General features: G+C 40.8%; 2 protein-coding genes across 2 annotated transcripts; both read left to right on the top strand.

The window, feature by feature from the left end:
• Positions 1–24,118: 24,118 nt before the first annotated feature.
• Positions 24,119–25,033, top strand: LOC134943513 (olfactory receptor 13C2-like). The gene has a single exon (XM_063932314.1). It carries the CDS (start codon positions 24,119–24,121, stop codon positions 25,031–25,033), a length of 915 nt encoding a protein of 304 aa, XP_063788384.1.
• A 38,414-nt stretch (positions 25,034–63,447) lies between these two features.
• LOC134943256 (olfactory receptor 5V1-like) lies at positions 63,448–64,302 on the top strand. The gene has a single exon (XM_063932200.1). It carries the CDS (start codon positions 63,448–63,450, stop codon positions 64,300–64,302), a length of 855 nt encoding a protein of 284 aa, XP_063788270.1.
• The last annotated feature ends 7,787 nt before the right edge of the window (positions 64,303–72,089 follow it).

The raw sequence follows: 72,089 nt of genomic DNA, 5'->3' as shown, positions 1-72,089 counted from the left end.
TGTTTGTGTCGGCCACTTGGGTCGCTTAGCTTAGTCACACAGCTACCTCACTGCGCCTTTTTTTCTTTGCATCATGTGCTGTTTGGGGACAATTTTTTTAATCTGCCATCCTGTCTGACACTGCAGTGCCACTCCTAGATGGGCCAGGTGTTTGTGTCGGCCACTTGGGTCGCTTAGCTTAGTTATCCAGCGGCCTCGGTGCAAATTTTAGGAAAAAAAGTAATATTGTGAGGTGTGAGGTGTTCAGAATAGACTGGAAATGAGTGGAAATTATGGTTATTGAGGTTAATAATACTATGGGATCAAAATGACCCCCAAAGTCTATGATTTAAGCTGTTTTTGAGGTTTTTTTGTAAAAATACATCCGAATCCAAAACACACTCGAATCCGACAAAAAATTTTCAGGGAGGTTTTGCCAAAATGCGTCCAAATCCAAAACACGGCCGCGGAACCGAATCCAAAACCAAAACACAAAACCCGAAAAATGTCCGGTGCACATCACTAGTTGTCATGCATCAGACCAGTGGTAGTGTCCTGTGCATCAGCCATTCCAGTGACCAGTCACAGTGGTATCCTCTGCTGCCATATGTCCAGTGCTGCTGTATAATAACAAGTCCCTTACAGTACTCAAAACATAATTGATAGCAGCCTTGCGCTTGTTGATTGCTGCTTGTTCTTAGGTAATGGAGGAAACACCCAATACCTCCTATTTTACACAGATATACACAAAAAGAGAAATACCAAGAACTAGCGCTCTATATACATGCAATAAAAAAGTAATAGATATTGCCACGTAGAAATCCCCTGTACGGTCTCTCTCCTGGAAAAACACTTACAGGTTGTTTCTTTCACGTGTATCCATAAAGGTATCTTTTAGCAGCACACGGATTTCACTCACTGGCACCACAGTGTTCTTTCACTACTAGCTGACAGTTATACAACTTACATTGAATTTCTGTCCCGCGTTCCCATAAAGGTATCTTTATCCTCTCTGTATGTTGATATCCAATAGGAATTCCCAATAGGACACACTTGCTTCCAAAAGGATTTTATTAAAATAACAAAAAGTCATAAAAACAGGTCCGCATACATCAATTGGAACTGGGTATCGGCGACTGATGGAAAACCTCGTAGAAGAAAGCACCGGCTGCAGACAGGTAAGCGCACAACACGGAGTTCGAATCACCGACTTCCAGGACCTTCTGAACACAGACACAGGACGGCTTCAACGCGTTTCAGGGAGTCCACTCCCCTTTTTCAAGAAGTACCGTCCCCTTCCTCTTAAATATCGGACAAGAGGAAGGGGACGGTACTTCTTGAAAAAGGGCAGTGGACTCCCTGAAACGCGTTGAAGCCGTCCTGTGTCTGTGTTCAGAAGGTCCTGGAAGTCGGTGATTCGAACTCCGTGTTGTGCGCTTACCTGTCTGCAGCCGGTGCGTTCTTCTACGGGGTTTTCCATCAGTCGCCGATACCCAGTTCCAATTGAAGTATGCGGACCTGTTTTTATGACTTTTTGTTATTTTAATAAAATCCTTTTGGAAGCAAGTGTGTCCTATTGGGAATTCCTATTGGATATCAACATACAGAGAGGATAAAGATACCTTTATGGGAACGCGGGACAGAAATTCAATGTAAGTTGTATAACTGTCAGCTAGTAGTGAAAGAACACTGTGGTGCCAGTGAGTGAAATCCGTGTGCTGCTAAAAGATACCTTTATGGATACACGTGAAAGAAACAACCTGTAAGTGTTTTTCCAGGAGAGAGACCGTACAGGGGATTTCTACGTGGCAATATCTATTACTTTTTTATTGCATGTATATAGGCCCTCATTCCGAGTTGATCGGTCGCAAGGCGAATTTAGCAGAGTTACACACGCTAAGCCGCCGCCTACTGGGAGTGAATCTTAGCTTCTTAAAATTGCGACCGATGTATTCGCAATATTGCGATTACTAACTACTTAGCAGTTTCAGAGTAGCTCCAGACTTACTCTGCCTGTGCGATCAGTTCAGTGCTTGTCGTTCCTGGTTGACGTCACAAACACACCCAGCGTTCGCCCAGGCACTCCCACCGTTTCCCCGGCCACTCCTGCGTTTTTTCCGGAAACGGTAGCGTTTTCAGCCACACGCCCCTGAAACGCCGTGTTTCCGCCCAGTAACACCCATTTCCTGTCAATCACATTACGATCGCCGGAGCGAAGAAAAAGCCGTGAGTAAAAATACTTTCTTCATAGTAAAGTTACTTGGCGCAGTCGCAGTGCGAACATTGCGCATGCGTACTAAGCGGATTTTCACTGCGATGCGATGAAAAATACCGAGCGAACAACTCGGAATGAGGGCCATAGAGCGCTAGTTCTTGGTATTTCTCTTTTTGTGTAAGTCCCTTACAGTGTTGCTGTGTTGTCCTGCATCAGACCAGTGGTAGTGTCCTTTGCATCAGCCATCAGTCATTCCAGCAACCATTCACAGTGGTATCCTCTGCTGCCATATGTACAGTGCTGCTGTATAATAATAACAAGTCCCTTACAGTGTTGCTGTGTTGTCCTTCATCAGACCAGTGGTAGTGTCCTGTGCATCAGCCATCAGTCATTCCAGTGACCAGTCACAGTGGTATCCTCTGCTGCCATATTTCCAGTGCTGCTGTATAATAATAATAATAATAATAATAATAACAAGTCCCTTACAGTGTTGCTGTGTTGTCCAGCATCAGACTAGTGGTAGTGTCCTGTGCATCAGCCATCAGTCATTCCAGTGACCAGCACAGTGGTATCCACTACTGCCATATGTCCAGTGCTGCTGTATAATAATAATAACAACAAAAATTCCCTTACAGTGTTGCTGTGTTGTGCTGCATCAGACCAGTGGTAGTGTCCTGTGCATCAGCCATTCCAGTGACCAGTCACAGTGGTATCCTCTGCTGCCATATGTCCAGTGCTGCTGTATAATAATATGTTCCTTACAGTGTTGCTGTGTTGTCCTGCATCAGACCAGTGGTAGTGTTCTGTGCATCAGCCATCAGTCATTCCAGAAAGCAGTCACAGTGGTATCCACTACTGTCATATATACAGTGCTGCTGTATATTAAAAACAAGTCCCTTACAATGTTGCTGTGTGGTCCTTCATCAGACCAGTGTTAGTGTCCTGTGCATCAGCCATCAGTCATTCCAGTGACCAGTCACAGTGGTATCCACTGCTGCCATATGTCCAGTGCTGCTGTATAATAATAACAAGTCCCTTACAGCGTTGTTGTGTTGTCCTGCATCAGACCAGTGGTAGTGTCCTGTGCATCAGCCATCAGTCATTCCAGAAAGCAGTCACAGTGGTATCCACTGCTGTCCTATATACAGTGCTGCTGTATATTAAAAACAAGTCCCTTACAGCGTTTTTGTGTTGTCCTGCATCAGACCAGTGGTAGTGTTCTGTGCATCAGCCATCAGTCATTCCAGAAAGCAGTCACAGTGGTATCCACTACTGTCATATATACAGTGCTGCTGTATATTAAAAACAAGTCCCTTACAATGTTGCTGTGTGGTCCTTCATCAGACCAGTGTTAGTGTCCTGTGCATCAGCCATCAGTCATTCCAGTGACCAGTCACAGTGGTATCCACTGCTGCCATATGTCCAGTGCTGCTGTATAATAATAACAAGTCCCTTACAGCGTTGTTGTGTTGTCCTGCATCAGACCAGTGGTAGTGTCCTGTGCATCAGCCATCAGTCATTCCAGAAAGCAGTCACAGTGGTATCCACTGCTGTCCTATATACAGTGCTGCTGTATATTAAAAACAAGTCCCTTACAGCGTTTTTGTGTTGTCCTGCATCAGACCAGTGGTAGTGTTCTGTGCATCAGCCATCAGTCATTCCAGAAAGCAGTCACAGTGGTATCCACTACTGTCATATATATACAGTGCTGCTGTATATTAAAAACAAGTCCCTTACAATGTTGCTGTGTGGTCCTTCATCAGACCAGTGTTAGTGTCCTGTGCATCAGCCATCAGTCATTCCAGTGACCAGTCACAGTGGTATCCACTGCTGCCATATGTCCAGTGCTGCTGTATAATAATAACAAGTCCCTTACAGCGTTTTTGTGTTGTCCTGCATCAGACCAGTGTGTAGTGTCCTGAGCATCAGCCATCAGTCATTCCAGTGATCAGTCACAGTGGTATCCACTGCTGTCATACATATTTAGTGCTGCTGTACATTAAAAACAAGCCCCTTACATTGTTGCTGTGTTGTCCTTCATCAGACCAGTGGTAGTGTCCTGTGCATCAGCCATCAGTCATTCCAGTGACCAGTCACAGTGGTATCCTCTGATGCCATATGTCCAGTACTGCTGTATAATAATAATAACAACAACAAGTCCCTTACAGTGTTGCTGTGTTGTCCTGCATCAGACCAGTGGTAGTGTCCTGTGCATCAGCCATCAGTCATTCCAGAAAGCAGTCACAGTGGTATCCACTGCTGTCCTATATACTGTGCTGCTGTATATTAAAAACAAGTCCCTTACAATGTTGCTGTGTGGTCCTTCATCAGACCAGTGGTAGTGTCCTGTGCATCAGCCATCAGTCATTCCAGTGACCAGTCACAGTGGTATCCACTGCTGCCATATGTCCAGTGCTGCTGTATAATAATAATAATAATAATAACAAGTCCCTTACAGTGTTGCTGTGTTGTCCTTCATCAGACCAGTGGTAGTGTCCTGTGCATCAGCCATCAGTCATTCCAGTGACCAGTCACAGTGGTATCCACTGCTGCCATATGTCCAGTGCTGCTGTATAATAAAAACAAGCCCCTTACAGTGTTGCTGTGTTGTCCTGCATCAGACCAGTGGTAGTGTCCTGTGCATCAGGATTCTGATGGTATTGTGGTTTGTTTAAATGAGGCACCATGGGAGACACCTGTTGTCCATGGGATGAAGAACCATTGTGATGCCTGGGCAAAATACCAAAAAAGCCACCTCTTCAGTGTGAAATTATTTCTCCATAAATCCGGACAACAGGTGTCATGCCCTGTGTAGTCTCTGTCACTCTGTAATAAGTAGGGGTAAGGATGGTAACCACCTAGGAACATCCTCCCTTATACGTCACCTGCTGCGCATTCATCAGAAGTCAGTGTCAAGTTATGAAACTTTGGGTAAGAGCGTAAGCAGTCCACTGACACCTAAATCCCTTCTTCCTCCTGTACCCAAGCTCCTGCAAGCCACACCACCAACTCCCTCAACGTCAACTTCCTCCTCCGCAATGAACCATGTCCTTGGCAAGACTGACGAGTCCTCTCCTAACCGGGATTCCTCGGAAGGATCCTTGAGTGGTAATCCTACTGCTGCTGTAACTGCTGCCACTTCTGTTGTTACATCTGGGAGTCAGTTGTCATCCCAGAGGGGAAGTCGGAAGACCACTTGTACTACTTCCAGTAAGCAATTACTGCCCAACAGTCCTTTGTGAGGAAGATGAAATATGACAGCAGACATCATGTTGAAATGCGAATAACTGAGGCCTTGACACTTATGTTGGTGTTAGACGTGCGTCCGGTGTCTGCCATTATTGCAGTGGGATTTAGACAATTGATGAAGGTATTGTGTCACCGGTACCAAATCCCATATAGGTTCCACTTCACTAGGCAGACGATACCGAGAATGTACAGAGTTGTTAAAAAAAGTGTTGCCGGTGTCCTAAAAAATGCGGTTGTATCCAGTGTCCTCTTAACCACGGACAGGAGCGAAAGCTGACATCTGGTCAGGACTGAAGGACCTGCCAATGATTACTGACATGTCTACTGTCACTGCATATGATTCTGTCACCATTGAAAGCATGTTGGAGGATTATATGAGAGACAGCATCCAAGTAGGCACGTCACACAGTCCGTATGTATACTGGCAGGAAAAAGAGGCAATTTGGAGGCCCTTGCACAAACTGGCTTTATTTTACCTATGTTGCCCTCCCACAAGTGTGTACTCCGAAAGAGTGTTTAGTGCAGCCGGTAACCTTGTCAGCGATCGGCGTAGGAGGTTACTTCCACAAAATGTGGAGAAGATGATGTTCATCAAAATGAATTATAAATTCCTCCAGGAAGACCTTGACAGGCAATTGTCTCCGGAAAGTACACAGGGACCTGTGATGGTGGATTCCAGTGGGAATGAATTAATAATCTGTGAGGAGGGGGATGTACGCAGTTAAAAGGGTGAGGAATTGGAGGATGAGTATGAGGTCGACATCTTTCCCCTGTAGAGCCAGTTTGTGCAAGGAGAGATTGATTGCTTCTTTTTTGATGGGGTCCCAAACAGTCCAGTCATTTCAGTCACAGTTGTATGGCAGACCCTGTTGCTGAAATGATTGGTATGTTAAAGTGTGCATGTCTTGTTTATACAACATAAGGGTGGGTGGGAGGGCCGAAGGACAATTCCATCTTCCACCTTTTTTTCTTCTTTGCATCATGTGCTGTTTGGGGACTATTTTTTTAAAGTGCCATCCTGTCTGACACGTCCGTATATGTCCAGTGGTACTGCTATATAATTCCAGTGATACTGCCGTATATGTCCAGTGGTACTGCCATATAATTCCAGTGATATTGCTGTATAAATTCCAGTGGGAATTGTTTTTTGTTGCTTGGCTTAGTCAGACAGCTACCTCACTGCACCTCTTTTACATCTTTGCATGAGCTGCTGTTTGGGGCCTTTTTTATATCTGCCCTCCTGTCTGCCATTGCAGTACCACTCCTAGATGGGTCAATTGTTTGTGTCATTTGGCTTAGTCAGACAGCTACCTCATTGCACCTCTTCTACATCTTTGCATGAGGTGCTGTTTGGGGCCTTTTTTATATCTGCCCTCCTGTCTGCCATTGCAGTACCACTCCTAGATGGGTCAATTGTTTGTGTCATTTGGCTTAGTCAGACAGCTACCTCATTGCACCTCTTCTACATCTTTGCATGAGGTGCTGTTTGGGGCTTTTTTTATATCTGCCATCCTGTCTGACACTGCAGTGCCACTCATAGATGGGCCAATTGTTTGTGTCATTTGGCTTAGTCAGACAGCTACCTCATTGCACCTCTTCTACATCTTTGCATGAGGTGCTGTTTGGGGCCTTTTTTATATCTGCCCTCCTGTCTGACACTGCAGTGCCTCTCCTGAATGGGCCAGGTGTTTGTGTTGTCCACATGTGTCGCTTAGCTTAGTCATCCAGCAACCTCGGTGCAACCTTTTGGCCTAAAAACAGTATTGTGAGGTGTGAGATGTTCCTAATAGACTGGAAATGAGTGTAAATTAATGTTATTGAGTTATTAATACTGTACGATCAAAATTACCCCCAAATTCTGTGATTTTAGCTATTTTTATGTTTTTTCAAAAATCATTCTGTTCCAAAACCAAAACCAAAACTAAAACATGAAAGTGTGGTTTTGGTAAAACCAAGCCAAAACCAAAACACGAAAGTGGAATTATAACCAAAACACAAAACACGAAAGTGCCAGCCGCACATCTCTAGTTATAATTAGGAATGGAAGTACTAAACTCCATAGCTCTATTGGCTAAAAATATTCAGTTTTGTGGTGAACTGTGGGAGGCCTACCTGAGGTAGTCCAGATTCACCTTTTCTTTTTCTTTTTCCAATTCAAGGAAATTATATTATCAAATATGCCACCCCAAGATTTACTTGCTGTAATTTATTACTTAGACATAAAGATTGAGCCACACTCATGGAGCATGGCTACATCGCAGGTGGGCATGCCGGCAAGCACACAGAGATGCTCCCATGCGCATCTACAATGCACACACATCCCATTCATGCCTGGCAGTCCACCTAGCCGGGCACACTCAGTCGCAGATGGAGCCAGGATTAGCATGGATCTATCTGTATATCTTTATAAGGAGAACTTTAATAAAAGTTGTTTTAAGATAATTTCATATAATTTCTTCTATCTAATGCCCACAAAGGAATGTTCTTTCTATAATTGGGCTGTGTGATTATTACCTTTGATGAGTACAATATATTTGATAATCTTTGATATTCCCTATACTTTGATGTAGATCAAATGGGCACAAATAATTTTTAAGATGCAGCCAATAATGTATTTGGCACAAAAAAACATTGCAAACAAAGAAATAGGAATGCATAGGCATGTTCTCCACTGCATTCCTTCTAAATCACTGTCTAAGGGTGTTATCCAATTAGTTTACATTGGCTAATTGTCTTGCCCATGACTATCCTATTAGTCCATACTGCTGGCACTTATCAGGGATTTTGTTCCCCCGGCCTTAGGCAGGCAAATCCAAATCCACAATAAGCGTTCTTCAGAGCCACAATCATTGCCACAGAAACACATAGGTCCATGGCTTTTCGCAGAACCTATATGTTTTTATTGCTATATGGAGTAATTTACTTCATGGAAGAAATGGGATACAATATAAAAATTGTGATAAAAGACCATTTATTTTCATGCAGTGAATTACCGCTTGTAATACCGTAGGATACCCCCTTAAAACTCTAAATTTGGGACATACCTTAAAGGCAGCCGAACAATTATGCCTCAGTGGTGTAAAATTTGGGGTGGTTGTAGGAAAAAGATCTAAGATTCTTTGTGAGGGAACAGTTATGTCCAGGGCAGGCCTGGTTATCTGGTACTTCTGGCAAATGGCAGAAGGGCCAATGTCCTGTTGGGCCAGTACAACCACACAGAGATCCGGGCTGACAGCACATAGTGCAGCCTTCCCACTTTGTGATTGGCCACCCCCACCATACTGCAGTTGGTTAACAGATAGAACAGGGCATGCCATGAGGCCAGCGCAAACATTGGGGATGATTCCTCTGTACATATTTGCCATTAAGAGCTAACAGGACAGTGACATGTATTGATATTAGGAAATATAGCAATCATTGCACCAAACTGTATGTAGCTTTGCTTTGATCCAACGCTTTTTGTTCAAAATGACAGTCTACAGTAGTAATCTAATTTTGGAAAGGTATTAAGAAAAATAATAAGGTGATTTGCAAGTCCTAACTCTGAGAAAGACCTTAGTATGGCACTTACATAGAGCTGTGTATAAAACAAAAAAAAAAGCAAAACAGGAGGAACTAATGAATTCAAATTTCATAAAAGCCTGTAACAATGTTTGACCTTCCAGTTGCTCTGTCAATCAAGCAGTTATTTTATGGAACTGATGTTACAGCGCATATAGATTAGAACTAAAAAAAAATTTATTAAAACACATACAAACATGTATATAAATTTGTATCTATGCAATTTGTACCACAGGCCGGTCAACGTACTCATTCAATAATATATTTATAAACAGACCAGATACAACATGTAATGTGACATATTACTCTGTGTCCACTTGTAATTCTTAGCAACACATACTGTGGTAGCTAGAATGTAACTTTTCCGATGTTTACTGAAACTTAATAGCACACAGAGTTCTTCTTTGTATAACTATAGAACAGTCTCTTTTGGGAAAAAAGAGCTTTTTCTTCACAATAAATGTGAGCTTAGGAGCTGTTTAACTGTCCCATTTTGGTAGCCAAAGTCCGTTAATAAAGTGAAACTGTGCTTCCTCTAAAAGCGTGTCTGGCCAGACAAATAAACAGTAATGATCTCACCACTCCTGTTTGTGGATTCTTTCACCAAAAGCGTCCTCCACGGCTGCTGGTGCTCTAACCTTTATCATGCAGTCATCTCTGGGGGATCGTGAATAGAAGTGAAGGATCCGTGGAGCGTTGTAGCTGGCTATCGAGATCTCCGGAAACAGTGGTGCAAACAGCAATTAGATGAGTAAATGACACGTTTCCCCGCCTCCCTCCGGGTTCAGCGGCTTCATCAGAATGAATGAAATGCCTCCCTTCACTCTATTTAAGCTTGGCGCTTAATTGTCGGACTCCCGTCATGCTGCCGTCTCAATCTCCTGGGCGCTTCAAGCCTCATTTTGGCTATGGAGCACATACCGGCTTTGAGGCGCATAACGGCTTTAGACCGCCTCATGATTTCAATCTCACACCTGTAATCAATCACTCATTCGCTGTGTTTAAGACACAATGCAGGTGTTTAATCAATTAGTAGAGGGTTTTATGCACAGCTATGGAATAATATAATCATTCTACCTGCATTACCAAGCATATTATTTCCTTATAGAGTGTAAAGGAGGTAAGACATTATTTTAAAAAATCTCATACTACTAACTAAAATATAGTAATAAAATGTCAATATATTAATAATTAATATATTGATAAGTATCTAGGAGACATGTCAAAAAAAGATTTTTTTACATATATAAAAGAAATATAATAAGAATGCATCTCAACACATATTAATTGTTCAATCTATCAATTCATGTATGCATATAAAAACATACACACATGTATATAAATTTGGCAGAATCATCCACAAAAAGGAAGTTAATAATTTATACCAACTAAATTACCTACAGGTAACCATTATTTATTATTCCTCTCCATATGTCAATACGGAGAGGGGTTATATGTATGTATAGGAGATAGACATTTATATGATCTTTATATGATCTTTACTAGCTTCCATTTATATTGTCTGTAACAGATCTAGTATCCAGTACACATTTCTTGTGTGTATGCATAAACAAATGCATACACGCACACACACCAACAAGTGTATGCAAATGCGTGTCTATGTGTCCACACAGACACACAAAAAGAAAAAAAGAAGGAAAGAAGAAAATCCAGCTGTACAGTATACAGAATAAATCATAATAAACAAGAGAGAGGAGGATCCATATATGACGGATATATATAGAGAAACAGTATATAGGAGGGATCATATTTCTATGATCAGAGTATAAATTCTCTCTTAGAACTAACAAGACAGGGGATTCATCCCCTGTCTAATCATATTACATCTTGTCAGAACGGTGATATGAAGAGTGTATCAGTAATAGCTATTAAACATGTGAAGAAAACAAATAGAGGGGGAGATAGGTTTGGTAGATTATTCAGACGTGAGGTGTTCTGGATATTTAGATTTGACTCTATGGTCCCAAATGGACTTAATGACGCTACTGAGTTAAATAACATTTAGAGTCATATCTCCTCTTCTCTCTTTATTTGCTTCTTGATTTTATTTCCTTCTTTCCTCTCCCCCCCTTTGGTTAGATTAATGTCCCCTGTCTTGTTAGTTCTAAGAGAGAATTTATACTCTGATCATAGAAATATGATCCCTCCTATATACTGTTTCTCTATATATATCCGTCATATATGGATCCTCCTCTCTCTTGTTTATTATGATTTATTCTGTATACTGTACAGCTGGATTTTCTTCTTTTCTTCTTTTTTTCTTTTTGTGTGTCTGTGTGGACACATAGACATGCATTTGCATACACTTGTTGGTGTGTGTGCGTTTATGCATTTGTTTGCGCATACACACAAGAAATGTGTACTGGATACTAGATTTGTTACAGACAATATAAATGGAAGCTAGTAAAGATCATATAAAGATCATATAAATGTCTATCTCCTATACATACATATAACCCCTCTCCGTATTGACATATGGAGAGGAATAATAAATAATGGTTACATGTAGGTAATTTAGTTGGTATAAATTATTAACTTCCTTTTTGTGGATGATTCTGCCAAATTTATATACATGTGTGTATGTTTTTATATGCATACATGAATTGATAGATTGAACAATTAAAATGTGTTGAGATGCATTCTTACTATATTTCTTTTATATATGTAAAAAAATCTTTTTTTGACATGTCTCCTAGATACTTATCAATATATTAATTATTAATATATTGACATTTTATTACTATATTTTAGTTAGTAGAATGATATTTTTTTAAATAATGTCTTACCTCCTTTACACTCTATAAGGAAATAATATGCTTGGTAATGCAGGTAGAATGATTATATTATTTCATAGCTGTGCATAAAACCATCTACTAATTGATTAAACACCTGTATTGTGTCTTAAACACAGCGAATGAGTGATTGATTACAGGTGTGAGATTGAAATCATGAGGCGGTCTAAAGCCGTTATGCGCCTCAAAGCCGGCATGTGCTCCATAGCCAAAACGAGGCTTGAAGCGCCCAGGAGACTGAGACGGCAGCATGACGGGAGTCCGACAATTAAGCGCCAAGCTTAAATAGAGTGAAGGGAGGCATTTCATTCATTCTGATGAAGCCGCTGAACCCAGAGGGAGGCGGGGAAACGTGCCATTTACTCATCTAATTGCTGTTTGCACCACTGTTTCCGGAGATCTCGATAGCCAGCTACAACGCTCCACAGATCCTTCACTTCTATTCACGATCCCCCAGAGATGACTGCATGATAAAGGTTAGAGCACCAGCAGCCGGGGAGGACGCTTTTGGTGAAAGAATCCACAAATAGGAGTGGTGAGATCGTTACTGTTTATTTGTCTGGCCAGACACACTTTTAGAGGAAGCACAGTTTCACTTTCTTAACGGACGTTGGCTACCAAAATGGGACAGTTAAACAGCTCCTATGCTCACATTTATTGTGAAGAAAAAGCTCTTTTTATCCCAAAAGTGACTTTTTCCCAAAAGTGTTCTATAGTTATACAAAGAAGAACTCTGTGTGCTATTAAGTTTCAGTAAACATCGGAAAAGTTACATTCTTGCTACCACAGTTTGTGTTGCTAAGAATTACAAGTGGACAGAGTAATATGTCACATTACATGTTGTATCTAGTCTGTTTATAAATATATTATTGAATGAGTATGTTGACCGGCCGGTGGTACAAATTGCATAGATACAAATTTATATACATGTTTGTATGTGTTTTAATAAAAAAATTTTTTTAGTTCTAATCTATATGCGCTGTAACATCAGTTCATTTGTTTCTTGTTTGATTTTTTAATCTAATAGGGGTGAGTAGCCCTATGTTACTGGCAGCATATTGATTAGAGTGACAGAGCGCTTGATTTCAGTGCCAGTTATTTTATGGGATCCCTTATCTTCCCAGCCCAAGAAGGGATAGTTTGCCATGCCATCTTTGAAGTCTGTGTCCTGGATAAGTGGTAGATTGACTGATTTGTGACTGCTGAGTTGCAGAAAAATGACCAGCAATTTCACTCCATGATCATAATGTGGAAGATTCTTTGAGTAAAGCTCTATATAAGTAACTACTGTACAAGCTTAATTTACTGACACTAGCAAAGATCACTATAACCTTCTTTTTTCTTTGTCATAGGGTTTATAATGTGTGACAGGATCACTGCCATTGAACAGCCAAAACAGATCTAAATCAATCAATTCAATATCAGAATCTGAATGCTGTGAAGAAATAGGTATGAAGGGAAGCAACATACTATATTTGGAAAGATGTCTCTGGATGAATGATATACTGAAATGTATATCAAAGCATGGTCTGATACAAGTATCTCCCTATTGATGTTTTATGCAATTACAATACCAGTAAATAATGTAGGGCGCTATAATAAACAACATTCTAGCCAGAGATCTACAGACTGGATAATGGTATGTATATGACCTGTTGGAGGGACTTAGTAACCTGCACATGTCTGTGAGTTTATAATTATAGTTCAGCATACGTATTTACTTCCATTGGAGACAATCTGATCTTAGTGCATGTGCACCAAAAGTAATGTATGTTTATTACAACACTCTGATTAGATGTTTATGTCCATTGCGTAAATTAGCTAATATTTATTTGGAGTCATATGTTCTTTTTTTTTGGGGGGGGGGGGTAGCTAAAACCTTTATTGCTTCAAAATGCTACTGTCCATATCAGTGTTGCGCACTTTACAGGCCAACTTTTTTAATTGCACTATCTCAGTCATGCTCAAAACATGTTGGATTCTAGAATATTTTGGATATTGTGTTTTTGGATAGTGGAGGCTCAACCTGTATAACATTTCTTAATATATCTCTGGATTATTAATTAACTTGTATTTTTCCTCATTATCAGAAAGTAAAACTATATTGTTATGACTAATGCTAATCTTTTTTAATCAAAATGTATTGTTTTTTCTAGAGAGACAAATAAACTGTAACAAAAGATAAAATTATGTGGCAGTGGGTTTGGGGTGGGAGTAGTAAAAATAAGGAGGGAAGGTTATACATGGCAGTTTATCAAATACTGTACATAAACATTCACTTTACAACATAATTGCAAACCTTAATAACTTTTAAAATACTAAACTTTCCTAAACAAATGTACCTAGTAAAACACAATAATATTCTATCCATGATTTTAACTTGAATATTTCCAAATAAAATATCTAAATTCCAATTATTTGCTTTTCTTAATTTTTCCAATTTATTTTTCAATTGATCACAGTTAATTTTAAACATATATTTTAAACCTTTCCAAATAAAAAATAAAAAACTTTGAAATTTTTTTAAAAGTTATATTTCTAATACCACTAGCTTCCTATGCTGACGTTCCTATATAAAACAGCCATATAAAACAATTTTAGACATTTGCCAAATTAAACACCATGGGAGATGTAAAAGACTGCGTAAAGCAGGAAATGCAAGACTTTGGCCAATATTTACTAATATTCGTGTTTGTGTCGGTTTGTGTAGTGTTTAATGTAGTCTTGTATCGGGTGCATTTTCATGCAAATTTTTGAAACTATATATGCCAAGTTACGAAGCAGTCGACTTTATGGTTTCCGTGTTTTCCGATGTCGATGCCAGTCGTTTTTTTTGGCACATTTACGGCCGTCATTGTCGTTTGCGTTCGTGTTTTTGTATTTTTTTCTGTTTTTTTTTTCTAATTTAAACGCGGCAGGTTTTTTTTTCCCGCAGCCGCATTTTCACTTTTAGTTTCGTTTTTCATCCCCGTTCGTGATTGGTTGTGTTTCAGATGGTAGGAGTGTCTGTGCGCAACCATATAAATACGCCCCAAACCGTCCGCACCTCGTGGGTTTAGTTAGTGGTGAGGAGGAGGGAGGTTGTGCTGTGGAGGTAGGTGAATTTGTGGTTTGGTGAGGAGTGTTGGTAGCGATTTCTGAGTGTAGTATTGTGTTTGAAAGTCGTCTTGTCATTCTTGTAGTCTTGTTTTTTGTGGTTTTGTCTCATTTTTTGTCCAAGTTATTTTTCTTTATAGTCCCTTGTCAGTGTTTGTGTGGGTGTGTGTGGGTGTATGGGTGTGTGTGTGTGTGTGAGTTGTGTAGTGGTAGTGGAGGAGTGTGTTGTTTGTCTATTTTTTTTCTGTGTTAAGTGTTTAGACACACAATTATGTGTTGAAAGACGTGAAAGTCTGATCCTACTCAAATAGTCGCCACCTAATTAATGTGCTACCATCACACAAGAGGAATAATTAGAAATATACGTTCCTTAGAATTGTTCCATGAATCTCTCCATCCACATCAAGTTATTGCATAAAGTTGATTCCACATGTGGGAAGAAAACATAAACTTTTCATGTGTAGTACAGTATATTTAATGTTACATAGATAAAAACAACAACATATTTTTGAGGGTTCCACGGTGGTGCCCCTAGGGGACTGAACAATTACCAGATACGGTGGAGAACTGGTAAAAAACAGTTCTCAAACACAGCTCTTATTTGTTTATCCGAAGAAAGGCCACCCGGGTAGGCGAAAACTCCGGAACAAACTATCGATCTGGCCTCCGTCCAGCACCTCCAGGACAGCTCCAGAAACCTTGGTTCTCTGACACAGTTTACCAACGCGTTTCAACCCCTTTTGTTTGGGTCTTTCTCAAGGCAGTGTGTCAGAGTCTAATACATGCAATCCTTATAAATGAGCTCTAACCAATCACAGGGTACTGCCCGTGTGTCCCCGGCCGGAAGTGCATCATCCGCGGTGTCCACCGGTCCTAGCCGGAAATGCGTCATCTGCGGCGCCCGTTGGTCCCGGCCGGAGGTATCATTTGCGGTGCCCACTGGTCTTGACCGGAAGTACGTCATCAGTGGCGCCCGCTAGTTCTGGCCGGAAACATATCGGCGGTTGTGTTCATCCTCAGTGTGTTTGCTACCGGAAGTGCGTCGGCCATGGTGACTGAAAGTCCTGACCGGAAGTCCGTCATATACGGCATCCAGTAGCCGTGTGTCCTGGCGGAAATGTCCCACAACTCATTTGTCCGGCCTGGTGGATGTAAACAACAAATTTTAATCCCTCAAAGTTCACATTTTAGTCCTTTATATAAAAAAGAGCCTAGAGTGAGGAAAAATATAAAAAAACAAAACATCAGCAGCATGACATGAACTAATATTTAAAATACGGTACTATGACATAAAGCGACGTTTCAAGTACAAAATGGCCAAGGAGGCAAAGTCGGCTAGAAAAACCGGTGGTGGGCAGCCCTATATTGCAAGATATCTGGAGTATGAGGAGCCCATGCGGAGTGTAATACCTCCTGAAGTAGTCTCTGCAACCCATGTCTGGGATTCAGATAGGCCCAGGAAGAATGGTGAGCATGTGTATTTCCATTAATATTCTATGACCTTATATTTTTTTCTTTCTTTTTTTTAAATGTGAGTCATGTCACGTTGCATATTACTCCCATCTTCAAGTGTGTGTCAGCAAATACATTATTTTGGGTAATGTTTTTTCCAAAAGCCAATGTAACATCTTACTTTATTGTATGTCATGTGTTTTTTCCAAGTATATTTTGCATGTGTAGTTTGGACTTGGTGTTTCATTGAATTGTCCTGCAATAATGGTTTCCTTTTGGACTTTTTTTACATTTGGACTATGTTTTATATTTAGGTTATCCATGTGCAATGTTTCAAAAACAGTGGTTGTCATGTTAGAGGCTGGAGTAGTGGAAAGTGGTTTGGAAACCACTTACATGTGTAATGTCATTATTACAGAATGTAATATTTTTTTTTAAAAAACCCACTATGTGTTTGTTCTGTTTGAGTTTGTATTTGTACCCTGACACAACACTGCAGTGTAAATTTTTAATTTGTGTTTTGTTTTTGTTTGGCTCATATAGTGGTAATGTGTGTTTGGAGTGCCACATCACAGAGCAATTTATATATTGCATCTGTAATATTTTTACTTTCATTACAAAATGAAGATGTGTGTGTTTTTGGTTGTTAATTTATGTATTTTTACTTGTGGCCTATGTCAGTGTCCTGTACATGTTTTCCTGTGTTGCACTTTCCATAGTGCATATGGCTATTGGACAATGTTTATTGTTTTATGTAGTGGTTTTTTTGTTTCCGGTCCTTATGTATTTATTAAAAATAAAGCAAGCATTTCTTAAAGAATAAATTTTTATAAGCATAATGAGTAGATGTATCAACAATAGCATGAATACATGGGGTTTTTTTTTACAGTGTTTGAAAAAAGCAGTACTACTCGTCCTCCAGTAACTCCCATCACATCTGATGATGATGACGCTGCGGAAGCAGGTAAAGTGTCCATTGTAGTATAGGGGATGTTTGTAAAGGAATGGCCATAACAAAATTTCACTTTCAATAATAGGTCCATCAAAAGAAGTCTGGAGCAGCAGAAGTGGGACTTCTGTAGGACACCACCACAAAAAACCTGTGGCAGCAAAGAAAGCAAGGTCTGATGTCCAGCAGGCTACCCCGCCACGAAGATTATCGACAGTATGTTTGGTCCCCCCACTCCAAATTTTGGACACACCTCCAAGACGTCAACCACACTCCCCTCATCTTGATTGTGAGTATCCAACTGAAATAAATTTAAACAATTTCAGATCGTAATCAAACGTTTTCTTCACCACATTAAGTCAAAACACATCAAAATCTTATATACTTACCGAAGTAAGTAAAACATGAAATGGAATCCAAGCAAAATGGCCTTGTCCACATCCAGTAAAGATATGTATGTCCACTTGAGCCATACAGTAGCACATTGTGTGTTAGATGCTGCAACAGAAACTCATGTTTATTTTTTTAAATAGTAAGGTTGTTTATCAAATTTTCACATGTGTGTTTGACCTCACATTGCCAAATACATATAAAAACATTACTATGTTTGTTTTAGAAAAGCTATAAGGTAATACATTATGGATTACAATGTGTTTTTATGGTGGAGTATGTCTGATCTACAATAAAACTAAAGTGTTTGCAATCACAATTAAGTAACCAGACACATATGCCACAAACAGGCATATGTATGTATTTCAGTTCTGAGTGATGATGTTGCTAGGCAGAATATCTGAAAGCAACAGTGAATGACACGTGTTCCATGTGTAGTGATTTGTTTTCATTTATCAAACATATGGATAGCTAACGGAGATTTTTTTCAACATTTCAGCTTCTAGTCCTGGTAACAGCATCCCTCCGCAACAACAGCAACACAGTGACATGGATGAGACAATCATGTTAGAAATGCAGCCATTAAGCCAAGGAATCAGCCCCCCAGCACCTGTGAGTACACCACAACAGCAAAGCACACCACCACCACAACACAGCCCAACAACACCAGTAACACAAGGCCCTGATCAGGTGTTTTGGACCATTTGGGCTAGACAGCAGGCCACTAATGAAGATTGCCTGCGTAGGCAGACACAAATGTTTGCAAGCCTACCATGTCACCTCAGAAGAATAACCAGAAATATGAGTAGACAAAATGAACAAACCACGAGAATTGGCAATACCATGGAACTCATTCGTACAGACATTACACAGGCCATGGCCAACTTACAGCGCATAATCGAAGAACAGCACAGACTAATGGAAGAACAGCACAGACAACAGAAAAGTTATACGAACATTTTTCAAAACAATCAAAAGATAAATGAAAGTTTATTCCGAATTGTAGACAATCAAAATGCTGCTACATGTGAACTCAATGCCACCCTCACTAACCTGAATGAAACACTCAGATCCATGCACCAACAGCAAACAAGCAGCAGTTCTGGTACGACTACTCCAAATATCACGCCAGTCTCATCACCACTAAGACGCTCCACCAGAGCACGACAACATGACAGTGCTAAAGGTAAAGGGCAGGACAAGCAGGCACCCAAAAAAAATTAAAACAAAAACAACAAATTTTACATTTCTAATAAGTAAATCAAAATAGTTAGTAAGTGTATGTTTGGCAAAATATATATAACACTTAGCTCCTTGACAATTTATACAACATCATTAATTATAAGTGGTACAAACAACAACTTGAAATTTGTACGCACATTTATTCTTTACCATCTTTGGGTTTTTTTGGAGGAGGGAAATGTTGTTGGAGCTGCACATACATTTTAGCAGGAAGTAGCCAGACCACTTGATTTTTTTTCTAATCATTACTCTTTCTAGATTCCAATCAATCTCAGATCCAGCACACACAATAATTGGCAGCCAGCCAGAATGTCTTTAGCAGGAAGTAACCAGACCACTTGATTTTTTTCTAATCATTACTCTTTCTAGATTCCAATCAATCTCAAATCTTTTGAAGAAGGCTTTAAAAGAGGTCCTAGACATGAACAGACAAGACCTCTTACGTCCCTCCTCCTCAAATAAGATGGAAAAATACGACAGAAAAGAGAGAGAGATGGCCTTTATCTGCAAATATAATAACTGTGCGAAAGAGATCAAAACAATAATTGAAAGAAATTATAGAGTATTGAAACATGACAACATTCTGGGGAACCTTCTGCCAAATAAACCACAAGTGATTTATAGGAAAAATAGGGCTTTAAAGACTATACTGGCTCCCAGTTTTTTCAAAATTCCAATAGTAGAGAAAAATAAAAACGACTCAAATTGGTTGACCAAGAAACCTTTGGGTTTCCATAGGTGTGGCAAAAGTGGATGTACAATGTGTCAACATATGGAACGTAAAACTACCTGTATTCTCATCCCATCCTCCAATGAAAAATACCAGTTGAGATCCTTTTTAAATTGTAATTCAAAATTCGTGATATACTTGTTGACATGTGGATGCGGTTTAAATTATGTGGGACGAACCACGAGACCATTACACACGCGATTTATGGAACACCGACGGAATATAATACGCAAATACATGGCTCACAGTGTATCACGACATTATTACAATGAACATAATAACAATCCTGCTTGTCTTTCGATAATATGTCTTGAACACATTGCCCCTACGGATAGGGGAGGAGACCGATTTAATAAACTCTGCCGGAGGGAAGTCTTCTGGATGTTAAAGTTTAACTCTTTACATCCAGATGGACTGAATGAAGCAATTGAATTAAATTCGGTCCTCTAGTTGGAGGTTTATGCTTACCCCTGTTCTAGAATTCCTGTTCCAATACTTTCCATCCCCTCTCTTTATGTATACCATCAGAAGTTATAGGTTCTATAGGTTCTATAGGCTTTCTTGGGAGAATCTTAAAACTTAAATTCACATACAGCCGTTTGATGAAATAAAATGGGTAAAATCCCAATTTTTGATATGACTGTCAGTGCAAATGATGGTCTTTTTATATTTTTATATTTTTTTATTTTTATATTTATTTTTATATATTTTTATTAAAAAAAAATTTTTTTTTTTTATTATTTATCTAACGGTCCGATTGGTGATATCAACTCCTATCTTGGAGATTATATACACATGTGTATACGTCCATCTAATATTAAATAATAAATCCCTTACGAAAATGTGTACTATAGAGGTTCAATCAACAACCAAGTACCTTCACATGTAACTAGTGGTTTAAATTATTTAAATTATTTGTGGGTACACCTATTTAGGTGTGTATACTATGTCTCAATGTGCAGGTGTGTATGTACATGCAGTCATGTGTGTATATATACATATATATGTGTATATTAGTAAAAATCAAATCATATAGAATGACAATCACAATTTAGAATGTGCTTCACATTCATTATTCATTATTCATTTTTATTTATCATTATTTATTATTTTTTATATTTTTATGTTTTATTTGTTTTCTTTATTTGTAACACATAATGTATTGAGAAATATATAAAGAAATTCTGTTTATATGTACTAATAGCTACAGTGGTTAGTTGTAATTAAGAAACGTCCTGGACCGAGTGAATTGCGGGGAAAAAAAAAAAAAAAATCTGACAAATATTATATAATAGACCCAATACGTTTTTCCTCTGTATATATACTTATATCTCTCCATATCTGACTTATATACAATGTATCTCCTTTGTTAACTATAGTCATGCTATTTGTGAGATATGTAACTAAATCACAAGTATCGAAAAGACCAGCAAGTACCCTCTATGATTTTCCTCCTATGATGTCACTGAAATCATGTGACTATTGTGAACCAATGATTAGACAGTCACGTGATCGGAGACTCGGCGTCACGTGCACTAAAAAGATCCTTTTGAGCATAGAAACTATGAACAGTACCTTCTGAGAAGGGGATGACTGAGTCTCCGATCATGTGACTAAGATCACATGTTATACCGGACCAATGGGATTGTTTAGTTTCCCGATCACGTGTTCTCTCATGTCACGTGACCGGTTTCATTCAAATCTAATTTCATGTATAAGTTAAGTATAAATACTCGTTTTGAGGTGGGATCTGCTCTGTATATAAGAGCAGATCTTTGTGTAAATAAGGATATTATTAAAGTTATATTTTGTGACGGTTTGCTGCATTTTCTAATTAAACACCAGACAGGTGTTGTTGATCAACTCATGAAGCAGGGTATAAATAGAGACCCAATATACAGTGTATTTATGCTCCTGAGGAAGCTGGATCACCCTGTTGCCAGCGAAACGCGTTGAGCCTTTACCCCACCTGGGCACCACTCCACGACACATTGGGACTCTGACACTCTCGGCACTTATTTGGACTTTGCTCCTATCACTGGGAATTTATTCCACAAGGATAAAGAACCGGATCCACATAAACAGCTAGCAATGGACTCTTCCTAAAGCTGATGCCATCAAACATCTCTTCTGTGGAAACCGGTAATTATCTGCTGCTACAGTGAATGCTACCTGGAGACTGTCCTAGCCGTATAAAATTTTACATGTCCCAGAGGAGAGTGGATGTAAAAGTGATTATACCCAGGGGGAATTATTATACTATATATTTTAAGTGTTATTCAAAATAATAACGGGATTTTACACCTGTCTTTTTAAATGGTTTAATAAATTGACATTTTATTCAGCAAACCGTCCTTATATAAATTCTTACACCCAGCGCTGGTACCTTGTGCTTTTTATTCCAATATATTCTGGGATTTGACCATCCCCATACCAGCTGCTGCTGGCTGCGCACTTACACATCTTTTTACTTTTCTACTTTTCAATCTCAGATCCTGCACACACAATAATTGGCAGCCAGCCAGAATGTCTTTAGCAGGAAGTAAACAGACCACTTGATTTTTTCTAATCATTACTCTTTCTAGATTCCAATCAATCTCAGATCCAGCACACACAATAATTGGCAGCCAGGCATAATCATCCATGACCAATGCAACTTACAATGTGAATTAAAACTGGTTTACATTTCTTCTGTAGACGACTTTACAAGAAAAACACAATAGAGTTGTGTAAAAGTGTCCTAATATATTTGTGTACATTTTTAAATTTTAATAACCAAAATGAATGACATTATTGTTGTGGCATGTTTGTGTGTGTAAAAAATGAGTAATCATATTTAAAAACCTGAGGCACAACCCACAAAATAAAAATGATTTTAACTTTTAACACTAATGTGTGTAATAATGGATATATGTTGAAAAATGTGTATTGACTTTTAAAACTCCAAATTTACTCCAGCAAACTTAAGGCAATAAATTATTTTGGATGAGACAAGTTTGTGTCCCTTTTATAGGCATGATAAGTCAGGTGTGAATGATTTGTGTCAACACATGTAAACACGGCTGAAAAAAGCAGGTCTATTTTTTTTGCAGATTTTTTTAACGATTCGCAAAAAAAATTTGACCGCAATTGAGCACTCAGAGACTAACACCCAAATATGAATAAATAGTGAAAACCCGTGTTGTATGAAATAACAGCCGCGTTTGACCGATGGTCTATTCATTCGTATTTCTGAACTTTGTCATTCAAACCATTACGAATAGTCCAAACACTGCCGAGATTGGTGCTTAGTGAATTCCCGTGTTGGGACTTAGAAAAAAAACACAAATCGGACAAACACGATTTTTTTGTAAATATTGGCCTTTGTGAGAGTTCTCACATTTTTTTAAAGCTGCAATCATTAACGAAGGATTGCACCTATTATACTTCTTTGTTTGTAAAGGCTAATAGTTATTCATGTGTACTTTACAAATAGATTTTCTCTAATCAATTAGAATGCTAAATTCATAGTTAAAAATAACATGACACTTGGAAGATTCCTCTCATCCTTAAAATAACCAAGTCATTTGAAAAGCATGTTTTTTACCTATGCAATTACTAATTATCCACTAAACATTGTTATCCTGCCATATTACGTTTACAAAAGCTACTCCATTTGTAAGCATAATTATCTTACACTAAATTATAAAAAAGTCATAAATGAGTTGAATTGTTCCTAACTGTTATAACAATTATTTAACTCTTACCTTTATAGTACTTATGTAACAATCTTTACTTTTTAATATTTTGTTTTACTAATCTATTTCATATGGAACAGCTATTATAGAAACTCTGTCTATTTGAGATAAGATAGGAACAAACCACATTTAAATATCTGTATTATATTTCATATCCTAAATTCATGAACAATTAATAATACTGAGATATAATACACTTACAATATTCTCATTTTTATTGTTCATTTATTTATATTGTGCCAGAGCTGGTGAGAGACATTAACTCACAACAGCATGTAACCAAGATATAAATTAGGGACACATTTTTTATTATAATGATCAATAAGATCAAACTATAATTTCTATCCTTTTACATATTTTTTTATTTTTTGGATAGTATTCGTAAATAAACGTACTTTATTTATATTTAGTATAATTGATCATCCACTGTTATTTACTTTATTGCGATGTCATACATTTTATGTGCTCAATACATCATAGTTAATCTCACTTTCACACCTGTTATAGCAACATGTTATTATTATACTGTACGTTTGATTCAATATAATGTGTTATTTACTTGCAAGCATTTTATCTGTTGTAATCTATTGGAGATACATGTGAAGTGGAACGTGTCTTTTTTTTACAAACACATAACATACCTTATGCTCTACAATTTCTGCTATCAATCCGTTGAGATAACTATTTCTAATTTTATTTTAAAACATGCCTTGGATTAATAACACAAATAAAATGGAATTTATTCTTCTTGGACTTTCCAGTCAGCCCAGGACACAAGTTTTTCTTTTCATTGTCTTCCTGCTTGTATATATGTTCACATTAATTGGAAACATTTCCATCATTATTCTAATCCTGTCTGATGTCAGCCTTCACACACCTATGTATTTCTTCCTTGGCAACCTCTCGTTTCTGGATCTCTGCTATTCATCTTCCACTGTGCCGAGGATGTTGAAAGTTTTGATGTCAGTAAAGAAAACTATCTCTTATGCTGAGTGTGCAACACAAATGTATGTTTCTCTCTCCTTAGGGGAAAATGAGTGTGTTCTGCTTGTTATTATGGCTTATGATCGTTATGTAGCTATATGTTATCCACTACATTATACTACAATCATGAGTAAGATGGTTTGCATCAGACTAGCCATCGGTACATGGATATGTGGGTTTCTTCACTCTATTCTCCACGTTTCACTTACACTCAGCGTAGATCATTGTGGTAACAATAAAATAAATCATTTTATGTGTGAAGTGCTAGAAATATTATCACTGGGTTGTGGAAACATTTTGATTATGGAATTTATTATTTTTGTTGCTGGGGTGATTGTTCTCATGGCACCAATCACATTTATTGTAACATCTTATGTTCAAATCATTGTAAGTATCTTAAAAGTAGCATCTTCATCTGGGCAGCAGAAAGCTTTCTCTACCTGTGTCTCTCACATGATGGTTGTGACAATATTTTATGGCACAGCTATGGCTGCCTACATGAAACCTAGGTCGAGCTCTCTACCAGGAACAGACAAATTAATTGGTGTTTTTTATTTTATTGTTACGCCAATGGTAAACCCAATGATTTATGCACTAAGGAATAATGATGTAAAATCAGTTTTTTTTTTAATTTAGAATTGGAAACCTGTTCCGCTAATAGTAATATGGACAGTAGATGACAAAATACCATTAATAGATGGTGAGACTCCTGGAATTAGTTCCGCAAACCATTTGTCCTTCACCTGAAAACATTTTAACTCTGTTTCTTTGTCCAAATCAATGTTGACTAAAAATGGTATACATTAAGTAACATTTAACATATATTTGATATATAGCAAAGTTATTGGATAAAATGAGGTACAGTACATGCATATTTTCCATTAGGGTGGAAGAAGATGCCAGCTTACCCTTTGAATTATGGGACACAGAATGAACTCTACTTATTTGTGGCAACTCAAGTTTACCAGTTACTGAAGATGGGGCATCTTTTACTGGAAAGAGACCAACAAATCTGCTTGTGAAAAGGCAGTGTAAATTTTAAGTTTGTAATAGTCAACCAAATACTACTGGCAATCATACATTTGGTGAGGTGACAAAGTTTCTGCTTGCTCTTTATCAAACACATCCATATAGTCTCTGTAAATTGATGGAACATTTATGTCTGATATTAAAGATGCAAAACTGACATCAGGCTGAACATTGGTTGCAGTAGGAAAATAAAGTACTCTGGTTTTCCAATAAATTACAGAGGTATGTCTTTGGAGCAATGGCTTTCCAAAGCTACAATACAGCAAGCATTTAAATACAACTAACACTTATTCTTCCTAATGACCCTTATTTGCTTATACAATATATGTAAAGGTTTGAGGTTTTCTTATTAATAATGCTTATTGTGATGAGAGAATGCTAGCTTTATTCACGATGGGCATTGAATATTTTTGTTCTAAACTTTTGTCAATGTAATTACCTGTGAACCTTAAATTAATGAGAGCTACAGTACTGTAGAAAATTTAACTAGGTCACAGTTCAATGTCAGAAGTAAAGAAACATAGGAAGATACACTTAGCATGCAATAGTTCTGGTGGAACTAATTTTAAGAGGGAATTCTGCATTGCCCCTTCTCCTCCTCTTCATGGAGCTGAGGTCTTGGTTTTTCCCAACAGACTGTTTCCTCTCATTCTTAGAGTACACCAGTTCATCTCCTGACGTCTTTGATCACATATTTGCAGAGGTTCTGCTTCAGTGTTTTAAGACATTAAAGATGTAGATGTTGCTAGCACAGGAGGGAATGAAGGATTAGCACACAACATTCAGATAAGGGTTAATCTCTAGCTATGCACTGATCCTAACACTCTTCTAAGCCAGAAGATGGATCCATTTGGGATATCTCACTTATAATGTCATCATTTAACACTTTCTCATAGAGTTGATGCATGGCTAGCATATTCCAATCAGTAACCCTCATGCATTGTATAAATTCAGTGTTTTTTTTTTTTTTTTTTGAAACTAAGTTAAATTCTTTAGGTTTACAAACTTAATTTATGTGTGATTGTCAAATGCCTTAGTAAAAGTGTGTGAAATATAGGATTTGAATTACCTACTGGTAAATCCTTTTCTCGTAGTCCATAGAGGATACTGGAGTTCCATTTAGTACCATGGGGTATAGACGGGTCCACTAGGAGCCATGGGCACTTTAAGAATTTGATAGTGTGTGCTGGCTCCTCCCTCTATGCCCCTCCTACCAGACTCAGTCTAGGAAACTGTGCCTGAGGAGACGGACATACTTTGAGAGAAGGATAGATAAGGATAGTGGTGAGATTCTGAACCATCCCACACAACAAGATGAAAGCCAAGCTAATCAAACTTGAAACAGGAACTGCAATGGCTGAACCAACATTTCTTAACTAAGTAACAGTGCAGGAAAAACAAAGCACCAGGCGGGCGCCCAGTATCCTCTATGGACTACGAGAAAAGGATTTACCAGTAGGTAATTAAAATACTATTTTCTCTTACGTCCTAGAGGATACTGGGGTTCCATTTAGTACCATGGGGATGTACCTAAGCTCCCAAACTAGGTGGGAGAGTGCTGAGGTTCCTACAGAATTGATTGCCCTCTGAGGACCTTCAGTTTGGTCAAAGTATCGAACTTGTAGAACTTAGCAAATGTGTTCGAACCTGACCAAGTAGCTGCTCGGCAGAGCTGTAAAGCCAAGACACCCTGGGCAGCCACCCAGGAAGAACCCACTGACCAAGTAGAGTGGGCCTGTACAGATTTTGGACATGACAAACCTGCCGTGGAATAAGAATGCTGGATAGTAAGCCTTATTCAGCATGCAATTGTCTGCTTTGAAGCAGGAAACCCAATTTTATTGGGATCATAAAGAGAAAACAGCAAGTCCGATTTTCTGTGATGAGCTGTTCACTTTACATACACCTTCAAAGCCCTAACAACATCCAAAGACTTTGAAGTAGCAGAGGTGTTGGTAATAACCGGAAACACAATAGGGTGGTTGATGTGAAATGCATACACCGATTTAAGAAGAAATTGCTGACGAGTTCTGAGTTCAGCTCTGTCCTCGTGGAAAATTAAATAGGGACTTTTGTGAGACACAGCCCCCAGCTCCACCACATGTCTTGCTGAAGCCAAGGCCCACAGTGTGATGGACTTCCACGTAAGATATTTTACGTCCACCTCCTGTAACGGTTCAAACCAGTCTGATTGGAGGAACTGCAGCACCAAATTGAGATCCCAAGGTGCCGTGGGAGGCACAAAGGGAGGTTGGATGTGCAGAACACCTTTCAAGAAAGTCTGGACCTCAGAGAAAGAAGCCAATTGTCTTTGAAAGAAAATGGACAAGGCCGACATCTGGACTTTTATGGAGCCCAGACGTAGGCCCACATCCACATCTGCCTGCAGAAAAAGCAGGAAACGTCCCAGATGAAATTCCACCACAGAATAATTTCTGCTCTCACACCAAGAGATGTATTTTTCTTCCAAATATGATGGTAATGCTAAGAAGTTACCACCTTGGATCATAGTTGGTATAACTTTGTTAGGGATCTCTCTTCCTGGGTAGAATCAGCCGTTCAACCTCCATGCCATCAAACGTAGCCGCAGTAAGTTCTGATAGATGAATGGGCCCTGTTGCAGAGGATCCTCGCAAAGAGGTAGAGGCCATGGACGAACCAGACTGGTCACCGAGGTATCCCACTTGTTACTATCAGAGAACCGACAGGAGAACACCAATTTAAAAATCATTAATCTTTCAACAAAAATCCTGATGGTAGATCATATTAAAGTCCTGGAAAAAGGTTTATCTTTTGCACCCACAAAATCGAGATTCCAATGGGAGAAAGACCTCAAATTTTTCGGCCGTAAACTCCTCCTAATGAAATTTTATGCAAAAAACAAGGAGGACCAACCATCAACGTCTTCCATTATAGAAGAAGAACCGATGACTCCAGAAGAATTAGAAGCAATAGCCACACTAGAGGACCTTCAAACAAAAGACCTAAACCAGTCAGCAAACCGGTTAGATAAGGAAGCAAGACCGATTGTAAGAAAAAGTCCACTTTTTTTCCTACCGAAAATATCTGTCCAGAAGTAACAGTATTCCAGGAACTGATCTCCAGAGATCTCGACCAGATATACAAACAAACCAGGATCAAGACACTTAGTAATGACAACCTGAGCAGACAAGAATGAGAAGCATTAATGGAAATTGATACATGGACAGACATTGTAATAAAGCCTTCGGACAAGGGGGGAAATATCGTGCTCTGGCCCTCTGATATGTACACACGTGAAGTAATGAGACAGCTTGGGGACCATGACTGCTATAAGCCCATACTCCTTAATCCAACCAACAACTACAAAATGGAACTTAAAAGATTGTTGAATGAGGCTTTTTCAGAAGGCACGATCACAAGTCATGAACTAGGATATTTACTGACCGACAATCCCAAGACCCCCACCCTGTACCTCCTCCCAAAGGTTCACAAGAATATCACCTCACCACCGGGCAGATCAATTGTATCAGGTCAGGACGGACTTTTAGAAAAACCCAGTTCCTTCCTGGATCTCCACCTAAGGAAGTATGTGCTCACCCTACTGTCATACCTTAAGGACACCCGGGACGTTTTGCAAAGACTCCATGACGTGAAATTAGATGAAAATCATCTCCTGGTGACACTGGACGTGGAGTCCTTATACACCAGTATCGATCACGGAGCAGGCGTGCAGGCGGTTAAATACTTTTTGGACATGGAGAGACAGAGTGACTTCAATGAATTTCTAATCCAACTGTTAACTTTCGTACTTACGAAAAATTATTTTACCTTCAACAACCGTTTCTTTCTATAAACGAGGGGTACAGCAATGGGTGCGGCATGTGCTCCCACCTATGCCAATCTCTATCTAGGCTGGTGGGAGAGGGAGATAGTCTATAACCCTGGAAATGAGATGTACACCCAATACATAACAGCTTGGTGGAGATATATAGATGACATCTCGCTAATATGGGAAGGAGACAGGCCATCTCTAATGAAATTCATTGGCACACTCAACCAAAATAACATCAATTTGAAACTCACACATCACATCAGTGAAACATCGATTCCTTTTCTAGACCTCACCATATATAAAGATATGGAAGGACAATTACATACGAAGCTGTAACAGGAAACAGCAACAAACAGTGTATTACACCAAACAAGTGCCCATTTCCCACCTACGGTGGAAAACATTCCAAAAGGTGAGTTCCTACGCCTTAGAAGGAACTGTTCGGATGTAAACATTTTCAAAGAAAAAAGTGAGGACCTCTCACGCAGATTTCAGGAGAGAGGGTACAGTCGTCGGTCCATTAAGAAAGCTAATAAGCTCACACTGTCCACCACTAGGAACTCTAAGTTTTTTCCAACAGTGCCAAGACCAGCGACAGAGCAATACAATCAGTTGACAACAAGATAAGATTCGTGGGAACATACTGTAGGGAATGGACGGAAATAACAAACTCCATTCAGAAACACTGGTCGGTCCTTCCATTGGACGAAGATCTATCCAAGAGTCTAGATTCTAAAGTATCTTTTAGCTGGCGACAATCCAAAAACTTGAGGGACCAACTGGTCTCCAGCCATTTCAGAAGTCTCCCCAAGCGAACACCAGTAACTATTGGCTCTTACCCCTGTGGAGGATGCAGAGCATGTTCGTACATGGTAAAAACGACAAGCCTCATGGACAGATATGGGAACATGAGGAGCATCAAGCAATTCATAAATTGTAACTCAGAAGGGGTAATTTATTGCTTGGTTTGCACCTGCGGTCTGCATTATGTGGGGATGATGACCAGAAAATTAAAATCCGCATATTGGAACACGCAGGAACCATAAGGAACATTGTCCCTGACTTGAAAATAATGATGAAACTGACCACAGTGGCAAGGCATTTTCAATGCCTCCATGGTTGTGACCCAAAGGACTTGAAAACTTTTGGCCTGGATCAAGTCAAATTTGGAAAACGGGGTGATGACCTAACTCAGGAGCTTTTGAAGAAGGAGTCAGAGTGGACCTATAATCTCAACTGCCTTGCACCACGAGGGATGAATAAACACATTAATTATGGAACCTTTATATAAAGCACAACAGAGTGGCCATTCTCTGTCAATCACATTTATCAGGACTAAAAAGATAATACACCTGGCGCTGTCACCTTACAAGGTGAAAGCAGCTAGTCTCGGGGGACTGATCCCAGTTCACCCAAAGATATAAACAACAAAATCAAAAGAAATGAGACAGCGCTATTCACTTTGTATAAAATCTATATATCTTGTTTGATTGATAGTAAAACAGCTGACTACAAACTATCAGCTGCACCGTTCATTACACGTTCAGTGTTTTAATAAATGAGTTTGCTACAATAAATGGACACTATCTATAGATTATAGGAATAATTCTTATAATTGTTATTATAATATATATATTGTATTTGGTTGAGATCGTGTTTGTTAGTGTCCAAGTAGATTAGCTTTTTTTGACCACTGTGCTATATTGATTCTAGGAGTAAGAACTCCCATTAAAGGGACCAAGAGTCTGGTAACGCAGGTGGTTAGAAAGGTTGATTTAGTGTGGAAACATTCAGTGTTGACATGGTATAGTTTTTAAATAATTCTTAATAGATTAATATTAGTACCGGCCGGCACTATAGTCTAATATTTGTATTGTATAAATTGTATGTTGTGTTCTTTTTTATATATACAGAAAAGTAAACTAAAAGGATTTTATACAAAGTGAATAGCGCTGTCTCATTTCTTTTGATTTTGACATTTATCAGGAAATATATCACTTTTATCTAGTGGAATTAATACCATTATCCAACCCAATATACTGTTTCTCCGTAACTAATCTACTTTCTCCCCAACTAATTAACTTTTATCCACGAAGGTCTATTCACGGTTTCACCTAGAGTGCACACACGTTCATCTTTTTCAATTTTTCATTACCACCATTTTGTATCACGGCATACTTTTTTTAATTTCACGTCCTCGCTTCCCCTCACTCCAAACATAAATGCCCCCCCTTTCCCCTCTCTTCCCCTCACTCCAAACATAAATGCCCCCCCTTTACCCTCTTTATGCAAGGGGGCTCAGATCCCAATATTTTCCTTTCTCTGTGATATGACACTCACAGCTGCGTTCTTTTTCTCCATTTTTGACTTGTTACAACAATCACATCACTTATCATAGCTTTCTCACTCCAACACCACTCATATATATATGCCTCACACTTTAGAAAGTCACATCAAAATAGTATAATCAAACTATAGTAGTCACTTTACACAAACCCACTTTCACGCATGACAAGTACACAACATTGTCACCCTATCCAATCCTTTCCCTCTTTACATAATTTCCCCCCCCTCTTTCTCCCTCCAGTCCTATTTCATATTCTTCCTCCCCCTCCCCCCCCCCCCTCCTTTTCACGTATCATAATACACGTACAATAACATTTAATTTTTTGGTTCATTAGGTTTCCCCGTTACTGGTACCATTAATTCGATATAAGACCCCAATTAATAACCACTTGATTATTACTTTGCCTTTTATAAATACAATTCTGTATGACACTGCACATCCCAATTATTTTGGATCACGCATGCTCAGGAAATCTAACCCATTGCTGTACTACCATAATCTTATTGTCCACTACATCGAGCTGTAAGAATGATATGCCTGGTCAGACAATGGAAACATGGGGGTGCACGTCATGGGGCCGCGCACTTCCAGATAACACGCCCACTGCCTGGCAACAGGCTTGTGTAACTCGGCTTAACCTAGGCAATGGTTGCTGGGGGATGTGCATCACGATGATGAGCACTTCCAGATCCACGTGTCCACCATCGAGCTATGTACGGCTCCGCTTGCCAGAGAACGGTCACCCTGGCAACGGCTGCTAAGCAGGGCGCACCCGAGTGATGTGCACTTCCGGACCCATTTGCCCACTATGGCAACTACAATATGCGGCTCACAACACAGGTGTAAGATCGGGCAGTATTTGCAGGAGGCGTGCCTTACAACGACGCACACTTCTGGGGAGCGATGCCCTCATTTCAAGTCCCGCTATGAGTCTGTTGACCCTCACAAAGTGATGCCATATGTATGCTGATAACACTTTTAAGTCACATGATCTTGCTCCCCCTTTCTTGCAAAGTGTATAGTGCCCATTATGTGATATACGACATACTGGCAAACTATGGGCAGGATCACTCAGGAAGTGATGCAATACAGGAAGTGTGGATCATCAGTGATGTGCACTCCAGCACACATGGTGATCCAGCTGAGGATTGTGAGCTATTAAGTAATTAGGTATCCAGCATATATACCCTAACTCTTAGTTACTACCTCACCAGTGAACAAGCCCACTTGAGGTGAAATGGTCCGTTTGGTCCACGAGAGTATTGGGAATGCACAGCCCATACCAACTCCAGGAGTTCCCCAGTCCAGTAAGCGCCCATTTGGGCTTTTTTGATTGTACTTTATATGCTTACTTTTAAGTGTAATTTTCAAAGTTGCTGATTTAACATTTGAGTTATTAGTAGATACTGAGAAGTCATACAATGTGAATGTTTCTATTTGGGTATGATTAGCATCTCACAGGTTACCATTCACTCTCTAGTTTAACAGACATGTAATACAACAGCCGATCATCACATACTCTAGGACAAATATCCACCTATAATTGTATTATTATCACTTAACCCTTGCTGTTAAACAGCAATTTAGTTGTAAGAAATAAGTGTTTTCTTCTTCTGCACTCAGACTATTGGTTTTTTGGGTGATATGCCAGAATTGCCGGCAGCAGGATAAGCCTTTGTTTTCAGTAAATATATCGGTCTCCCAATTATAGGAGTTGTCTCATTTTTTTAACTAGGTGCATCCTTGGTGCAGTTTTTGAACATACAGTTTCTTATATGATTTTTGAATTTAATTTATGTCACAATTTGGTCATTTTGCCGCCAATAAGAGTGTGTAACCATGGATTGCCAAACTCACGCATATCTTTACCCATAAAACCGGGCTAGCGGAATTATTATTTTTACATTTCTCTATTCTTCTTTCTTCTTTCTCCTTTCTCTTCCTTTTTTTCTCTTTTCTTTATTCTAAATGTGCTCTCGCATCCGGTTGGACAGCAGAAGAACTGGTTTCCTGCTTGGTAAGAGTACTCACTCATTCAGCAAAGATTACTGCCATACTCCACAGGATAAGCCCAATCTCATAAGATCTTGAAAGCCAATCTCTGGTAGGCCTGGTAAGTAATTGATGGCGAGACCTGCAATGAATACCAGGTACAGTAAACCTATATGCTGAACAGCAGAAGGAAACTACCCACTTACCATTTATTTTCGATCTAATTTTCAGTGTCTACCTGGACACACTATGTAAGACCTTCTTCATAAAAATACAAGGGGTATGTGATAAGGATCCTTTCTAGGTATCATGAACCACAACAAAGGGAATACTAGATACTAATAGCCCCCCTTCTGTTAGGGGCATTGAGAGATACAGGCTTTGTAACCAATGTCTTTTTGATAGTTAGACCTCAAGGAGGTACTAATCCTTTGAATTATAAAGCCTTATGGTAACACCACTGTCTCAAAGTAGAGCAGCAGGCGTTTAAGTACCCATAGAGGCAACATTTTTACTCACTAAGATCTATAACTTGTACCTTTGAGAGTGATAATATTAAGAAATTATCTGCAACTATAGAGACCGCTGAACAATGACCGCTGAACCCTGTGGGGAGAATTAATATGTCTTGTGATATTAAGTATAGACAGTGACATTCGAGTAATTATTTATTAAGTCAAATATTTTCACCTAGGCAGTTATTCACTATCAAGTACAACTCCATCTATGGGGTGCTGATTATGCAAAATAAACTGGTAATTTGCATATATACATAAAATAACTCTTTGAAGTTGTGTGCTACTTAATCCTATTTTTTAGTTTTATTGTCTGACAATCATAAGAGTGCCCCAACACAGAGTCTTTCTCTTTTCTTTTTCTTTTTTGCCACATCCACATCTACCTGCAGAAAAAGCAGGAAACGTCCCAGATGAAATTCCACTGCAGAATAATTTCTGCTCTTACACCAAGAGACGTATTTCTTCCAAATATGATGGTAATGCTTAGAAGTTACCACCTTCCGGACTTGGATCATAGTTGGTATAACCTTGTTAGGGATCTCTCTTCCTGGGTAGAATCAGCCGTTCAACCTCCATACCATCAAACATAGCCACAGTAAGTCCTGATAGACGAATGGGCCCTGTTGCAAAAGATCCTCGCGAAGAGATAGAGGCCATGGATCGTTGAGGAGCATCTTCAGAAGGTCCACATACCATGCCCTTTTTGACCAGTCCGGAGCAATGAGTATTGCTTGAACCTTTTCCCTTTTTATTCGCTTTAGAGTTCTTGGGATCAGAGGAACTGGAGGAAACACATACACCATCTGATAGATCCATGGAGTTGTCAGGGCGTCTACTACCACTGCCTGTGGGTTTCTTGACCTTGAACAATACCACCTGAGCTTCTTGTTGAGATGAGAGGCCATCATGTTGATCTGTGTATATCCTCATTGATGTATCAAGCACCTGAACACTTCCGGGTAAAGGTCCCACTCCCCCGGGTGCAGGTTGTGTCTGCTGAGGAAGTCTGCTTCCCAGTTGTCTACTCCCATAATGAATACCGCTGACAATGCCACGGCATTTTTTTCTGCCCAGAGGAGAATTCTTGACAGCTCTGACATTGCTGATCTGCTTTTCGTTCCGCCCTGTCGGTTTATGTACGTCACCACCGTCACATTGTCTGACTGGGCCTGAATTTCCCAATCTTGAAGAAGATGTTAGGCCTGAAAAAGGGCATTGTATATGGTGCTGAGTTCCAGAATGTTGATTGGAATCATGACTTCCTGACTTGACCATCTTCCTTGAAACTGCACCCCCGGGGTGACTGCTCCCCAACCTCTGAGGCTTGCATCTGTGGTTAACATAATCCATTTCCAAATTCCGAACCTGTGAAACTCAACAAGATGAGAAGTCTGTAGCCACCACAGAAGGGAGATCCTGGCTTTTGGTGCATGTGAAGATGCGATCTGGACCATTTGTCCAACAGATCAAGCTGGAAGGGACTTGCCTCAAACCCTTCATATTGAAGTGCCTTGTAAGCGGCCACCATTTTCCCCAGAAGGCAAATGCATAGATGCACCAATATCCGGGTTGGCTTCAGGACATCCCGAACCATCGACTGGATTACCAATGCCTTTCCAACGAAAGAACACTTTCTGTGATTCTGTGTCCAGTATCATTCCCAGGAATGTAACCCTCCATGTTGGCTCCAAATGAGATTTTGGAAGGTACAGAATCCACCCGTGATCCTGGAGGAGTTTGGTTGAGAGACCAATGCTGTCCAGCAACCTTTCCCTGGACGGTGCTTTTATCAGAGGATCATCCAGGTATGGAAATACGTTCACACCCTGTTTGTGGAGTAGAAACTTTATTTCTGCCATCACCTTGGTGAACACCCTTGGTGCCATGGAGATACCAAATACCAGGGCCTGGAACTGGTAGTGACAGTCCTGCAGTGCAAACTGTAGGTATGTTAGGCGCGGAGGTCTTCGACCGTGCCCTGACTGAGCAGCGGTCATGGCCGCCGTGCCTCTCTACTTCCCTGTCCCCCGCACGGCGCCTAGCAACACCAGGATGCCGTGCGCACGATAGCTGCCGGGTCCCTGGCAATGCAGGATGCCGTGCGTGCAGGGCCGCCGGGTGCATAGCAACGGGGACGCCACAGGTGGACCGCGTTCCCCGTTGCTAAGAATAGTTAATTAGGTTGCTCGTGTAGCAGGGCAGCTGCACGGCAACTAGTAATTAGGGTCTGGGGGCTGGTCCTGCTGGCCCTCCCATTATTGGCCAGCAGGGCCATTTTATGTGAGCCAGCACACTGCAGCCTCGCCGGTGATAGCTTCTTGTATGCTGTTCCTGCCTTGCAGAACTCTGTTCCTGTCAGCCGTGTTTGGTGGATCTTGCTCCCTGCCCTCTGGTACTTTGAAGGTCCGAAACCAGTCCTGGGAATCCTTCTAGTCCTTGCGAACCTGTTTATTTCATCTGGGGTTCTCGCCTGGTTTCGTGAGTAGCGGCTTCTGCCGTGTGTTGTGGCCTATGCCGCTTAGTGTTTACTTCACTGTGAATTGGTGCATTTGCGGAGGTTTCCGCTTTCACTGTCCTCCCCGGAACTCGGCGGTGCTGTGTGGGGGAGTGGACAGTGGTTTCTTTGTAGTTCTTTTCCTTTGGCGGCGTGCCGCACATACGTTTAGTTTTTAGGTAGTTTATAGCCCGTAGCGTGGTTGTTTCAGTTAGAGGTCCCCTTGTTATTACCCTGTCTCAGTTCACACCTTGTCTCTCTTTAAGACCTGAGGGGGCATCGGAGTTGGGCAGACCTAATCCGCCCTTCAAACGCGGCTGCCATGGGCCCAAGAAACCATAGTCGTTCAGGCGTGAATTGCTAACACGGGTAAGACAACGGAGGTAGGGTGCTAGGGGCTATTACCTTCCCATTTCCCAATCCCAGCATTCCGTCTTGGTGCTCAGGACTCACTACATAAGATCTCCCCTGTCCTGAGCATCAGGATCATAACAAGGTATGCCTAATGATGCGGCCAGATCGGAATGTGAAGGTACGCATCCTTGATGTCCAGAGACACTAGGAATTCTCCCTCCTCCAGACCTGAGATTACCGCTCTCAGAGACTCCATCTTGAATTTGAACACTCGTAAGTACACATTCACCAACTTGAGGTTTAGAATCAGCCTTACTGAACCGTCCAGCTTCGGTACAAAAAACAGATTGGAATAGTACCCCTTGTTTTGCAGATGAGGTGTAACTGGAACAATGACTTGAGCCTGTACCAGTTTTGGATGGCATCCTGTAAAGTTATACTTGCCTCTTGTGAAACTGGTAAGCATGATTTGAATTATCCGTGAGGTGGGAGCTCTTGGAACTCCAGTCTGTAGCCCTGGGAAATAAGATCCATGACCCAGGGATCCTGGCATGAAGACCTGAGGTGGCATCGGAGTTGGGCAGACCTAATCCACCCTTCAAATGCGGCTGCCATGGGCCCAACAAACCATAGTCGTTCAGGCGTGAATTGATAACACGGGTAGGACAACGGAGGTAGGGTGCTAGGGGCTATTACCTTCCCATTTCCCAATCCCAGCATTCCGTCTTGGTGCTCAGGACTCACTACATAAGATCTCCCCTGTCCTGAGCATCAGAATCGTAACATTATCACCGGCCCACATAAAAAAGTGGGTTTAATTTTTTCTGTTGTATTGGTGGGTCTAGAAATTCGGCCTCATGAATCCGGCAGGTTTAGGGCCAAACCCCAGTCAGCTTTTGGTTAACCAAATACAGGAATTAACTCAGATGGTTCAGGACCTTACTCTTCGGGTGAGATCGCAGGAAGATCTTTTGCGAGCCTCCCCGAGTATGGTTCCAGAACCTAAGATGCATTTACCTGACCGTTTTTCGGGTAACCGAAAGGATTTTTTTAATTTTAAGGAAGCTTGTAAGCTTTATTTTCGTTTAAGGCCCCGTTCCTCTGGTACTTAGTCTCAGCGGGTCGGGATTGTGATGTCTCTACTTCAGGGTGATCCACAGACCTGGGCGTTTGGGCTAAGAGCGGATGATGCTGCTTTGTTATCAGTAGACGCCTTTTTTAAATCCTTAGGCCTCTTATATGACGACCCAGAAAAGAAGCATCAGCTGAGAGTCACCTGCGTGCCCTTAAGCAAGGCAAAAATCCAGCAGAGGTGTATTGTACCGAATTTAGCCGTTGGTCGAACAACTGTTGCTGGAATGACCCGGCCCCGCGCAGTCAGTTTCGCCTCGGTTTGTCGGAAGTTATTAAAGACAGTCTCCTTCAGTACCCCGCTCCTGAGACTCTAGACAAACTCATGGAGCTCGCTATTAAAATTGATCGTTGTCTCCGAGAGCGGAGGGCTGAAAGAGGAACAACTTTTAGGCCTAATCCATGTGTATATACTTTTCCTGAGGACGTCGAGGAGCCCATGCAAATGGGTTTCTCCCGGCTGTCCCCAGAGGAAAGAACCAGAAGGTTAAGTTCTGGTCTTTGTTTGTATTGTGGTGGTAAGGGACATATCGCACGTAACTGCCCGAACAAGCCGGGAAACGCTCTGACCAAGTGAATTGTGAGGGGGTTCACTTGGGTCTGCAGTTAATCTCCTCTAATAATTCTCTATTAGTTCCGGTAAAGATTTCCTTTGGCAGCCTCAGTTCGTTGGTGTCAGCCTTCGTCGACAGTGGAGCTGCAGGAAATTTTATGGATTTAGCTTGGGCTAAGGCTTTAGGCGTTCCACAGATACCCTTAGATAGACGTAGCACCATGCACAGCTTGGATGGGGGTCCGCTTTCCAATAGGGTTATTACTCACTGCACACCTCCAGTATTGCTGACAGTGGGGGCCCTACATTCAGAAGAAATAGAATTTTACCTTACACATTGTCCGGCAGTTCCAGTAGTTTTGGGTCACCCCTGGCTTGCCTTTCATAATCCCACAATAGATTGGCGGTCTGGGGAGATTTCCCAATGGTGTCCTTTTTGTGTTAAGGAGTGTATTTCCCATCCAGTCCGGGTTGCGGCAGTTACCCCAGAACTTATTCCTTTGGAATATCAGGATTTTGCTGATGTTTTCTCCAAGGGTAATGCGGACGTTCTGCCTCCCCATCGGTCCTATGACTGCGCTATAGATTTAGTTCCCGGGGCCACTTTACCTAAGGGGAGATTATATGCCCTCTCCGGGCCAGAAACCACGGCTATGGATAATTATATCCAGGAAAGCCTGAAAAAAGGCTTCATTAGGCCCTCGAAATCTCCTTTGAGTGCAGGATTCTTTTTTGTTGAGAAAAAAGATGGGTCGCTCAGACCATGTATTGATTTTCGGGCTCTGAATAAGATTTCTGTTAAAAACACCTACCCTTTGCCTTTGATGTCAGTGCTTTTTGATCAGTTGCGCTCTGCCGTTATCTTCTCAAAAATCGATCTTAGAGGAGCTTACAATCTCATCCGAATAAGATCTGGGGATGAGTGGAAGACGGCATTCAGCACACAGTTGGGTCATTATGAATACCTTATGATGCCCTTTGGGCTGTCAAATGCTCCTTCGGTATTTCAAGACCTCATCAATGATGTTCTTCGTGACTTTCTTGAAAAGTTCGTTGTCGTTTATTTAGACGACATTTTGATATACTCTGAGTCTATGGAACAACATATTACCCAGGTGCGTCTGGTTCTTCAAAAACTTCGGGAGAATCATTTATACGCAAAACTAGAGAAATGTGATTTTCACATCACGGAAGTGTCCTTCTTGGGGTATATTATTTCTCCCCAGGGATTTTTCATGGAACCGAAAAAAACTCCAGGCCATCCTTAATTGGGCGCAACCCACAAATTTAAAAGCAGTTCAGCGCTTTTTAGGGTTTGCAAACTATTATAGGCGGTTCATTCATACCTTTGCTGATTTGGTCGCTCCTATAGTAGCATTGACTAAAAAAGGAGCGGAAAAAAGGAGCGGACCCTTCCAATTGGTCGCCTGCAGCCGAGTCTGCCTTTCGGGCCTTAAAGCAGGCCTTTGTCTCGGCTCCTGTTCTCAGGCACCCTAACCCGGAGCTCCCCTTTATAGTCGAGATAGATGCCTCAGAGGTTGGAGTGGGGGCTATCCTATTTCAGGAAGATCCGGAGTCTCAGGAATTACACCCTTGTGCCTTCATGTCCAGGAAATTCTCCTCCGCAGAATCCAACTATGACGTTGGTAATCAAGAATTGCTGGCAGTTAAATGGGCTTTCGAGGAGTGGAGGCATTGGCTGGAGGGAGCTAGGCATACCATTACAGTGTTTACTGACCATTAGAACCTGCAGTATATTGAGTCAGCTAAACGGCTTAATGCTCGGCAGGCACGTTGGGCATTGTTTTTTACTCATTTCAGGTTTATTATCACCTTCAGGCCCGGTTCCAAAATTACTAAAGCTGATGCCCTGTCACGTTGTTTTCTTCCGGTCCACAATAACCATCCTGCTACTACCCCCATAGTTCCATCATCTGTCATCCGGGCAGGCCTCACACAGGATTTATTTACTCAGTTAGTCCAGCTTCAACAGCAGGCTCCTAAACTTTCTCCTGCTGATCGTCTCTTTGTCCCTGAATTTCTGAGAGGCACTGTTTTAGCTGAGTTTCATGACAACAAAGTCTCTGGTCATCCAGGTATCACTAAGACCTTGGAGTTAGTCTCTCGCTCGGTGTGGTGGCCTAGTCTTTCTAAAGATGTAATGGAATTTGTCCATTCCTGTCAGGTTTGTGCACGGCATAAGGTTCCTCCTTCATTGCCTATCGGGCAACTCGTACCTTTAGCCGTTCCTCTAAGGCCATGGTCACATATATCCATGGATTTCGTGGTGGACCTTCCTCTTTCAGCCGGATTTCAAGTCATTTGGGTGGTAGTAGATCGTTTTAGTAAGATGGCTCATTTCATTGCTCTTCCCCAATTACCCTCTGCTCAAGGGTTGGCAGTCTTGTTTCTCCGTCATGTGTTCAGGCTCCATGGGTTGCCCAGGGATATTGTCTCTGATCGGGGTCCGCAATTCATTGCTCGTTTCTGGAAACGTTTTTGTGCCTCATTAAATATGAAACTCTCTTTAACATCTGGGTACCATCCACAATCTAACAGACAAACCGAATGAGTAATTAAAACAGTATTTACGGTTGTATTCGGCCAAACTCCAGAATGATTGGTCTGAATTTCTTCCTTTAGCCGAATTTGCTTATAAAAACTCTTGTCATTCTTCCACCAAGGAGTCCCCATTATTTTCGGCCTTTGGCTTTAATCCTAGAGCCAACTCTTTTTTTCCTCATTCTCCAGTCTCCTCATTGACCTTAACCTCCCATCTCAGAACAATTTGGAGAAAGGTGCACCTTGCCTTGAGAAAAGATGCCTTCCGAGAAAAGAAATTTTCTGATAGGCTCCGACGTCCTTGCACTTTTAAGGTGGGAGATAAGGTATGGTTGTCAACTCGCAACATCAAGCTCCGACAACCCTCGGCTAGATTGGGACCCAAATTTATTGGACCATTCCTTATCACTAAGAAGGTCAACCCAGTTGCTTTTCGGCTACGCTTGCTGAGATCTCTCAAAATTGGCAATACTTTTCACTGTTCTCTTTTGAAACAGTATTTTTCTTCCAGGAGATTTCCTCGGAGGACTTCCCAGGGTAGATCTCTGGTGGATGTTCAGGGGCAACAAGAGTTCTTGGTGGAGACGGTTTTAGATTCTAAGCTTTCTCGGGGTCGGCTCTATTTTTTGGTCCACTGGAAAGGTTATGGCGCTGAAGAAAGATCTTGGGTGTTGGATAAGGATTTACATGCTCCTAAGCTTAAGAGGATATTCTTTCAGGAGTTTCCTCAGAAACCTGGCTCTAGGGGTTCTTTAACCCCTCCTCAAGGGGGGGTACTGTTAGGAGCGGCGGTCTTTGGCCGTGCCCTGACTGAGCAGCGGTCACGGCCACCGCGCCTCTCTCCTTCCCTGTCCCCTGCACGGCGCCTAGCAATGCCAGGACGCCGTGCACACGATAACTGCCGGGTCCCTGGCAACGCAGGATGCCATGCGTGCAGGGCCGCCGGGTGCATAGCAACGGGGACGCCACAGGTGGACTGCGTTCCCCGTTGCTAAGAATAGTTAATTAGGTTGCTCGTGCAGCAGGGCAGCTGCACGGCAACTAGTAATTAGGGTCTGGGGGCTGGTCCTGCTGGCCCTCCTGTTATTGGCCAGCAGGGCCTTTTTATGTGAGCCAGCACACTGCAGCCCCGCCGGTGATAGCTTCTTGTATGCTGTTCCTGCCTTGCAGAACTCTGTTCCTGTCAGCCGTGTTTGGTGGATCTTGCTCCCTGCCCTCTGGTACTTTGGAGGTCCGAAACCGGTCCTGGGAATCCTTCTAGTCCTTGCAAACCTGTTTCTGTCATCTGGGGTTCTCGCCCGGTTTCATGAGTAGCGGCTTCTGCCGTGTGTTGCGGCCTATGCCGCTTAGTGTTTACTTCACTGTGAATTGGTGCATTTGCGGAGGTTTCCGCTTTCACTGTCCTCCCCGGAACTCGGCAGTGCCGTGTGGGGGAGTGGACAGTGGTTTCTTTGTAGTTCTTTTCCTTTGGCGGTGTGCCACACATACGTTTAGTTTTTAGGTAATTTATAGCCCCTAGCGTGGTTGTTTCAGTTAGAGGTCCCCTTGTTATTACCCTGTCTCAGTTCATGCCTTGTCTCTCTTTAAGACCTGAGGGGGCTTCGGAGTTGGGCAGACCTAATCCGCCCTTCAAACGCGGCTGCCATGGGCCCAAGAAACCATAGTCGTTCAGGCGTGAATTGCTAACACGGGTAAGACAACGGAGGTAGGGTGCTAGGGACTATTACCTTCCCATTTCCCAATCCCAGCATTCCGTCTTGGTGCTCAGGACTCACTACATAAGATCTCCCCTGTCCTGAGCATCAGGATCATTACAAGGTATGCCTAATGATGCGGCCAGATCGGAATGTGAAGGTACGCATCCTTGATATCCAGAGACACTAGGAATTCTCCCTCCTCCAGACCTGATATTACCACTCTCAGAGACTCCATCTTGAATTTGAACACTCGTAAGTACACGTTCACCAACTTGAGGTTTAGAATCAGCCTTACTGAACCGTCCAGCTTCGGTGCAAAAAACAGATTGGAATAGTACCCCTTGTTTTGCAGATAAGGTGTAACTGGAACAATGACTTGAGCCTGTACCAGTTTTGGATGGCATGCTGTAAAGTTATACTTGCCTCTTGTGAAACTGGTAAGCATGATTTGAATTATCCGTGAGGTGGGAGCTCTTGGAACTCCAGTCTGTAGCCCTGGGAAATAAGATCCATGACTCCGGGATCCTGGCATGAACTTGACCAGATCTGATTGAAGAATCGTAGTTGGGCTCCCACCTGACAGCCTTCCAGGCATTGCAGTCCAGCGTCATGCTGAAGGCTTTGAGGAAGCAGAGCCTGAGCTCTGTTCCTGAGCACCTGCAGTTGCTGGTTTGCGTGGTTTAGCTCTTGCACCACTGGAGGACGTAGAAGCACCTCTGGATTTGCCCTTGAACTTGCCCTTGAAGCTAAATAAGTCTTCTTGGTTGGGGGGGGCTGCAGAAGGAAGATACGTAGACTTTCCTGCAGTAGCTTTGGAGATCCATTTGTCTAGTTCATCTCCAAACAAGGCCTCTCCTGTGAATGGTAGACCTTTTATGCCTTTCCTGGAGTCCGCATCTGTAGTCCACTGGCATAGCCACAAGCCTCTGACACTGCCATAGCGGTGGTGCATGCATTAAGCAAACCTATCTTTTTTAAAGCCTCCACCATAAAGTTCGCAGAGTCCTGTATATGCTGCTGTAGTAAAACAACATCCCCATAGGCAAGGACTCTAACCCATCAATTAGGTTACCTGACCATTTATCAATGGCTTTTGTGATACACGCACATGCAATAGTGGGTCTTTCGGCCACCCCAGCAGCTGTGTACAATGATTTGAGTGTAATCTCAATTTTACGATCAGCTGTGTCTTTTAGGGAGGCTGCATCAGGGACAGGCAATACAATATTTTGTGACAGCCTAGAGACTGATGCGTCCACTATGGGCAGATTTTCCCATTTTGTCCTATCTTCCAAAGGAAAAGATGAGAGCAACCTTTTAGGGATTTGAAATTTCTTATCGGGATTAACCAATGGTTCTTCAAACACGGAATTCAATTACTTTTATGGAGGAAAAGTGACTGGGGACTTCTTTTTTACATTAAAACAAGATTTCTCACACTCCTCTGACACCTTATCAGAAATATGCAGAACATCTCTGGTTGCCTCTATAAGAGCCTCTATTCCCATTGAAAGAGCTGCACCCCCCCCCCCCCCCCCACACCAAAGCCACCTCACCCTGCTCCATGTCTCACCTGTCAGAGTCAGACTGCAGGATATGAGCCAGAGATCATTTTGTGATAGAAAGAATAAGAGTGTTTAACCACTCCAACTCCTGGCGCAAATGAAAGTTAAATTTAAGATGGCTATACAGCAGCTGCAAGCACTGAGGGACTGCTACCTCCCTCAACCAACAGAAAAATATATACACAGGAGTGCTGCGCTTGATGTATGCTTAATAATAATTAATTGAAAATTTAAAAATATACAGGTGTCTGCTTAGATCAAATTATAACACATATGGAACTTGCTGATAAATTTTAAACAAATTTATTTACACATACAATACTATACAGTAAAAACCATTAATAAAAAGAAGCTCAAGCACACTGATAGACGTTCTAAAAATGTCACTTTGTTGAAATGATTCGTAACAATATAACTTCAATGCTGCCACATAGACCTAATTGTGGTCTCTTTGTATCAATAAACTGAATTGCAACAGTTAAAAAGCCTGCACGAGAATGACTGTAACTCCCGTCCTCAATGCTACTGGCGTCCCAGTGCAGAGGAAATGCTGCTGATCATATTTACCCGACCTGCGGGGAGATTCGGGAGAAATCGGGATACCTTCCAAGCGTCCGCCGGCACTATCACGGTGCAGATGATTCTGTCCTGGCGGGCGGATACGGACGCTGCTGTGGTATGCTGACCTGGCGTTCCGGTATTTCCAAGCGTCCGCCGCCGGCACTAGTATGGTGCAGGTGATTCTGTCCTGGCAGGCGGGTACGGACGCTGCAGTGGTAGGCTAACCTAGCGTACCGGTACAGGTTCTCTGAGGCTGTTTGTCAGATTCAAATTCACCGCTGCAATGGAATGTGGCTAGCAGCGATCAGTGCGTCAGTGGGCTGAGCAAAAAGGAGTGACGTCAACGCGTTTCGTCCCGTCTCCCGGGACTTCCTCAAGACTTGAGGAAGTCCCGGGAGACGGGACGAAACGCGTTGACGTCACTCCTTTTTGCTCAGCCCACTGACGCACTGATCGCTGCTAGCCACATTCCATTGCAGCGGTGAATTTGAATCTGACAAACAGCCTCAGAGAACCTGTACCGGTACGCTAGGTTAGCCTACCACTGCAGCGTCCGTACCCGCCTGCCAGGACAGAATCACCTGCACCATACTAGTGCCGGCGGCGGACGCTTGGAAATACCGGAACGCCAGGTCAGCATACCACAGCAGCGTCCGTATCCGCCCGCCAGGACAGAATCATCTGCACCGTGATAGTGCCGGCGGCGGACGCTTGGAAGGTATCCCGATTTCTCCCGAATCTCCCCGCAGGTCGGGTAAATATGATCAGCAGCATTTCCTCTGCACTGGGACGCCAGTAGCATTGAGGACGGGAGTTACAGTCATTCTCGTGCAGGCTTTTTAACTGTTGCAATTCAGTTTATTGATACAAAGAGACCACAATTAGGTCTATGTGGCAGCATTGAAGTTATATTGTTACGAATCATTTCAACAAAGTGACATTTTTAGAACGTCCATCAGTGTGCTTGAGCTTCTTTTTATTAATGGTTTTTACTGTATAGTATTGTATGTGTAAATAAATTTGTTTAAAATTTATCAGCAAGTTCCATATGTGTTATAATTTGATCTAAGCAGACACCTGTATATTTTTAAATTTTCAATTAATTATTATTAAGCATACATCATGCGCAGCACTCCTGTGTATATAGAGATCATTTTGTGGACAAATGGGAAGAGATTGAGACACTGTTTTGGGGACTGAGTCTCTGTTCATAAACTCATCCACAGTCTGTTTAAAGTATTGCATCTATTTCTCATTGTGGGACAATGGAGATAATTTCTTTAAGAGAATTAACCCACTCCAGTTCAGCCCCGCTATTCTGGGATGGTACACTGCCCTGAGTACTCAGTAGTGAGCCTCCTGGTGAACAAATACACTCCGCTGTACATGAAACACAGTCTTTGCATGACATAATGTAAATATGACAGCACACATACAGGAAAAGGTTAAGCACAATTAACCCACAAAGAGCCCTCCAGTGAGACACAGAGTTGTTGGAGCCAGCCCCCACCACACCCTCACTGCTAATGCCAAGCTTAGCTGGGTCAGAGACCATTAGTACACTAAAAGACGCTCCCCCCTGCTATGACCCCATGGTACTGCTGAGGTAATTTGGAGTCATACCGAAGGAGCTGTGTGTCCCTGTCAGTCAGTGTCTGCTGTGTTCACTGCAAAGGGAAAATGGCACTGGTGAGCTGCTGAATCCTCTCATAGAGAAGCCCGTCCCTTCAATGGTGGTCAGTCTTCCCACTTTTTGTCATACTGACTGAGGTAATTTCTGTGCTTAAAATGGAGCAGAACTGTTTTAAGGCTGTGTTTGCCAGTCTGGGAACTGTGTACAGTGTACAGAGACGCAGTTGTGTACTCTGTCTGGCGATGCATTCGGCCTCATTGAGAAGCCATGCATCTCCATACCCTCATGCTGCCATAATGGCCAGAGCCCCGCTAACCAGGACACCGGCTCAGTACTCACCACTCTTCAATCCTCTGGCTATGTTAGGGGTGGCGACGTGCTGTGGGAATGTATGATCGCAGTGGTGGGGCTTTTGAATAGTTCCCTTAGGAGCTCAGTGTCCTATCAGCAGGGAATGGGACCATCAACCCTTCAAGAGGTTGGGCCATTGCCCCCTTAAGTTAGTTGAAGGAGGCATGCTGGTGCCAACCAGCCCTGCCTGAAAATAACAAACATATAAAATAAATGCAGAAAACTCTTCAGGAGCTTTCTTCAGCGTGACTAGATCCTCCTGGCATATTTTCTTAAATGAGTCTGGTAGGTGGGGCATAGATGGAGGAGCCAGCCCACACTATCAAACTCTTAAAGTGCCCATGGCTCCTAGTGGACCCATCTATACCCCATGGTACTATTTGGAACCCCAGTATCCTCTAGGACGTAAGAGAAATAATGGCAGTCAATTTAGTATTTGGTCAAGGTATCTCCCAAAAAAGTGTGGCCCATGCTAATACTTGCCATTTCAGACTTGTGGAACATAACATATAGGTCATCTTCCTGATTATTTCCATGTGCCAGGTCACATCTTCATTAACAATAAGTGAGTTCTGATGTATCACTTGGAGACTGACAACAAATCATATATACTGGGTGGAAGTAAGCATATTGCCAAAAGGCTTTCTCCTCTAACTTTGCATTTAAAATTGTTGTCCCATGTTAAAAAGTAAGTTGCGAGAGATAGTTTAAATCCAAAAAATTTAAATTGTTAAGGTGGAAATGGCAAAATTGTGGGGGTGAACACAAGGGAGGAATTAAGCATCATGCCCAGGCAATGGACTTGATGGACAGAAGAAAGGGTGTTGTTCTCAGTAGATAAAGAGAGATGGGAAGGTAAGGGATCCTGGATAGTGGGAAGATGATGAGTTCCTAGCCATTATGCTAACTGCACTGCCCCATTAGTATTTGGGTGATAACATGGGGAAATCTGCAGAATATGTTCACCAAAGCTTACTTTTCTTCAAAATACTTCATAGCAGCCATGACAATTTTCGGCATTTCATACTTCTGTAGGCTGGTATAAACAGTTTTTTTTTAAACACACAATGTGGTATATGTTTTTTACAGCACAGAACCTCATTATGAGACAGACATATACATAGCATGACCTAGAATGTGCCATAGGTAGCAATGTGTACTTTTTCTTAAATTTTCATCTTCATGGTGAACATGGATATAAAATAGCATAGTGTCAAGCAGGTGTAGAAAAGACAGGGGTGATAATATAAAACTTCTGTAGACAGAAGCTGCTGGGGGGTGGGGTTGTAGATATAGAAGGGTAGAAGTATGGAATATCCCAAATATACTCAGAGGATATGTCGATAAACTCTCAAGCCTTTATACTGAGAGAGAGACATGTGGAGCATAAACTCCATCCCTACTAAGAGGGGGAGAGAGGCATTAATCTGGGAGTAACTGGAGAAGGAAGAAGTAGCCACATGTCATGTGGGTGTTGGGGGTTGTCTTATGGGGAAAAGGATGACATAAGGAGGCAATTGCTGGTGGAAAAGCTTACCAAACTCAATATGTGAGCCAGCAGACAGAAGGCAGGCTAGTCCTCCAACTCTACCGTGTCTCATGAAGTCTAGGGGATGGCACATCACCCAGAAACCAAGTTCAGTCTCCCTGTAGGAAGAGGCAGCTCCTCTGTGGATGTGTCCCACAGGGTGTTATAGTGGCACCACATGATATCATCGAAATTGAATCACAATCAGTCACTCTCTTATATTAAAACACTTACAGAACATTAAAATGTCTTGATTCATACACATAAAGATTTTTTTGTGTCCAGTTAAGCCTTTTCTTGGATTCCACTTGTGTCCTAACATGAGAAAAATGGATAGGCAGTAATCCTAATGTGGCATGCGCTCTAAATGAGCCACTATGTACAACAGGATTAAAAACAATGAAAGGATATTTAATAAAAAAAATATTGTTCCGGGTAAAAACCAGCAATAAAAGTCAATTAAAAAAATTAGGTAGTGTGCGTAAACAAAACAGTTAGCTGAACCCGTGTGGCATGATGGAACAGGAGCCTATGCCCTATGAGAGTCCCAGGAACTGGCTTGCAATAGCGACTGCCCACATGGATAGAAATTTTGGAACCATCTGTTACAAATTGAAAGAACACACACACACTTCCCGGTCAATACATTTTGGTTTTCCTAAAATTTAATTAAGACATAGGGAGTTGTGTGCAGATTTCTTTAATTAGACACCTAACAGCCAATCAGCCAACAATCAATTCAGTAAAACTAAATTTCCAATACAAAGTCTCTTAAAATCCTTAATTAATTATAACTTGATTCACAGAGAAGATTAAAGAGAAACAACATACACAGTAACATACAACTGAAAATAGACAATACGTCCCTATCTGTCTCTCTAGTGTGCAACTTCCTTCACGTATGTAACTGACCAATCAGTGATATTTGCCTTGTGTACACTTTGTTATGGTACAAATGTTGGAAAAGTGGGACCAAATTAGCACTACATATAGGAGACAGCAACTTTTGTACACATGGAGAGTTAATCTACAGAGAACCTAATAGATATGGAGAAAAGGTAGAGTAAGTGTACCAAAATGGCACTCATCAGGTGAGTGAAAAAATGAGGAAGGAACAGAATGACATAGTAAAATGAATAATTAATATAATAAAGCTTTCCTAAAATATATGCTGACACTTTCTTGGCAGTACTTACTGTATAATTTAATTAAATATATTTAAAAAAATTGATGTCAAGGTCAAGTATTACAATATATGTATAAGAATCAAATATTTTTAGTAAATAAAAAATATACATGAGGGGCTAAAGGGTAAAAACTCATACAATGTATTCAAATTTCATAATAAAATAATGTTGTTCATTGATTTTAGTCTTGTAAAATGGAGACCTGCAGGTGAGGGTCCTGTATAACGTTTCTACGAGAACTCCAAAAATGGTCTTGTTTAGCACCTGAAATAACTTTTTTTCCAAAATACAATAAATGATAAATGTCAACTATATAAAATTCTTCTAACTCCTACCAATTAAACTGACTCCTATGTATTAAAAACATAACATATGATCCATATTCAGTAAATAAGATACCCAGAAAAAAAAAATACAAATGTTACTTTATAGAAACCATTTGAGCTTAAAGTCATTTTTTTGACCCTGAGGAATAAGGGTAGCATAATTATAAGTGAAACTCATTTCACACTTAGCTAACATTATATCTCTATTTTTATATTTAGTTGTATCTTTATGGCTTTTGAAATACAAAAATGTTTCTTTAATTTTTTTAATAAAACTAATGAGTGTTCCTTTAAAGTATAATGACAAGTCAGGAGTCTTAATACCCTTTTTATGTTCTCTGTTCTCCAATACTTTTTTTTAAGGGTCTGGATGTCTTCCCCGCATAAAAGTTATTTAAAATGTTTTTTTTTTGTTCTTTTTGAAGTGCATTTAATTGCAGAAATTACATATTTAGTATTATAAGTAATGAAATCCCTGATTGTTTATCCTTTTTGTTGATTTTAATACCTCCACTTTTTCAAATCCATCCCTTTTGATGTTTCTACATCCCTGGAAGTTTCCACACCTATAAAAGCTCCTAAAAGTTTTTGTAGTGGGGTTAGGGGTTATTAGTACTGGTATTCTGTTCTATTGTCATTCATGCCTGTGTTAAATCATAACCACAGGCTTTAAATTTGTTCCTCATCTCTTTTGCTTGCACAGAGGATATACTCTTCGACTGTGCAATTCCTTTTAAGGCCATTAAATTGTCCACTGGGGATAGAATTAAGTCAATCAGCATGGTGGTCACTATCAAATCCAATGTAAGGTGAGTTTAATATTTTATCATTGGTACTTAAGCATTTACTAACATCATCCTAGAGTCCTACTCATTCTCTAAATAAATAAATGTTATTTATGTATTTATGATATGAAACTAGGTTTACTCCAAACATGTTGTTGGCACACAGTGTCTAGCTTCAATTTATCATAAATTTGCTTAGCTTGGAGTGAATGTACCATAGTGGCCATCACTGAAGGTGTCATCTGCAAAAATAATTTGTCCTTAACCCTTCTGCTCTGTTTCATGTCTACTATATGGATATACTGTTCATGTCAATATGACCCATATCATAAAATTATGTTTCTCATTATTAAATCAAAGGACAATTCTATAACCTTTTATTGGGTTAAATAAAGACATTTTTCTAAAAAAAAATCTAAAAGTTGGAAAAGTTGATTAAAATAGGTATTTAGTTGTTTCCTCGATTTTTCCAGTAATATGGGATTTACAAATACAGTATGTTTGTTGCACTTGGTACTGTACATGTAAAATTTGTTTTAGTAACATTTTTTGGTGGACAAAATTTGCATTTGGCACGGCTGACTGCTCCAACTCTCCCAGTAGAAGTTTCTGGTTAAGGATCATAAGTAGTTGAATGTATATTCTTCACAATATTACATGACTCTTCTGTCTGTGGCATATATTGTCTTGAGGAAATATTGGGCTTGATAAGTGCTTTTCCAAACCCTTCCAAAAAATTTCTACTCTTGGGAAGATTCTTTTCATTCTTAATTTTTATAGTTTCCAAACACTCCTGATATTCCATATTACATTTTTAACTCTCTCTTAATCTGAATTCTATTGATTTTTTTCATTGCCTTTTAATTCTCCTTGGTCAGGAAAGAGGGTATGAAGAAACTGGAAGGAATTTATCTTGCCATCTAAATTTTTAAGATTGTTTCTTCTCTTCTGAATAATGTTTGTTAATAAGGAACAATCTTCAGTGATCTTGTTAAATTCACTTTTAAAATGTTCTCCAGATCAGGAGAAAGAGGCATGTTTTTAGCTCTTTAGCCCATGTGGAAGTAATCAGAGTACCAAAAAATCTCTAAAGTGACCACTTCCCACTATACCTTATTTTCTTTCATTAATACATCCTCCAAATGTTTCATAATATTCTTTAAATATTCATCCACAATTTCTAGTCATCCAAAATATGATTAAGAGTGGATTTTTTCTTCAGCTCATAATTTAAACATATTAATGTTTCCAGTATTTTATATTTTTCTAGCAGTGGAAAAAAAAATTAATAGAGGTAATTAAGAAATTTGAAATGATGGCCCAGTCTCTGTTTTATTGGTATTATTTAGAAGAATTTTATGTAGCTGACATGTATAATTTAATATATTTTGAAGAAAAATTTTGTTATTCCCAAAACTAAACATTTGCATTTTTAGAGTTGCCCTTGAAATTCTATACCAGAGTCTAACTTGTTGGTCTTCATTTAGAAAAACTATCCATTATCAATAAACAACATTGGGATCACTATAGAAACCATCACAAATCAAAGACACAGCTGAATGCTTATCTATTATGCTTCTCTTTGAATCAAGTCGAATTAATATCTGAGCCTTCTTAGACACTGGAAAATAATGGGAAAAACTGCATGGGGTTAATCCTATTTTCCAATAACTAGAATCAGGCAGAACCAGTCAGGAGGCTGATGCTATAGCCAAGGAACACAGTATGGGGTCCCCTTGTGTTAATGTCCACCAGCCCCAAACTTGTATGGCCAGGACAGGGGTCCTTAGGGAACAAAATAGGGTCTCACCTCCCCAAGGCCAAGGGCCCATCTCCACACCAACTGGGCTTTGGGTACAAGGGCCCATCTCCAAAACAACTGGTCTTTGGGTACAAGGGCCCATCTTCAAACCAACTGGGCTTTAGGTGCAGGTTTAATTGTAATGAGAGAGTTAAATTGTGTATTGTTTTAAAGGTGGCCTACAGTTCCCAGTGAGCCACCTCAGCATGATGGCACTTGTCTAACCACAAAAACAGTAGATGTTGTTGTTTGGAGGAGTTTGAGTTGGAAGGTGTCTTGTGCAAATTACTGTTGTCACATTTAAAAGTTTGTCTAATTTTTTTGTTGTGTCTGTGTTTTATTGTGTGCATGTGGAGAGTGCTTTGTTAGTGTAGGTTTTATTTTCCTGTGTTTGTTTGTATTGCCTGTTTTTTGTGTTGTGAGAGGAGGTGGGGCAGGGAGGAGGAGAGGGAATGTAAAATGGGTGAGGATACGCAGGAGGTGGAACATGGATCTGAGTATAATACGCAGCCCACCAAAACAAAATCTGGCAGGACTGTCAGATTTCCCATGATGAAACTGTGGCCCTGATTTCCTCTCTTCTACTGAACATGAGGTCCTGTTTGATAGTCAGGCTACTAGGACCTCTGTGAGGAGGAAGAGGCAGCAATGGTCCATAAGGGTGCAGGATGTGAAGGTACAGATGTGGTCATCTTCATTGCATCCACGGCTATACTGTACATGGGTGTGACTAGCTTGCCATGATGTGTGTGTATATTAGCAGATGCATGCGCATTATTGCACCTGCAGTCCATAAGGAATACACTATGCGATCACTTGTGTGACTAATCGCTGCCGAGATGCATGCTTACGTGTGGCAACAATGAAATTGGGCATATCTGTAGTTAAGCATTTTAAGTGGCATCTGGGGCATTGCAGGAAGCACTTCTCTGACATTAAGAAAAGGATAAAGGAGGAGATCTGGTCAGGATCCTGGTGGTTGGGATCCCAGCAGCTGAAATACCAATGCCAGATTCACAACACTGCTCAGAATGCCGGTGTCGGCATCCTGTGTAGGATCACAATCCCAGCGCTGGAATCCTGAACCGCCGGGATCCTGAATGACTGTTGCAGGGACGCCAGAGAGGTAATCCACGGTGGGGGGGTTAGTTTTAAGATGCAGTGGAAGGGTTATTGTTAGGTTTAGACTGCTGGGAGGGGGTTAGGTTTAAGCACCCCTGAGGAGGGTTAGGGTTAGGCTGCAGGGTGGGGAGGGTTAGGTTTAGGCTGCGGGAAGAGGGGGTTAGGTTTAAGCACCACTGGGGAGGGTTAGGTTTAGGCTGTGTGGGGAGAGGGTTAGTTATAGGTTGCAGGAAGGGAGGGTTTGGAAAGTAGGGGTGGAGGGTTAAAATACTTAACCAACCCCTGTTGGGATTCTAACCATCGGGGTGCCGCAGTCATCCCAAATGCGGGCATATCAGCCCCAACGTTAAACAGTAGTTATAATTACCACTGTTGACTTGTTGCAGGTAATATATCACAATATTAAGACCACCTCCTACATTTGACTTCAGCAGCACATAGCCCATCAAGTACATCACGTGTCGCACGCTGGCTGGTGGTTATATAAGGTGTGGGATAGGCCATCTGCACATATATCACTCGTTGCTGTCATGGGTAAAAGGGGCGATTTATCCGAGTAGCAAAAAGGGATGATTATTGGCTTTCGGGTCAAGGGTGGCAGTATTTTTTGAAACATCGCATTTTGCAAACTGTTTGTGTGCTGCTGTGGTGAAGGTGTATCGTGACTGGACAAATGGCACCTTTCTAAATAACCGACGTGGAAACTGTGGAGCACCACATGCCATTGATGTGAGAGGTGAACGTCAGCTCCAAAGGTACGTGAGGGCCAACTGACACGCTACAGTGGAGCAGCTCACCATCAAAATGAACCTGGGAGCTGCCAGACATGTATCTTAAATGACAGTTTAGCCCATTTGTCCCTGCGGCACACCATGGTTACTCTGGCTATTAGCTGGTGATCATAATAATGTGACTAAACTGTGTAAATCTCCCATGGAGCAGAAGGGAATAAGGGTGTTAGATTATACAAGAAAATAATGAAAACTTTCTATCAAGCTACTACATGTGGTTAAAAAATATAGTTTTTCGATCCCACTGTCCATGCACTTTAGATGTGTGATTTCTCCTCAGGGCAAATTGTGACTGTGAAGCTGACAAGTTGTTATGTGTATAGAACATTTAACAACAAAGGAATAAAAAAATTCCTTAGACACCCAATCCCTAAGAATTTGTTTTTTTTTTAAGTGATAGGTTTAAAAGTTTCAAATTTAATGTTTCATTTTATTCCTCAGGTTTCCACGGCAACTAGTTCCATTATTTAGTCTGTTTTCACACAATTAAAAAATCACATCTTTTATTCATAGTTATACATTCTAAGTACAGCTCTCAGATGACTATCACAGCCATAGTTATTTTCTGTTCAACCAATCAGTCTTTAATCATTCTTTAAACTTACACCTTTTGGCAGAACATAAGGCAGCAATGAGCAATAAAATGAAATATTCCAAGACTAAACACTTCCTGTTTGCAATACACAGCAGGAATTGATAACTGAGAGCAGTATTCTTGGAACTAAATTAATGATCATTACAAATTATAAGATATTAAACAATAAAGCTTGTTGCAACAAGTCCTATTAAATAATGAATATTAAAAATCTGGGCATTGCTAAATTACTCCTTGGCAGTGTATGGATTATTTTAGCTCTCTTCCAGCAAAAGTAAGGTAAACTGAGCTGATGTATACAGTTGTAAATGTAAATATGCAGGAGGTTATGCCCAATGTATTGTTGGGAAGCTACTGTATGTCTCTTTGAGGTTTCAGAGGTAAAATATATTATGACTATATTCTATCCACTAGAGTTCAGACATAGTATGTTTTTACTCTCCCTGTATTAGCATCTACACTGCTCCTGGCATGTCCACCCAGGGGTAACATCTTTATACCATTTGGATAGATTGGCTATCCAACTCAACTCTGGGACTTGATCAAATTGAGGCATTAATTGATATGCTTGGGGAAAGCTCTGTCCAGATGCTTGTGCCTCATCACTGAAGATTTGGATATGGTGTGGGATACGTGGAATAGCATTCCATCAGAGGGGGAAGAGGCTAAGACATTAGATCAATTGAAATATACTTGGGAATTGAGATACGATATCCTAACAAAGAACTAAACATCAAATAATTTTCACTGTTTAGAATGTCACTCCACCCTGCTTTGGTTTACAATTTTATCTTTATGTCATAACCTTCCTTTCTTTTAGTAGTTTATAAAAGTCAAATATAAAGAGTTATAAAAAAAGCGACTCACAAGAGTCTCTCAGGATGAGTGTTTGGTCATTCCCTACATGCTAAGCCAGCTAAGGAAGGAGAGGAGATTTGGTTTTGTGCTTGCAGAGTTTTGATGTAATTGACCATTTGAGACATATACACCAAGGTTTAACATTTACACACAGGAATACTATAGAAGATTTATTAAGGGCCCTTCCAAGAGATTAGAAATCATTATTGGAGATATCCAAGAATTTGTGTTTAGTCGAAGGTACGTTTTATTCCCATTGCCAAATCATTTGTGTCTGATTTTCATGAGATATATTATTTTTATCAAAATAATTGTATCTTTTTAGACTTTTCTAAATTGTCTTCAAATGTAAAAATTTGAATCATGTTAGTTAATAAATGTAGATCAAAATATTCTGATAATTAAATTGCAGCAACTTTATGTTTTGAAATAGGTTAGTTATAAATCACATTTTCTTGGTTTAACAAAAAGCTTAAAAAAAAAATTTTTTTAAGCCTACTGTATTTTACTATAGTAAATTTGGGTAAATTAATAAAATACAAAAGATATACAAGCATTGACTTACATGATATAGAATATCTTTCAGATGAATTTATGAGATTGATAAAAAAATAAATTATAATCAGCCTCTTTTACTTGCCTGTTACTTCAAATAATTATAAAATAAAATCCCAGCTGGCAAACAGCTACACAGATAAACATTTCTAGCTATGTTAAGTTTTGGTAACTCTTTTATATAAAGAATCATATGTTTTAGGTTTTATAGTCTTTTAATTAGACGATTACCACTTTATGTCCTCATTCTATTTCTATGACTAAAATTGTGATAAATGTTCAAGAAGCACAACAATATTACCTGTATATCTAATCATCATGGCTTAGATTAAATGTCTATCAGATGGAGTACCACAAGGTTCAGTCTTAGGCCCTCTGCTTTTCTCAATCTATGCCTCATCTCCTGGCAGACTAATCGGCTCTTTTGGATTTCAGCATCATATGTATGCAGATGATACTCAAATCTACCTATACTCCCCAGATCTGTATTGGTTCATGTCACTGACTACCTCTGCCATTTCATCTTGGATGTCATCTTGCCACCTCAAACTTAATATTTCCAAAACAGAAGTCATTATATTTCCACCAGCCAATAATAGTTACCAACCTGATTTCTCTATCACTGTTGATACCTCAACCAAGCTCACTGCCTAGGTATCATTCTTGACTGTGAATTGTCCTTTGTTCCCCACATCCAATCTGTCTCAAAATCATGTTACATACACCTAAAATATATCCAAAATACAACCATATCTTACAGAAGACACTGAAAAAATGCTAATCCATGCACTCATTATCTCCGGTATTGGTTATTGCAATATTTTCCTTACTGGTCTTACCAAAAAAAGGCTCTCACCACTGCAATTCTTTTTGAATGCAGCTACAAGGCAAATCGTCCTTGCAACAATTTATCTTCTGCTGATCTTTTCCGTCAGTCCCTCCACTGGTTACTGGTATTCTACCATATTCAATATTACATGCTTTTATTTACATACAAGGCTATTAACCAAACTGCACTAACATACATCTCTTCACTCATATCACAATATCTCCCTACCCAACCTCTCAGTGCTGCACAAGATGTACATCTCTCATCCACACGCATTACTTGCTCCCACTCAAAATTCCAGGACTTTTTCAGGGCTGCACCCACTCTGTGGAATGCCCTCCCATACACAATAAGACTCACCTCTAGTCTCTAAAACCTTAAAGTGCTCCCTGAATACTCACCTCTTCAGACAAGCTTATCAAATTCCGGACCCACCCACATAACTTTCAGTGCCTTGGACAACATTGCTGTGTGACCATAACATACAGCCCAGAACTTTTGCAATCTGGCTGGACCATTATGCATTAGGTAGCATCTAGCCTAGCATATCAATGCCTATTTCCCTAAAGATTATAAGATTGCGAGAAGGGTCTTCCTACCTCTATGTCTGTCTGTTATTACTCAGTTTTGTTCTGTTACTGTTTCTCCAATTGTAAAATGCAACAGTATCTGTAATTTTAACAGGAGGCATTTGGTTTATTTGGTTATTTTACAAAAGTTACCTTATTTCTTCAATGCGAACGCTTGAGAAATGCAAAATTCAATTAGAAGTGGCATTGTGCAAACATCGTGGCAATTTTGCATGATTTTTCTGCAAAAAGCGACCTGGGAGATGTACATGAAAAATAGGGAAATTGCGCTTTTACCTTCTACGCAAGCATCCCTATCGGTATGGGATAAGTTGCCACTAAACTTTCTTTCTCTGTACTTCAGCCTTAAAACATCTCCCTAAAGACGTTATCTAAATTAATTCCAAATTTAAATCCCACAAAATGGATTTTATGTGGTGCGAAATCACTCGGAGAACTACTTCAGGGTTTATATCTATTACCGTTTTCTGATTTACAGTGGAAATTCTCCCTCTCTGAGTCTGAGCTTTTTTACTACTTCCAAATTCATCATTGGTGAAAAACTGTATCTAAGCAAGCCAGATCGATACATCCCCTAACCCAAAAAGTCTTCACTCGTCTTACACAGACTAATTCTAAAGGGGACATCTCACTTTGGTATAAAGTTTTTATTGATTTAATTCCTATTACCAAATCTAATGCACAGAAAAAATGGGAGGAGTTAGGTTTTAGGTTGTCCCCACCTCAATAATGCAAAATATTTCTGTCTTCGTATACTATGTCTAGATGTTTAAATCACACCAAAATGCATATTAAGTTGATGCATAGACTTTATTTAATGCAAAACAGACTGCACATGTTTTGGCCCTCATGCTCCAAATTCTGTTGGCGAAAATGTGGTGAAATAGGTCACATATCCCACGTCTTTTGGTCTTGTCCTGTCATCTGAAGGTTTCGGTTGGACATTTTCAGCTTGATAAATAAAGTACTAAACATGTCACTAACACCATCTCCCTATTTAGCTTTACTTCACATAGTCCCTGATAGTATACCGTCTCATGCACGGTATGTCCTTGGGCATATTCTTATAGCTGCATGTGTAGCCTTAGCTCATATCTGGAAACAACCTGCTCCTCCTTCTCTCTTAAAAGTTATGCAGAAAGTTAATTTTCATTTTGTCATGGAAACAGAGTATTTGCCATACTCATATTCTGCTTCCTTCCCACTTGTTTGCTTTTCGCTATGGCATACTTACAGTATACAACAGAAAGAGAGGGTGCCCAGTATTTCCCTAAGTCTTCCCAGACTGATCTCCTTCAATTTAGCCTCAATGAGAGAGAGCTTGATCACACCACTGTTGTTTGATTTTTTTTCAATTTGGTTAATATCCTGAATGGGTTCTACACCTAAAGCTGCCCATACACCTAAAGATGTATTGTCCAATCTGGCTGGTTGGAACAAATATCTGGTAATGGATGGGAGCAAATGACAATTGACCATTTGCTCCCAAACAGACAAAAATGGTAAGACAAATTGGTAAAATCCATTTGAGTTAACCAATTTATCTGAATGACCGTGTTTGTCAGTTTTTATGCATTTCGTAGCAAATGGTCATTTGCTCCTATCCATTACCAGATTTATGTTCCAACCAGCCAGATTGGAAGATAAATCTTTAGGTACATGGGCAGCTTTAGTTGTTTGCTTGGTTTATATACACGTAAAATGCATGTTTACAAGGACTTTGTGTAATAATGTGATCGATACCTGTGTCTCACACCATGTTATACCTTCTGAGACTTGTGATATTTGTATGTTTCTGGATCTTGTTCCCCCTCTTCTTCCTGATCATTCCATCTTTTTTTCTGTATCCCCCATAAAATTCTAATTTTCAAAATAAAAACGGAGTTAAAAAAAATAATAATAGGTAATTCATTCTGAACCCTGAAAAGAAGCAACCAAGCTTTTAGGAGCACAGAGATGGATATTAGTCACCATAAGCAAAGTACAGATGTTTCTTAATAGGTGTCAAATGGTTGATGTTTATATTTTTTAATAATGGTCAAAAAATGATAGGCAGCAAGTGTTTATTATTGTATTTTGTATTTCTCTAAAAGAAATATGAAACCCTGCTAGGAAAATTTCACTTTACTTGCAGGTAAATCTGGATTGGCAGGATTTTCTGAATCAACCTGATTCTTACTACACCACAGTTATTGGAGCCACTACTGTATATCTGGTTTATTTCAGTCAAGGATAACTTGAAAGACAGATTGTGGAAGAATACAATGGAGATTTCTATAATTTTGGATTCAGTCAATTAAAGAGTTAAGGGCCGTACTGATGGGGAGATTCCCCAGAGATGTGTGCTGAGCGGTCTAGCACAGACCACTCAGCACACATCTCTCCCCCTGCTCAGCACAGCGTGATGTATAGTGAGTGAGGGGGGATGGACATGGGGGGCCGCTCATTTCACCCAGTGGTGAAATGAGTGACCTGCTAGATTGTACCTGCATGCACCAGCAATAGCAACGCGCAGGACAGTGCATCACTGTTGCCGGCACCCCTACACACGGAGCGATATGAGTAATTTCTAAGCAATCTAGTCGGATTACTTAGAAATTAAGTGAACATTGCTCCATGTGTACCCCCCTTTATAATTGCAAATCAGTGTTGAAGGGTCAGTGAGTTTCCAGGAAATATTTGAGTGGAAATTTATGGTTGAAGAAATACAACCTCATAAAATTTAGGGCCAAATTCAATTAGCTGCGAAATCGCAGTAATTTATCGAGATTGCAATTTTTGCTGATTTTTTTACAGCAAAACTCCCACGATTCTCCTATACAAATGCAAATTCATGAAAATGGGATTACTGCGAAATGTGTTGCTGAAAGTGAAAAGTTAAAAATGGGTAAGTCTGCCTGTAACACCCAAAAAATGGTTTTCATCTGCTCAGAGGTAGTAAATTGAAATTTGGGGTAGACTTACTGCAAATCCATTTTCGCCTACAATTGAAAAGGCACTTTTCACAATTCTCTGTAAAATCATGTTTTTACAGCGAAAAATGGTTTTTCATAGCCAATTTGAATTTGCCCCTTAATCTGGTTTTTAATCATTGCATACTTTTTGCAGCAGATTTTTATGCTTAGTATTTTGTCAATTCTTTGGTTTATTACTATGGCAGTGGTTGTGAGGTTCAAAATTGTCATGGCCTTTTCTGCACATGCATAGATAATGATGTTATAAAGCCTCCCCACTACTACCCAATAATTGATATGCCGGAGTGATGATAGTTAATTCTATGGAATAAATGAAGGCATCTCTGGAAGTGCCAATAATGTAATGGCAGGGCTGAAATAAGTACCTACTTCAGTGTCTGGAAATGAAAACTTCAGCTGGTTTTGGTGCTACATCCAGTTTGGGTTTAAACTAGAGATGAATGTGTTCCGTTTGGAGAAATCCAAAATGACCCAAACTTGGGGCTTCCTAGTGAATCTGAGTTCTGATTTGAGTCTTCACGGCAAAGTTCAGATCTCAAAATGAAGCAAAATATTATTTTCTTGGTAACTTCAGATTTACATATTTCAGATTGCATGGAAAAGTCTCTCTCTCGTGAGTGTGTGCTCCTTCACACAGGAGAGTGCAAGGAGAGGATGTGAGCTGTAGTTGGTCTTAAAAAAACTGGAATTAGCATGCCATATGGAGGACAAAAAAAGTTGGAGTAGGTGGGAAGGATGACTGCTGGCACCTTTGTCAATGTGTGTGTGTCAGACAAACTAGTTGCAATTGCAATCCAGTGCACAGCAAAGCAAATGGCAAGCAGGCGATTGTTTCACCAGGATCTCTACTCTGTAGTATATGTTACTTACTAATATAAAAGGACAGAGACTTGGGCATGTAGGGCCCCCCAGGGGAATGCAGTGGTAAAGGCCCATGTTAGGGGTCTGGCCAGTTTGCAGAGGGGGTGTGGCCTGCCACATCATTGGTTTGACTAACCATTAGAGGGTGCTACGTCTGGGCCCCTTCAGAAATATATACAGTAAATTCAGCTGCTGCATGCATGATAATGTACCAGATTAATAACAGCAATGCACTGTAGAACATACACTATAGTCCAGTATAAGGTAACATATGTATAATGTATAATTCAAGTGCACAGTCTGGAACCTGATCCTTAGAGCAGAAGGTGGGCCCTCAGGCAGTAGGGCCCACCGGTGGTTTCCTCTGTACCCCTGTGGGCCAGTCCAAGCCTGATTGCAGGCTTACATCATGTTTGTTTTAGAGAGAATGGCACCAATACTGGATCCAGTATCTGGAATGCCAGCGGAAACAACAGCGGCCATTGACAGGATAAATTATATGGACATCAGCTATGAATTAAGGGTTAATGAGTTTTTGAAGGGCATTATGGATATATAAAGACTTCCAGGATCAATAGCCATACACAAATTTAAAAAGGATTTAGTAAGATAAGATAATATAATAATATTGTGTGATTATGATTTTAACAACAGGATGAGGATGATGATGATGATGATGATGATGATGATGATAACATTTTCCAACTGTTGGAGTTACCAACTGTTGAAATTACCTTAAGGTCATTGATAGCTTGTTTTAACCAAACCACCAATATGTCTTCTTTTGTTGAGGCCCAGACAAAGCAAGCGCTTAAGCCACAAAAGTGGCAGTCCCTGTGCTTGGTTTGTTAATCTGTGAATGTCATGTTTAATATACAATATAAGGGTGAGTTGGAGGGTCCAAGGACAATTCCTTTGTGCACTACTTTTCATTATGGGCTTCGCCAAGATTGTGTGTGTTTGACAGATGGCATATATTACTGCACATTACTGGGGCATTGATGTTCTGTATCTTGCAAGGTCATCTCACCAGCTTCTCATCCAGGTATAAAGGCCCCGTTTTTAGCACCTTCTCCACAGATGCAGAGTAGTATCATCCTTCTCATTATCATCCTTTATTGTGTGTGTTTGACAGGCAGTATATATTACTGTACATTAATTGGGTTGTTGATGTTCTGTATCTTGCAAGGCCATCCATCAACAGCTTCTAATTCAGGTGTATAGGTCCTATTTCTGATACATTTTCTACATAAACAGAGTAGTATCATCCTACTCAATATAATATTTATTGTGTGTGCTTGACAAACAGCATATATTACTGTACTTTACTGGGGTGTTTATAGATGGGTTCTCTGTCACCTTACAAGCGATGTGTACTTATTGCAGAAAGATGATCGCGGCAAGAGTGCCATTCTTGCACTCTATTGTCCATTTGCACAGCAGTGTATTGCTGCGTATAGTCACTGGTGCAACTATACACAGCTCGGTGCAGCTAATCTTATACGTGATGTATATACATGTGCGAAAGCATTAACTGTAAGATGATAAGAGGACACATCTGTATGTACACAGGCATATAGACCTCATTCCGAGCAACTTCTCCACTTGAGATGACTGAGATTTTTTTTTTCACATTACTTTAAGGTATGTCTTGGAAAAATCAAACCGTGGTAACGGAATTTATTCTTCTTGGACTTTCCAGTGAGCCCAGGACAAAAGTTATTCTCTTCTCAATCTTCCTGCTGGTGTATATGATCACATTAATTGGAAACATCTCCATCATTACTCTAATCCTGTCTGATATCAGCCTTCACACACCTATGTATTTTTTACTTGGCAACCTCTCATTTCTGGATCTCTGCTATTCATCTTCCACTGTGACAAGGATGTTTAAAGATCTGATGTCAGTAAAGAAAACTATCTCTTATGCTGAGTGTGCAACACAAATGTATATTTCTCTATCCTTAGGGGAGAATGAGTGTATTCTGCTTGTTGTTATGGCTTATGATCGTTATATAGCTATATGTTATCCATTACATTATACTACAATCATGAGTAAGATGGTTTGTGTCAGACTATCCATCAGTACATGGATATGTGGGTTTCTTCACTCTGTTCCCCATGTGTCACTTACACTCAGTGTAGATCGTTGTGGTAACAATGAAATAAATCATTTTATGTGTGAACTGTTGGAAATATTATCACTCGGTTGTGGAAACATTTTGATTATGGAATTTATTATTTTTGTTGTTGGTGTGATTGTTCTCATGGCACCAGTCACATTTATTATAACATCTTATGTTCAAATCATTGTAAGTATCTTAAAAATCACATCTTCAGCAGGGCAGCGGAAAGCTTTCTCTACCTGTGGCTCTCACATGATGGTTGTGACAATGTTTTATGGCTCAGCTATGGCTGCCTACATGAAACCTAGGTCGAGCTCTCTACCAGGAACAGACAAATTCATTGCTATTTTTTATTTGTTATTACGCCAATGGTAAACCCAATGATTTATGCACTACGGAATAATGATGTAAAAGCAGCGTTTCTTAAATTTAGAGTTGGAAACCTGTGCCGCTAATAGTAATATGGACAGTAGATGACAAAATACCATTAATAGATGGTGAGACACCTGGAATTTGTTCTGCAAACCATTTGGTCTTCTCCTGAAAACATGGTATACAGTAAGTGACATTTAACATACATTTTATATACAGCAAAGTTATTGGATAAAATGAGGTACAGTACATGCATATTTTCCAATGGTTCCCAAGAATTGTATCTGGACAGATAGCTGTTGGGGTGGAAGAAGATGCCATCTTAACCTTTAAATTATGGGATAAGGGGCGTGGCTTTGCTGGCAACTGAGAAGGCTGCACATCTCAAGGGCTCCTGCCTGCACTCATTCAAAAAGCCCTTTTTCACCCTCCCCTGTGCCCTCCGTCCCCCTGCATCTATACCCTAATATCACATCCTACACTCCTGCATCAGTGAGAGTGTGCCGCGGAATCGGGGGGAGGCTTAGGCCGACCCTGCGGGTTGCGGCCCTCTCATTTCAACGGAGTCGGGGACTAAATTTTGAAGACACTCTTGGACAGGAGACGGAGCCGCGCGTGGGTAGCCGGGTTTGCCCTCTTTAACGGACCACTAGCTGGCGCCGACCTCTCTGCTCCCCCTCACCATCTGGGCTCCTCATGTGAAGCTGAAGCCGGCGGGAGCAGGGCGTTTGAGAATTCCGGGCGGAGGTGCCCCACAGCGACGGCCATCTTAGCATCCCACGAAGATACGGAGATCTGCGTCCAGCGCCTGTGAGTACTGGGGTGCCCCACTGGATCCCTGACCTGCTAGACAGTGCCCTGCAATCCCCCCACTGCTCCCCACACTCCCGGAGCCGGGAGACGATAGCGCGGACACCTGCGACTTCTGGCCTTGTCGAGCCCCGGAAGCCGGGACCTCTAGTTAGAGCAGCGGCCGGGTCGTGAGCTCCAGGACACCCATCCCACAATTAACTGCTGTGGTTGCCCGTGGAAACTCCCTGCCGCCTTGCACTACCCTGAGCCCTTCCATTGCTCCCTGAGGATTCTCCACGCGGCTGTGTCCTGCTTAAGGAGCCTAGCTGGAGCTCACCGTCTGGGCTACCTCCCCTGCTGCTCCACGGCGGCCATCTTCCTGGCGGTCACCAGCACCAGCACAGCCTCCTTACCTGGGTTGTATGAATATCAGCTGGGGGACATAGCCAACCTTCCTCTATATACTGCCATGCTGCTGACTCCAGCGCCCACTGATGCTTGCCTGATGTATATTCTGCTATAATGTGACCAAGCCACGCAGAGGGGATAACGTGTTGCAATACCTACTGGGATATGTCCTAATATTTCCTTCCACGAGGCGCTGTTCTGGATTCTGTTCTCTCCACTCCGACAAATGACAAGACGCCGCCGCTCTGGCAAATCATCAAAAGCTAATTCCACAACCTCACAAGCTGCAGCCTTCCGTACTTTATTTGGCACTCCCATACCCGACCCCATTGCCTCTACGCTCCTCTCTGATTCCTTGACATCGAACATCATGGAGGAGAATGGGGCCCTGACTTCTTCCCCCAAAAAACGCCAATCTGGGTCTGCCAGTAAAGACTCCGCCGACATGGCGGCAGTCCTTATACAGCTACACTCTCTTCCGACTCGCCAAGACATTCAGCAGGATTTATCCAGCATGGAAAAACGGATTCACGATTCTCTACAGGCGAGTCTCTCCACCATCCAATCTGATCTCACACAAGTAGCGAATAGAGTAGTTGACCTAGAAGACCACAGGGATGAAACGGACTCTAAGCTCGCTGACTTGCATGATCTTGTATCTCGATACTCACGTACCACCACTGAAATGAGACGTAGATTGGATGATATAGATAACAGAGGTAGGCGGAATAACCTTATTATAACCTTTATCATCCCCAAACAGGAAAGATTATGCATATCAGGCATAGACTTACCTGTAAATCTAAGTTCACTGTTTATCAGATAATCTGTCCGTGCGGCTTATCCTATATAGGTAAAACGGAGTGCCCCTTTAAAGATAGGATGGCCGCTCATCGATCGGCCATTAAGGCTGCCTTAATTGTTGGTAAGAGCGATCAGCCAGTGGCGAGGCATTTTTTGGCTGCTTCACATAATCTTACCACTTTGAAATATAGAATGATAGATCATGTTCCACTGTCCCCACGAGGTGGTAATAGGGTCCTCAAATTATTACAATGTGAGGCACGCTGGATATTCAGATTGGGTACAGTGGCCCCGAATGGCCTCAATGAACATTCAGGTATCAATGTGCTGGCCAATTGCGATTAATTAACTGCACTATACTAGTGTTATGCAGTATTTGCAGACACATTATTACGTGAATATGCCATGTTCATATATTGGATGTGTTGCTATATGGCATTTTTTTAACCGTATGTAGTATTATCTGTATACGGCTAGTTCCTGTACTGTGACCCATGCTTGTCAGTCATGATAGCCATTTAACTTGCATCTCTAGTAAATACTAGTATTAGTGCTGTATGTGATCTTTTTATGATTATCCTTACTAGTTGTGATGTTGTTCATGCATAGTATAGTGATGTTAATCTGACCTATTGCTGCTTATTGTTGTCACTTGTAACTATGGTGATGGTGTGTCACTGTTGAGGTCCGGCGTCTCGCGTCTGAGCGCCGTGACGTCATCACGAATGCACCGGGTGCCGGGCGTGAAGCCCTGCTGCGGCGTCCTCGTGTCACACACAGGGTGATACCTATTTAAGGTAAGATGTCTGTATGTTCTTTTTGTTTACCTGATGAAAATGCCGCATAATAAAGGGCATTGAAACGTTGTAATTCCTGTTTCACGTATTCTCAAATCATTGGAGTGCCGCACCTGCTGCGTTCGCTGACTATCTCTATGTGAAGGCACCCAGTGTGTTTTATTATTTAAGTGGCCGTGCCGGACCCTCACCGATCTTCTATATATATATATATAGATATATATATATATAGATATAGTATATAAGAAGTGTGATATCATACTAGATCTTGTGTTAGTCAAGTTAAGGTAAAGATAATGAAATCTCTAGAAGTTCAAAGATACCAGCTAATTAAGAAATGCTGGGCTCACATGGGCCCACATCTGGAAAAGGAGGGGAATAGACATCTGTCCCCACTACATATTAGCGTATAAGGGTTTTAATTTGTTTAAAGCAAATACATACTACTAAATAGAGTGTAATATTTTTTAGAATATGTATAAAGAGAACTCCAAGAATGTGTTGTATATTTATTACTAACAAATAGTGTTCAAGAAGTGGTTTAGAGAAATGTCCTACTCAAACCCAGCTAATTGGTTTAGCGGGATCAAAGAGTAGATTGTTGAAATAGTGATGTTTTTATTAAAAATTGTTGGCTTAGCAATTTGCATATATCTGTGTTTTAAGATGCTATTTTGTTTCCTTTCCTTTCAGCTTGAAAGAAATCTGTAAACTCAAAGATGTGAAACCTTCAAGTTTAAGAAACTACAGAAGAGCTTGGCAAGAAGGATCCGTGAACAGTCTACCTTAATGGATATGAAGCGAATGGTTCTTTATCTTCCGTGGCATAGAATGACAAGCACGGTCCTATGGGAACATAGCCTTTTGCACCAATATAGCTAGACTGTTTGCTTAGTCTCTTGTAGGTAGAGTTTGTGTGATGCCTTGTATTTCAACTGTAATGTCATATTGTTATCAGCTGTAATGTCATTTTATTATGAATAGGAGGGACTGAGGAAGATAGATGTATTTAGCTTAAGCAGTGTCACCCATTTTGTTAAGTAGCAGCCATGATGTAGTGAAGTAGAAGTATGCTTTCCTAGATAAATCATAATAATGCTGACATTTCACAGTTAGTATATTCTGTGCAAAGCAAGGTTGTGGCTATAAGTCTTGAAAACATGTTATTAGACAATTTCCATGTGTTTAGACTTCTTGTGAAGGACACGGAGGAGGGTGTCAGCCTGAGAGAAGTTATGAGAAGAGATGCATTATTGTTTTGAAATTGTGATGTGTATCAAGTGTTCATGCAAGTACCTTTTTTCTCTATATAATGTCATGCTGAATAAAGTGGAGGCAGTCTCATTTGGTGGACATAACTGCATGTGTTGTCTGCTTCCTGGGATTCACAATCAATTGGTAAAGAAAGGGTAACGAACAGACAATTTAAAGAGTTTGTTAGTAGGAGGTTTATCTCCGACACAGACCATGACTTAGAATGGGCCATAGGTAGCAATGTGTACTTTTTCTTAAACGTTTCATCTTCATGGTGAGCAGTGATATAAAATAACACAGTATCAAGCAGGTGTAGAAAAGACAGGGGTGTGAGATGTGGAGATATTATAAAACTTCTGTAGACAGAAGCCGATGGGGAGGGGTAGTTTACATAGAAGGGTAGGATTAGGCAATATCCCAAATATACTCATAGGATATGTCAATGAACAATCAAACCTTTATAGTGAGTGAGAGGCATGTGGAGCATAAATCTCTGAGGGGCATTGATCTGGAAGTAACTGGAGAAGGAAGAAGGAGCAGCAAGTCATGTGGGGGATGGGGGTTGTCTTTCGGGGTAAAGGATGACATAAGGGGGTACTTGCTGGCGGAAAAGCTCACACTATGTGAGCCAGCAGGGAGAAGGCAGGCTCGTCTTCCAACTCTACCATGCCTCAGGAAGTCTGGGGGATGAGTTTCCCACCTGATCACAGGGCCTGTAGGCAGGCTGTAACTAGAGGGCCCCCTAAGGGGCATGCACCCCGAGAGCAGGATTTGAGGGGGCACCAAGGAGTTACAGAGGAGCAGGGGTTTTTATTTTAACTGGCAGTGCTGTGCTGCTCCAGTGAGACAGCAGACAGCTCCTGGGGAAATGTCTCTGATCCACCTGTCTGCCCGCAGCTGACTCCAATGCTGTGCGGGTGAGCTCCAGTACCTGGGATCTCCGCTATGGCAGCTACTGTCTTAAACTCTCTTCTTTGCGATGCAGTGCTGAGACTAGCACCGTACAAGCTATAGAAGCTCACTGTGCTCCCAGTTAGCAGTATCAACCTCCACTTTGCCTCTTAGATGGGGGGATTTGGAGTAGCTAATAGGGGGGGGTGTAGTGTATTGATGTAGTGTACCATATAGGGTGTGTAATGTAGTAATGTATTGCAGTATAAAGGGGCATGTAGTGCACGGATGTGGTGTAGCATATAAGGGGATGTAGTGTAGTGATGTAGTTCAGGGTGTAGGGGATGTAGTATAGTGATGTAGTGCAGTAGATAGAGGAAAATAATGCAGTGATGAAGTGTTATGATATAGTGCAATGTATTGGGACACACAGAAGAGCATGTAGTTTAACACGCTGGTGGGGTATGTGATGCATAGGGCATTTGAGGCACATAGGGGAATATTGTCCAGTAGTATCCCCTCTTCTTAAATTTTTGATAATCTGATTATTTTAGTCTGATAGTTTTTTTTCTTTCTTTTTTTTTTTTGGGGGGGGGAAGGGGGTGCCAAATTACTACCTTGCCCTGGGTGACAAAAATCCTAGTTTCAGACCTGCTGTAGCCCTAGTTTCAGACCTGATGTAACACCTTGTGGGACACATGCAGCTCCTCTGTTGATGTGTCCCACAAGGTGTTAGAGTGGCACCACATTATATCATGGGAACACACTCCCCAACATGACCCTCTCCAAGAGGGACAAAATGCTCTGCTCCTGGACTTCCCTCTTAATTTAGGATTGCCCTTACCTGCTTTAAACAGGTTAATTGATAACAATGGTGTTTCAACACAGGTGAGGGCAATTTTAAATTAAGAGGGAAGTCCTAGAACAGAGCATCATGTCCCTCCTGGAAAGGGCCTTGTTGGGAGGTATGTGGGAATGAAATCACCATCAGGCACTCTGTTTTATTAGAACACTTGCAGGTCATTAAAATGTCTTGATCCATACGCATATAGATTTCTTTATATCCAATTATGTCTTGGATTTCACGCGTGTCCTCACATGAGAGAGGGGAATAGGCAATAATCCTAATGTGGCATGAACTTAAAATGAGCCAGTATGTCCAACAAGATTAAAAACAAGGAAAGGGTATTTAATAAAAAATATTGTTCCAGGTTAAACCAGCAATAAAAGACAATTAAAATAATTAGGTAGCATGTGTAAACAAAACAGTTATCTGAATCCATGTTGTATGATGGAACAGGAGCATATGCCCTGAAAGAGTCCCGGGAACTGGCTTTCAATAGTGACTCCCAACATGAATGGCAAATTGGGAACCAGCTGTTACAAACTGAAAGAACACACACACACACACACACACACACACACACACACACACACACACACACCCTGGCAATACATTTTGTTTTTCCTAAAGTTAATGAATACATAGGGAGGTTTGTGCAGGTTTCTTTTTTTAGACAACTAACAGCCAATCAGCTAACAATCAATTCAGTACATCTGATCTCAGCCTAAATTTCCAATACAAAATTTCTTCAAGTACTTTAATTTAATTATAAATTGATTCACAGAGAAGCCTTATAGAGAAACAACATATACACTATCATACAACTGAAAATAGACAAAAAGTCCTTATCTGTCTCTCAAGTCTCTGTGTTGCCCGCCATTGACATAGTGACCTAGTGTGTAACTTCCTTTAGTCATGTGATTGCTTCTGACCAATCAGTAATATTTGCCTTGTGTACACTTTGTTATGGTACAAAAAGTTTTAAAAGTACAGTAGGACCAAATTATTACTACAAATGGGATACAGCAGCCTTTGTACACCGGGATAGTTCATCCAGAGAGAATCAAATAGATATGGAGAAAAGGTAGAGTATGTGTACCAAAATGGCTCTGATCAGGTGAGTGTAAAAATGAGGAAGGAACAGAATGGCTTAGTAAAATGAATAATTCGAATAATAAAGCTATCTTAAAACAGATGCTGACACTTCCTTGCCAGTACCTAGAATTTAAAAACATATATTTAAAAAAAATAGAGATGTGCGGCTGACACTTTTCGGGTTTTGTATTTTGTTTTTTATAGAATAAATAAATAAGCAAAACGTGAAGACAGTGGCTTACATTTAATACAATGTAGGACAAGTAGAGGGTATATAAACATAGCTGCATCAGAAAACAGCACTGAAATAAGCATCAGGGTGGCAGAAAACTGAAGGATTTGGTGCCATCAAAGGGAGTATTGAAAAGAAGATCGGTTAAGTAAGAGACGTAAAAGAACATGAGGGGAGAGGACCCTGCTCATAAGAGCTTACATTCTAAAGGGGAGGGGCACACAAATAGGGATGACACGGATGGGGTAGAAAGTGAGCATGGGCCACAGAGGGCTTAGGATGAGACATGGCTGGGTTTGGTGAAGAAGTGGGTCTTGAGAGCCCATTTGAAGTTTTGTAGAGAGGTGGAGAGTCTGAGTGGGAGTGGTAGAGAATTCCAGAAAAAGAGAGCAGCACATGCAAAATCTTGGAGGTAGGAGTGGGAGGAAGTAATCAGAAGGCAGGAGAGGCGGTGTGCATTAGCAGAGCGAAGAGGACTGGCAGGAGTGTAAAGGGAGATAATGTCAGTGATGAAACGGGGAGAGGAGTGGGTGAGGGCTTTGTGAGTGTGTGAAGCTTGAAATGGATTCTGTACTGATGCCATGATAGAGTCCCATATACACATGACACCACAGTAGAGTCGCTATGGAAGTAGCTGTATTTAACTATATACTTGTTATCAAAATAAATAAAA

The sequence above is a fragment of the Pseudophryne corroboree genome, chromosome 7, assembly GCF_028390025.1.
Source record: "Pseudophryne corroboree isolate aPseCor3 chromosome 7, aPseCor3.hap2, whole genome shotgun sequence".
In the NCBI taxonomy this organism is placed as follows: domain Eukaryota; kingdom Metazoa; phylum Chordata; class Amphibia; order Anura; family Myobatrachidae; genus Pseudophryne; species Pseudophryne corroboree.
The sequence above is the reverse complement of the archived record's forward strand: the minus strand, read 5'-3'. Positions and strand labels throughout refer to the sequence as shown.

What these genes read in the sequence shown, in the direction of transcription:
- LOC134943513 (XM_063932314.1), top strand. Translation starts at nt 24,119, where the DNA reads ATGCCTTGGATTAATAACACAAATAAAATGGAATTTATTCTTCTTGGA.
- LOC134943256 (XM_063932200.1), top strand. Translation starts at nt 63,448, where the DNA reads ATGTCTTGGAAAAATCAAACCGTGGTAACGGAATTTATTCTTCTTGGA.